Below are 63282 nucleotides of genomic sequence, written 5' to 3'. Positions count from 1 at the left end.
GCACTTTCGGTACTTCTTGGGGCCAGCCATTTTATATTCTAACAAATCCTAAGCCTCTGGTGTATGTCTTCCGTACAAACTCTTCCAAGTACGTCGCACGTGAAGTTTGTCAACTGGCCTATATATCGGAGTTCACAATGGATATCCGGCACATCAAAGGCACCGACAACGAGGCAGCTGACACACTTTCATGCATCACCTCCCTTGGCACTTCTACATTGACTGTGGATTGGGAAGGTCTAGCTCGTGCGCAGATGGAAGACCCCAAGCTGCAAGCACTGTGTGACACCTCGTTCCTCACCCGTTTGTGCCTGGCTTCCTCTGGTGCAACATGTCAGTGGCTACACCTCGTCCATTCATTCCGGCTGCCTTCCGTCGTGTGGTGTTCCAATCACTTCATGACATCTGCCATCCCAGCATCCGAGCCACGCAGTGCCTCGTTACACAGTGGTATGTCTGGCCAAGCATTAACACCGATGTTCGCCAGTGGGCCCGCTTGTGCCTCGCATGCCAGACTGCCTAAGTGACCCACCACACAAAGACTCCCATGCAGTCGTTCTTGCCGCCAGGCTACCGTTTTGACCACGTCCATCTTGATTTGGTGGGACCACTTCCTCATGTGCACTCTCACGACTGTCGCTACATTCTCACAATGATCGACCGCTTCACCCGTGGGCCCGAAGCCATGCCCATTCCGGACATCACTGCAAAAACGGTCGCTAAAACCTTCGTTTCAGCATGAGTTTCCCGCTTCGGCTGCCCCAGCATTGTGACAACTGATCGCGACCGGCAATTTGACTGTACACTCTTCACTTCGCTCAACCGCCTGCTTGGCACTAAGCACAGCCGTACCACTGCATATCATCCCTGTGCCAACGGCATGGTTGAGTGGCTCCATCACCAGCTCAAGGCTGCACTCACTGCGCACCTGGATCGAGAGCACTGGGTCGACCACCTTCCTATGGTGCTTCTCGGCTTACGTGCCGTCCTTTGTCGCGACCTTGGCTGTTCAGCAGCCGAACTCGTCTACGGCGCACCCCTGCAGCTTCCTGGAGACTTGTTCGTTCCTTCGGCCCCCTCGCCCCAGCCGCTACAGTACCTCCAACGCCTACAGGACTGCATTCAGCAACTGCGCCCCGTTCCGCCTCGATCATCGGACCACAGCATCTTTGTGCACCTGGACCTTGAGTCCTCGTCCGTGTTCCTCCGACGAGAAGCTATAAAGGCGCCTCTTACACCATCCTATGATGGGCTGTTACCATGTCCTCCACAAGACGCAGAAGTCCGCTATCATCCTATTGAATGGCCACGAAGAAGTCGTTTCGCTGAACCGCCTCAAACCGGCCTACGTCAAGACGCCTCCCAAGGAGCTCCCCGCGGATGTCGCTGGCGCACCCGTCGATCTGCTTGACACCAAGACAGGCTCATCTCTGCCTCGTCGACGAGTACATTTTGCCGTTCCATCTGGGCGGGGGGCCCTGTAGCGCCCACCGACGCTGTTAAGCGGGGACGCTAAGATCAGTGCTCTTGGCCAGCGCTTTGGGGCTGGCTGCGACTCACGAGAAAAATAAAGTTGGGCGGCGCGTGCCAGCGGCGCAAGCACGGCACGCGCTAGTCCGTTCTGAAAGCCTGCTGAACTGGTCCTCTTGTTCTGGTGCTCCCCTGCGACCCCTCGGTTCCCGACAACGGTATACGCTGTAGCCGAGACGCACCTCCTTGGCAATGAAGAGCCTCCAATCCACCCTCAATAGCACTGGGCGGGTAACAACCGCGGCCGAAGCGGCCGCAAAGGCGGTGGTATCGGCATCTTGTAGAGGGCTGGTACCTCCTGGACCAGACTCGAGTGCACGTGCAGCAAACACATGTGGGCGAGCGGCGACATTCTGGGCATCCCTGTCCTGCTGGGGGTTGTCTACCTTGCAGTCGATCGCGGACACAACGTGGGCAACATGCACATCATGTGCTGCATCAGGGAGGATGTAAGTCGCTGGGTGACAGGTAAAGAGGTACTGCTGCTAGGTGACTTCAACGGCCACATCCAGCCCCTGGATGGCTTCCAAGATCCCAATGGTGAGCTCCTACAACAGACAGCCCAGGATCTGTCACTGGAGGTGCTCAATCTCCGATCAGACTGCTAGGGGGAATTCACATGGTGTGCTAGAGCCAGCCGCAGCTGCATTGATTACGTGCTAGCGTCCCACAAGTTGGCGCAACGGGTTCAGCGCGTCGACATTGACGAAGAGGGGTAGTTAGTGCTAGCAGTGACCACAATCGCATCAAGGTCACCTTCACCGCCTCTATTTGGCGAGATCGACACAGGGAGCAGCGTGAACCATCCTGACGATATCTTCCTGCCTCAGCGTATGAGGCCGTTGCATGGGACTTGAGGTACGTCTGCAGGTTGCCCCGCCAAGGAACTATGAACAATACATTGGAAAACTGCAGCGCATCATGGATGCCGACGAGAGCCACTCCAACTTGAGAGGCGGTGTGTGGCGTAACGGCTGGTGGGATGGGGAGGTGAAGGCGGCACTGGACGCACGTAAGGTGGCCAACCGTCAGTACCGTGCCGCAGTGACAGCGGCACTCCCCACCAATGTGTGGCAAGATCTGTGGGACCAGTACCTGGCCTGCAAGCGCACTATGCAGCAGGTGGTACAGCGCAAAATCACAACACACGACCACGCTCAGCTGAGGTCTATGACAACTGCTGGGTGTCAAGGAGGCCAAAAGTTCTGGGCGTACGTGTCAACACTCCAGCAGAAACCCGCCCCACCGGAGCTCCAAGAGGAGACAACAGGCGAGCCTGTCAGTGATATCCCAGAACACCTCACCCGACACATGGCGCAGTTTTATGACCCCACGCTGCCCACTGCAACAGAAGAGCACTATGTAGTGTCCGCTCCAGAAAGCGGTAACTTGGTCACATACGAGTGCGAATGGCAGGTGTGCCGACTCGCGCTGGACTGCGCGCTTGCTCGGATAGACTCGCGCACCGCCCAGGGACTGTACGCGATACCGGCGGGCTTGGTGAAAAGCCTGGGGGACATAGCCTGCGACACCCTGGCTCACATGTTCACCGAGATTCTAAGCGGGGAGCCAGTTCCGGCTGACTGGCAGTGTGGCCGTGTGTCTCTTGTCCACAAGAAAGGTGGGGATGCAGGCCTCATACAAGACTACCAGCCCATCACGGTGACCAGTGTGCTATATCAGCTCTTCACTACTGTGGCAAAGAGCTGGCTGAGGGCCTAGGCGGAGCGCTCGGGTGCCCTGACAGAGCTACAGAACGGCTTCAAATCAGATCGCCGCCTGGAAGACAATTTCTTCACCCTGAGCCAGACCATTGATCTGGCCCGGAAGGAATCACGGGGTCTGGTCACATGCTTCCTCGATGTAGCAAAGGCATATGGCAGCGTCCCTCATGAGCCGATGCTGAGCCGAATGTCGGCCCTGAATATGCCACCACCGCTGGTAGACATGCTACAACGACTATACGAAAACAACACAGTTGTTGCCTGTCTGGGCAGCGCCCAATCGCTACCAGTGCCGGTGCGCCGAGGCCTTCAAGCAAGGCTGCCTGCTCTCCCCGCTGCTATACATGTTATATGTTTCGGGGTGGGAGTGAAGCCTGATCGACTCGAGGTTGGGCTTCCCGTTCCGGTTTCTCAGTGAGGGGCTACCTGACACCTGGGTGCTGCCTGGGCTGGCCTTCACCGACGATCTGGTGCTCCTAGCAGAAACTGTCGTCGTCCTCCAGTGACTCGTCACCCTGAGCGCCATCCATCTCGCCTGCCTCGGCCTCTCCTTCAACCCAAAGAAATCCGCAGTTATACAGTTCTCTGGCAGGCCAGAAGAGAACACGGTGCTCCTACTGGACAATGACACTATCCCATGGGCCACTGAATATCGCTATCGTGTGTTACCCTCTCTGAATCACCAGATCTCCTGAGGGCACACAAAGAAAACCTGCAACAAGCATGCTGGAGAGCCAGTGCCATCCTACGCCGACGGTCACTGTGGGGGTGCAACCAATATATATATATATACTCGTTCGCGAACTATGGAAGGCTGTCCACGTCCCAGCGCTAACCTTTGCCAACGCGGTGGTGTGCATTTCGGCCGGCACCTGAGCGTGGCTGGAGCGCGGGCAGCACAAAGTGGGACGCGTGGCTCTTGGCTGCCACGGACGCGTGGCCATTGAGCCCATTCAGGGCGACTTGGGGTGGTCGTCATTCGAGGCGCTAGAAGCAAGGTGGCATTTGAGGATCAGCTTCGCCAAATGGAAGACCAGGGATGGGCGCGCCGTGCTTTCCAATACATGTGCTTCAGGGGCACCCAGACTGCACGGGCCGCTCGAGCGCGCACGATAAGCCGCAAGTTCGGCTTCCTTGCCCAGCCGCTACAGGCGTCAGGCGCTCAGAGGCGGAGCCACGTGGCACAGCAACACGTACGCGAGCTCAAAATGGAGCAGTGGCGCTCTTCCATGCTTGACGAATCGACCCTTGAGCTCTACCGCTCGTACGAGTCCAACTCAGCTACGGAAAACTTCTACGACGACACAGGGAGTGCACTGCTCTTTGAAGTGCGCACAGGGGCACTCCAGACCCTTCTATATCGGCAGCGCTTCGACACATCCCCAATGGTGCAAAGTGCCATCTGCCGGCATGTGGGGAGGCTCAAGAGCGCGCGATGCATGTCGTTGCCCAGTGTGTTGGGGTGTCGCCAACTCACCTAGAGGGTACCACTCTTTCACAAGCGTTGGGCTTTGAGGCCCACGACGTCGCACCATCCCCGGTGGTGGCGTCATCCAAAGAGAGACTTCGACAGTGGTGGTAGCTGAACCGGCAGCCCGGCCTCAGAGACGCTAGAGACAAGAGTGCGGCCAACAGTGGGCCTCTTCGATTATCAGTCCCTGACAGCCCCGGACTGCTTGGGACTGCTGTGCCGCATTCGATTTTACTTGGACAGCTTTCGAAGCTCCACCCACTAGTCCGAGTGTTGTCAGAAGCGCATTCGTTTTTTCACGGACTGGAAGTTCCGGACTGCCCATGGACTGTTGGGACTGTCAGCAGTTGTTTGCTCGGACAAGTGCAAGTAGCTAGCAGACGACGGCTGTCTTAAAAAAGATGCGCGCGGTGTTTGACGCCATGTTGTGAAAGATTCGGTGTGCTTCTGCCTACTTTGCACGCTCCAGACGGCAACTACTGTGCATTGAGTTGTAGTTGCTGTTACATCGGTGCTTTGTGTGCCATCATGCAAGTTTTTTACGAGCCGTCTAATTGCTGTAGCTTTAGTCTTCGTGTTTTTTAAGAAGGACAGCGACAAGGCACACATGCTTGCTTTTCTTCATGCGTTTCACAAAATCTGTCATGCTCATTGCTATATACGTACGCAGCAAGCAGGTAAATTTTGCTTTTCAGGTAAGTGAAACTAGCGTGCGTGCAAGGAATCATATTGACCCTTTTCGCGGAGCAGTTTGTTTTAGAGAAACGAGATGGCGCTCACGGCGGCGCGCCATACCTCTCCTCAGCGACTGCGCACGAATACGAAACCATTACCGCTCCTACCTTGCTTCTGTGCGATCAGCTGTCGGAAATGCAACTGAGTTTTCGCTAACACACTGTGCTCCAATCATGCTAGAATAAATAATGTGGATTGAAGAGGTGTGCAGTAGTTGGCTGCAAAAATTGTGACTGGCATGTTAAGGAATAGAATGAATCTGTGTGGCAAAGTTCGAGGACCGCTGCTGCAACTGTACGAACGTGTTACCGGCACTTTCCTCGAGGATACAGAAATTTGCTCATCCGCCAGCCTTGTATCGCTAACCTTCAAAGGGCTTCATCCCCAGAACGTCGGCAAGAGTGCATGAGTACCATTCATTAAACAATGACAAAGGGAGTAGCGCCGCTTCCTGTCATAGCAACTTTCGCGCACGTTATCTATACACATCTGTTCCAAATGGCAGGAAAACTTACACCCACTCTATCGCCGACGTATCACGAATAAGTGAATGGGCGCACACTTGAATATATGCACACTATATATGCACAATAAATGACGGACTATATACCTATGGCGCACAAATGGTCGAAGCTGAACGTTTCATAACGGTCCACAAGAGTAAGCGAGTTACTAGCTGTAATATATATTTGCTACAAAGTATTACGATGTACAAAACAGCTACGTTTCAAGCCTTCTGCGCAGCAAGAACAAATCTATCGGAACTGAGCACACCCGCGAGCGATTAGGCAGAAAATAATCAGATAGTGGCCGCACCGAGGAACTTCACTGAGTCAGAAACGGACAAGCCACTGCTTCAAAATATTTTTCGAATAAAAAACAAAGAGCAAAACACACTAATCCTGACTGAATTCATAATCGGAAAGCTTGGATAGCTTGGAATACATATTTAGCCCCGCTTTTAGAACAAGCACCGTATGCGCTGCTTGCGCCGTTTGGACATAGCTTAATCAGCTCCTAAAGCGCTTTTGCATGTTCTCTGAAGCTGTGATCAAAGCTTCGTGTCATCCATCGAGTCACCGTCTACAATATCTCCGAAAACAGAGGTTTTCTAAGCCGCGCCGGCGTCATACACTTTCATTCTAAACAAGGAGGCAACGGAGGCAGTTGAGGCAAGCAATGGACGCGTCACCATGTGATCAAACATGCCAGCGCCCACGGGATCGCCGCAAAAAGGGTCAATATTGCATGCGGCTATTTCACGCCGGTAGCTGGGGTGGTATACAATAGGAGCTTCGCAGATTGCTTTTGACATATATGTTGATCCCTTCTGCTACCAAGTTCGAGCGTTTGATTTTTGACGTGCAGGATTAGTAGACGGTGTACACATGCTCTCTCACGCGTCGGGCCTTTAATTAGCAGATGGTCTCGCGAGCTTTGGGGATGTAGGCGGGTGCTTTCTGCATGAACAGCGACGTGGCACGACCATGATTTTGGAGTCTCTCCACAGCAATTTTAGGGCCAATAAATATATTTCACCACCACCGTGATTTTGCTTACGTCCGTGTGGGAATTCTTCTTAAATTTCTCAGGCAATGAGCTGGCTAGCGCGAAGTAATGAACTGCTCTTTGCGAAAACGTTCTACACGCTCACGCTACGATTACACTGTGCTAGCTTCATGGTTGTGTCGGCGACATACGCCTCCGAGACTGCACCATTTTGGAAGCCACGCTAGTAAAAATGCTGGGTAGGGGGCTATCTACGAGTAGCAAAGAGCAGACGAGGGCAGCCAGGAGAGTGACTTCCTGTTGTGGTGCTTCGACCGAAATCTCGGACAGTTCCCCAACAGATGGATCACGTGACTGTGACGCGCTCTTCTGTCAGGGCTAGTCAGACCGGAAACTGCGGACGGACAGTCTGGGATTGCATAATCGAAGAGGCCCAGTGTCATTGCACCCAGTGATCCGCGCTGAGTGTTGCCTCCTGTCATTTTTTTTCTTTTTTTTGCTGTGACGTAACAGCTAGGGTGCAAAACTTGTGCCCCCCCCCCCCCCCGATACAAAGAGGAAAGCCTCATCGTCATCATTATCGTGGGCTTTCTCCGCTGCGGAAGCCGCGCCAAGGCGGTGGGCGTCTGCTATGAGCCTGATTTTTTGGTTGCTATTAGCCAACATCGCGATAATTTAGGATACATTAAGTACCACGCCACCGTAAGATAATACCGGAGTGACTGACCCCACAGAGAACGCACTTGCCGGCTGTGAATACGGGTATTTTGTCTATATCTTTCTAGCTCGCTTCGTCCGCGCTTACGCGGCTGTTTGAGTAATGCATTCCGTGCACTTACTTCATTTAGTTATGCGTGGAATGAGCAACGTGAACGTGCTGCAGAAGAAAATAAGCTGGAGATAGCGATAACCAGGAGAACGTGGCAGATATGGCTAGCTCATGCGAACGCTTTTACACCCTATCGTTTCCTTTTTTTATTTCATGCATTTGATTTGTTTTACAAGACTGCCTCCCGCGCTCTGCTGTTTCTGTATTAAGGCAAAATCCTTAACTGGCTCTTAGAAAGGGAAATGTGTCTGTTGGCGGGGCCGCGGTACCAAAAATAAATACAAACCGCGTAACTGTTGCATCTCGTTCACTTGGTATATGAAGCGTGCTCAAGCAGTTGAAGAAGAAAGACAGAATTTGTAGTAAAGGGGCCAGGGGTCAGTGGAGAATAAAGAAGTTAGTAATGGCGATATGAAGAGTACTTTGTCTGTTTATTATGTGCGGGCTTGTTACATAATTTGGCGCAGCCGACAACAAGAACCAATATGTGGGGGACTTTCTTTGTGGAGAACTGCAGCAACTCTGTGGTATTCAAGAAATATCAAGTCGAGGACGAAGCCGCCACTGACCTGCCCGAACACGTCACTACAGGTGAGCTTCTGAATCTCGTTCTGGATGAAGCCTCAGTGTCTTCAGAGGAACTTTTAGAGCAACATTCAGTGAAAGTAAATATTCCGCTGCGTCTGTTCAACAAGCTGCTCTCCCGTCCGGACATGAAGTTGCTCAAGCTGAACATACACTGGGATGACACTGTGTCTGTGAGCCAAAATGGGCAGGAGCCGCAACCTGTTAGAAAAGAAAATGAAATTCGCGTTGTGAAGAAAGGAGATGACATACCTCTCATCTATCCTGAATTATACTGCTGTGGAGGCTATCCTCCAGGTGCTACGAAGTTTGAAGTCCCGTTTCAATTACATGACGAAACTGTAGTACGGAGGAAACCTTACAACCTCACCACAGAAAAGAAGGCATGGCTGAAAGAAGAGCTTGCGAAGATGTTGGACGCAGTTATTATCCGTCCGTCCGTATCACCATATGCATCGCCGATAACCATAGCACCCAAGGAAGATGGAACCCTCCGACTCTGCACTGACTACAGAGCAATTAACAAACAGACACATCTAATTCCATTCCCTATGCCAAGAATAGATGGAATTATTGATGACTCAGGTGGATGTACTTGGTTTTCTAGGACAGACCTTTGTAAAGGTTTTTGGCAAGTACCACTTCAAGAGGATACAAAGCAGTATACGGCGTTCATAACTCCGTTTGACATCTACGAATACAACCGCCTCCCCTTCGGATGGAAGAACTCGCCCAGCTGGTTTCAGAAAATGATGAATATGGTTCTGGATCCGTTCATTGGCCGCTTCTGCAATGTCTCCGTAGATGATATTATTGTGTATTCCAAAAGCGAGCATCTCCATCAACAACACCTGGCACATGTCCTCACCGCTTTGTCAGAAGCGAACCTAAAGGTCAATTTTAAGAGTGAATTTTTCAAGAACAAGGTGACTTTCTTGGGCAGAGTTCTGGATGGCACTACAAAAAACACAAAAGAAGAATCAGTGGCACGCATTGCAAAACTTGTGAAACCTTTTGATGTTCACTCATTACGCGTGTTTTTGGGGTTGGCAGGACATTTTAGAGCATTTATCTAAGATTATGCTCTCAAAACTAGATGTCCGACTAGACTAACACAAAAAGACGTACCATTCTGTTGGACGGGTGACTGTGAGGTGGCCTACCAAGAGCTAGTACGAGTTATCTCGTCTGATCCAGTCCTCAGACTGCCGGACTTTGCTCTACCATTTGAGCTCAATACAGATGCCTCGCACTACGGAACGGGTGCGATACTATACCAGCGAGACACAAGTCAGCCGAACAATCGCCAACTAAGCGTAATTGGCTACCATAGCTACATATTTAACAAAACGGAGGTGAACTACACGATGACAGAGAAGGAAGCTCTAGCCATTTTAAAGGCAATTCGGTACTTCCGTTCCTACCTGTTAGGTACCAGATTCAAGTTGTACACAGATCATGAGGCACTTACCCACCTCTTGAATATGGCGGAGCCAAAAGGAAAAGTCGCACGGTGGGTCAGCGAGCTTCAACAGTTCGACTTTGAAGTAAGTCACCGTCCCGGAGCTTCTATGAAAGATGCGGACGCAATGTCTAGATTGGGGGTAACAGTTCTTGATGTGCAACACGAAGCAATAGGTACCGCCAAAATTTGGGAAGGAACTGAACTTTTGCAACTGACCCAGACAGGCAAAATAGCAGTGCCTCCTACACTGGTTCCGAAAATTCTGGACCTTTACCACAATAGGATTAGTAGACGGTGTACACATGCTCTCTCACGCGTCGGGCCTTTAATTAGCAGATGGTCTCGCGAGCTTTGGGGATGTAGGCGGGTGCTTTCTGCATGAACAGTGACGTGGCACGACCATGATTTTGGAGTCTCTCCACAGCAATTTTAGGGCCAATAAATATATTTCACCATCACCACGATTTTGCTTACGTCCGTGTGGGAATTCCCCATTCAGGTGGTCATGATGGCTTTTGGCGGACCTACATGAAACTGACGAAAAGGTTCACATGGCCCCGCATGAAGGAAGACACAAAAAGATACGTGCAATCATGCCACAAATGCCAGGTGAATAAAGTAAAGTTCAAGCAACCAACCCAACAGATGACATTACCGACGCACTCAAGCGTACCATTTGAAGTTATTCACATGGACTTCGCTGAACTCCGAAAAAAATCTGAAGGCGTGAAGAAAACGCAAGCATTCCTGTTGTGTGTGGATGAGTGCACCAGGATGGTGGCAGCAAAACCGGGGACGGAGGACGCCAACAGTGTGATTTCCTTTCTAAGCCGAAAGATGTTTGACAACGTTAAAGTAGTAGCGTCAGACAACGGACCTGCCTTTCGGAGCCATCACCTTAAGGAGTGGGCTGAGCAACGTGGAGTTACGCTCAGGTTCACAGCACCGTATCACCCAGCAGCTAATGGGTTAGCTGAGCGAGCTATTCGGGACATCAAACAGTACATAAATATGTATCCAGACTTCCCAGGTGGATGGAAGTGCTGCCTTGAAGCGGCGGTAGCTCATCATAACCGATCCTATACAACAGCTCTGGGATGCACACCGCTCTTTGCTGCTACCGGGAACCCAACCTATCTACCAGCCGACACGTCTCTAGAAATTCAAGCAGCGCTGCAACTGACAGAAGAGAGAAGAAATGAAGAGAGCTAAGTTAAGTACCATGAAAGAATGAAAAGGAACTTTGACAAAAGACAAAAGACAAAACACAACCATACCAAGAATAGAGGTTGGAGATTTGGTGCTAGTAAGAAAAGGGCTGTTGAACTCATGCTCAAATCACAGAGGACCATTCTCTGTTGTCAAAACAGCAAGCCAACAGGGAATCTTAAAGACTGTCTGGTATGTAGGCCCCAATGGCACCGTCGAATCAGCCTCTATAGCAAACGTTCTTAAATACCATCCCAGGAGGGATGAAAACAATGGCGGGGAGAGTGAAGCATGCTCAAGCAGTTGAAGAAGAAGACAGAATTTATAGTAAAGGGGCCAGGGGGGTCAGGGGAGAATAAAGAAGTTAGTAATGGCGACATGAAGAGTACTTTGTCTGTTTATTATGTGCGGGCTTGTTACAGTATATATATCAAAGTATAGCGTGGAAAGGCACAAATGTGTGACTTAAGATGACTGATGGGTCATGGCATTAGTAACTTGACATACTCGCATTCACGTCGCAATTAACGAAAACAATATGACGTGTGGTGCAAACCCGCATTTTTCATCCAGAAATTCCTCTGATGGTGTGGGTGTGACGATAAGAACATGTTGAATGCCAATCTCAATCTCAACGTGTCGAGCTTACCCATATATCATGAAGAACTGAGAGCACAGGTAAATTCTAACAATATTAATGATTATTTCTGGGGTTTTACATCCAAAAATCACAATATGGCTATGAGACACGCTGTTTTGGAGAGCTCCGGTAATTTTGACCGCCTAGGGTTTTTTAAAAGGCACCTGTATCTATGTACACGGGTGTTTTATGCATTTCACTTCCATCGAAATGTAAGCCGCTGTAGCCTGGAATCGAACCTGCGTCCTCGAGCTTAGCAGTCCAACCAACCAAAGGCTACCACAGCGTGTGGGTAAAGGGTACGCGAGAAATATATGACGGCAAAAAACAATACAAACCAAAATAAATTAAACGAACGAACATTAGAAAACGAACGTCATGCATAACGGATGTGCAAGTCGTCTTTCGCCTGCTTTTGTTGCAAGAGCGCAAACACTAAGCGTATCTTGACATGAAAGTAACTTTAGGAACATTTATTGAGTATGCTCGCTGGTTTGTACACAGCAAATATACTTACTGATAAATAATTACGTACTTGTAGGTATGTAATTAAAGACGCAACTAATCACCAGAACAGCAATTTTTCATGCTTTACTGATTGAAGGTAACTATTTTAGGGATATGTAGAATCAATAGCGATATTTGTAGTGCATCAAAGACAATAATTTTCAAGACTATTTTCCACTCAATACAATGCAAGCACAAACATCGTCACGCGCCATGAATGCTTGCTAGTTTGTGTAAAAAATCACACGTTAAGAAATAACTATGACGTCATGAGAAGTTACATGTTGGTAATTTCAGAGAGGATTCACGGATTATTAAAACGAGGCTATTGCAGCAATAACTTTTGCATAACAAATGAGTACATGGCTAGGCCAGCAGTAGCTATCTATTCCTTTCAATGTTGAAAAATATATATTTGTTTACCTATTTTTTATGTTTGTTTGCACATTGACTGGAACAGCTTTTCTTTGGAATATCTGAATTTGAAACAAGCTTCGCTCACGATGAACCTTAAGGTACATCGTGCGCAAAGTTTGCATTGACGAGATAGCGTACAGCAAGAATTGTTCGTGTACGCTACCTCTGAAGCGAAATAGGCCAACAATATTGTGGCATTAGGGCCGTCTCTGCTCCTTCTCTTGTTTCCCTTACACCTTCTCACTGCGCTCTGTTCATAATAAAGTATTGTCGAGGCTAAAAAATTCACGAATAAATACATATGCATATGGCTCCAAACTACTACTGACCACAAGTGAAAAGCGCGTAGTGGTGAGCGAAGCGGTCACTGCACGCGCGTAAGTATTTCACTTGACTCCTCGAGTAATTTACTTTTTTCGTTACTCTTATTTTTGCAAGAATGGGGCTATTGCCTGCCTACCCATGTGAATACCGTTTTTTATGTTCTTTCTTTGCGCGGGCCTATTTAGCGCATTTCTACGCACGCACAGTTACCACATTACTATTCCTGAACTCAAGCACCGGAGCTATAGGCCGCGCTGATGAGTTTGACATGTTAGTTTTTGCATTGTCTTGTTGCCCAAGCACAAAGACAATGCTCGAAGATGGGTAAGCTCCTTGCAGCACCACACTGTTGAAGTTAGACTTTAAGTGCGTTGCGTGGAAACTGAATGCAAAAAACTGCAGTGCATACCAGACGACCCTCGCTTTTCGCGCGCTTCGCGAGCCCACTGTTGCGGAGCAGCAGCGGCGCGGCAGTTCCTAGGAAAAGGCCCTCGCCAGAGCCGGCGCTTTGGAAACTCCCCTATTATTCTAGGTCACTTTAATTCCGGCCACCCCGCTGTCCGATGCGCCGATGCTGCGTGCCAGCGTAGTTTTTGGTTTTCTTTTTCCTCAGGCGCTGTCTCGAGTTTTCCGAATTCATGCGCCGTGGCATCCGCTTTCTACGCCTTGTCGTCTGCTAGCCTCCTGTTTTGACTGCTGTGACTGGATACAGGAAATCTAAGAATCCCCAGATTTCGTAATGTTAGTTCGTAGTGCTGAGGCGTTGTTAACATGGCACAGAAACTGAATAACGATCGTTATTCTGAAAAGTTCAGTGTTCTGAAGTTCGTAGTACTGAAATATTTTTACACTGAAACTAGTAGAAGTCAGTGTGGGATTTCTGAAAATTTTGTTAATCTGACAACTTTGTTAATGTGGGGTTCGCAGTAACGAGATTTTACTGTATCGACTTGACTCAGCTCACCTCCCTCTTCTCAATCCACAACTTCAGTCTCTGGCTAGGTTCTGTAAGGTGCGTGCTGGGCAGCTGGCCAGAAGGTGGTTCTGGAGACACTAAAGTGCCCATTGAAAAATAAATTCTGGAGACGACTTAGCACATTGTAATAGAATTCCCATGATATTCACCTAACCAGACCCTTGCTAGTGTGGTACCTCAGGCAAGTTGGTGATCAAAGATCTTTTACATCAGCATGTAATGTGTTATGCCAATAAATCTTAGTTGTGAGTCAGCGCTCCCTCTCGCCATGTTGTGTGTGTGTACGCATTTGTGTCATTCTTACTTTGAGCATCGTGTTTGTGTGCGCTGTTGTATGTAGATCTGCGAGAACCGCAAGGAACAATGGGGGTTCATAGCAGAGGCGAGTGTTAACTGGTCCAGTGGTCGAGGTAAGCAAGGGACGTTTACGAGTACAGTTAAACCTGCTTATAACGAACCTCCATATAACGAATTCCTTCATATAACGAAGTTTTTCTATTCTCCACCATTACTCCATAGAAGCACATGTATTTGAGACCTCTACGTAATGAAGTGGCAGCGGTAGACCCCCTCGATATAATGAATTTCCCCCTCCGACAACCTAGAGATTTCGCCCCAAATTTTGTCATTTTTGCGCGAGCAGCAACTGGAAGCACTTTCTCCGCTGCGACAGAATGCAAAGAGAGCGCACGTGTGCAAGGCGGGCCTGCATCCCTTGATCCGGCGATCATGTCGCCGCGGGCGTGACTTTTCCCCCTCCCTTCATTCAAACCTGATCCTGCCGCTTGCTGCAGCTGGCCTAGCCCGACAAGCCAGCACTCTCTCCTTTTCCAGTTGATGTTGCCGACACGCTGGTACAAGCTGTGACACATCACACTCGATGAGCGCAGACACGTGCTGTCAAACGCTGGCGGCATGTGGAAGCGCCGCTGGAGAAGCGAGCGAAGTCACCATCGTGCTGTTGTCTATCGCTTCAATGCAAACTGAGCGCTGAGAACACACAGCATGCACAAAGCTACGAGCCGCCGACGCACCTACACTGCTAGACTCTGCCCCAACACAGATCGCTTTCAAGATACGGCCCGCGCGACCACGCGTCGCCGCGCATTACGCAGTTGATGCCAGAGTACAGTACAATGCCGCCCCACTATCCCTCCCCCCTTGCTCCCTCACCGGTGCCTCGAGCGCAACGGAAGGCACGCTTCCTCCCTGATTTTCTAGCGCGTGAGAGATTTAGACGTGGTCGTCGTCTCCCCTCGCACGTTTTCACTCGCACATACAGCATACGGCGACTGCGTTATCGCCCTTGGACTTTATACGGAATATCTATGAGCCAAAACCAATTTTAGGGCCACAACGCGTCATAGACACCAACTTTATATAGCAAATACGGATCTCAAGGGCCATACTTTTGCTCGCGGAAACCGAAAATACATCATAGTTGTCGCCCCCGGCACTTTGAGTGGCCAATGCCACCGTCAAGCCACCAAGCCAAGCGACATGAAAAGTCGAAATGGCCGCTTGGGCCGGCGCGGAATGGCAGTTCGCAACATATGATGTGGGAACGGTCCCACAGTTGCGACGCAACAGTGGGGTTACCAATGCATTGGGTTCTATGGGAGCTGTGCCCGAACCGGCTGAAAACGACGTAACAGCTGGAACAACGCAGCCCCCGGGAACGTAACAGTGGAGTTCTACTGTAACACTATACGACGCCGTCGTGACACTCGCTCTTCGTTTCCGATGCCTCACGCCTGTGCGAAACGACACACGTCCATGCATCCGGTACCTAGTGTGACATTCCAAAGATGAGTGCTTCGACGAAAACGGAAAATGGCTGCGCGTTACAATTGAGGGCGCGTTAGAATCGAGTAAATATGGTAAGCGTTTCTTCGAATTTTCGTGCCTAACCTGCATATATCGAAATCCTCTTTATAACGAAGTTTTTCGGGAATTTGTCAATTTTGTTATATCCAGGTTTAACTGTATTAAGACTCGATTAAAACAGACAGCTAAGCCTACATAAGTAAAGTTGTAGAATGAGCCATAATTGATAAACTTTAGGAAAACAATTCAGGAGAGTTTGTAGGGAGGGTTTGGTGAGCTACAGGCTTCGCCAGCGCGTTGTAGAGCATACCTGCACAGCCAAGGCCAGAGCAGAGCACAGAACAGGGCATACTCCCGGGGACACAGAGCAAAGCATAATCTCCTCCCTCTTCTTGGTCCACGACTTCAGTCTCTGGCTAGGTGGCATAAGGCTTCTTCCATTGTCTTTGGTGTCTGTGTGCTCGGCAGCTGGCCAGCAGGTGGTGCTGAAGACAAAAATAAATTCCGCAGACGACTCAGCACATTGTATAGGAATTCCCATGATATTCACTTAGCAAGAACCTTGCTAGTGTGGTGGCTCATGCGAGTTGGTGATCAAATATCTTCTACAAAGGTGCACGCAATGTGTTATATCATGAAATCTTAGTGGTGAGTCAGCGCTCTCTGTTTTTGCGTGCGTGCGTGTCATTCTTTCTTTGAGCATCGTGTTTAGCAGAGGTGAGCATTAACTGGTGGTCCAGTGATCGAGGTAAGCAAGAGACGAGCATCAACACTCGATTTAAACAGACAGCTAAGGTTATTCCCTTGAGAAAAAGTACACAGACAAGAGACTCTAAAATATAGCAGATTTTCTTCTCCGCCTATGATTGTGTCTTGAAACTGAGAACTGTAGTCCAAACTTGGCACTGCAAATTTTCTAGTGCTCCTGTCGGTCTAGGCTACTGGTCCGTATACTTTTGCTCAAGGGGGTACACAACGAAAGCTACTGCAAGTCATCTGCGGCAAAGCTGAATGTTTGCAGTGTTGCCACAGAGGGACATTGGCTCATGGTCTGCCAGTGTTTGTGCTCTTTAGCAATGGACCTGCCTGTACATATGGTGAACATAACATGACAAAGATGTTTCCAAAGATGTAAGTTATGCCAGTTTTTTTTCTTCGGCGAAAGGTCGGATACCTTTCTAACAGACCTGGTATGTGCTTATTCTGTTGGCCCATGTGTGCAAGTAATCTCCGACTCTCACAAGTCCTACAAATGTAGTGGCAGAATCGTGCTGTTGCTGGCAATTTCTTTAAAATCTGTCTCTCACACCTTCCGTCCTCCTTCTAAGTACCCAGTATACTTAAAATGTGCAATCGGAACCAGAATAATTCCACTCCATTCTATTCCAACACCACTCCCTGTCATGTCTCATCAGTCGTCAGAGCAATGCTCTGCCAGCATTATCAACGGAATCAGTCAGAGTGCCATAGAATAGAGTGGTAAGAATCGCTAAAGTTTTCTATTTCAGAGCACAATGTGCTCATAAGGTTATCTCAAAATCCAAGTGGTTCTGTAGTCTTATCAGGCTGCCGCACCCTTGACATTTCTCACCAAATATTGACCCCTCATCAACACAGGGGCGGATTCAGGTGCCTACTTTGGGGAGAGTGGTTCTTTAATGCGGTAGGGGGGGGGGGGTGTTGCGCACATAACCAGCCATCTGTAACCAAATGGTCATGATTTGTTCTCAGTTGCATCCCTTAGTGCCTTTTTCATCAACATCTTGCAGACAACTATGTGAGCAGTTTTAAAACAATTTATTGATCCCGCTAGGCATGGTCAAACCCTGTAATAGTACTAAAAACTACAACAAAAATTTTATACAAGAATCTGGATAATATCAGCAACAAATATGAACACAAGGAGGAATTAGGAAAATTATACAAGCAGCATTATTAACCAGGAAAGTGGGGCGATTGCATGATTTATCCTAAAGACCCTGCTGAGCTTTGCCTATAGGGAAGTAGAGTAATACGGGTGTCACACGGCGCACTTTTGATCACGATCAAGCCCGATCCAGATAGAACTTATCGGTCGTGATTGACTCATTTGTGCAAGCTGTGCAGGGGAGCCAATCGCAATCAAAAGTGGTCGTGTGACACTGGTATAACACTCATGAGCCATGGAAACAAACTCTGGGAGAACAAAATTCAAATACCATAGATATGTAGAGAGAAGCAAAACTACTACGATAACTGCTAAAAACAAACATACAACTACATCGGAACAGGCCACAATCTTAACTAACGAAAACAGAAGAATCGAAAAGCAACACACAACGGAAAGACAATATTTATAAAACAAAGATGTCCATTTGCGATAAGGTTCACAGGTTTGTTGTAAAAGCATTAGGGTTGCTATCTACAGCAATTAGTCTTGCAAAGACCCAACCTATGCAAACTACTTAGGTCACAAATGCTAACCTCTGATGTCCGCTATCTTTGGTTGCAAACCACTTAATTACTTTTGTCGTGTCAATGGCAATGCCCCTATGAGTAAGTAAAAATGCCAGTTGTCAAGTGTCCTTCGTTCATTTGAGAACGCAACCAAGTCTTCAAGCGGCGTATAGCACAAAAAGACCTTCCGGCACTGGCAGCACTCGCAGGTAGGGTGGCCAGTATATGCAGTACATAGGCGTCGACTATATAGGGGGCTAAGGGACTTGAGCCCCCTTCCGATGCTTTCCTGGGGGACAGAGCCCCTCACCCCGGTGATGCCGAAGCCTTCACCCCCACTACAGTGTCATTACCAGAGTTTTGTTAACCACAACATTTGAGGTTTCCTTTGAGTTGCCTCTACCTATTCACTTAGAATTTTATTGTGGCTAAAAGCTTACTGCATCACTGTTGGCACGGACATGCATGGCTTTTAATTCTTATTTTCGCTTTATTTCTGAAAATTCTGACAATAGGAGGACAAGCACATTTGAAGCACGAGCAGCGGATACCTCATCCGTATTTTTGCACTTCAACATTTTTTTAAAAATTTCCACTGTGAAAGCTATGCACAGGCACAATATATTTAAATATATACACAAGACAAAGTTTATTATATTTTTTAAAGAGAAGGAGGTAGCCACTTTTTAAAACAATACACAAATGAATTTCTCACCAGATTTTAAACAATATGGTGGAACTCATGGCAAATGACATCCTTCGTTCACTCGCAGACGAAGTTTGTGCGGCAGAGTATTACGCTGTCATTATGAACGAGACAGGAAACATTTGTGTCAAAGAACAACTTTCAGTTTGTTTTCGGGGGGTCACAGAAAGCCTGGAAATAGAAGTGCTGTTCTGTGGGTTTTTTTGACACAATGGACACCACAGCGACAAGCCTCTTTGCTATATTGAAAGACATTCTTTTGTAGATTTGATCAGCCTGCTGAAAAGGGCCGCGGGCAGTGCTATGAGGGGAAAGCACAGAGAAGTACAAGCACTCATGCAAGAACAAGAACCCCGCCCGCAATATGTACGCTGCCTAGCGCACATCCTGAGTTCTGTTTTGCATGACGTCGGCCAAAAAGCAGACATGTGCCGTGATTTTCTTTAGACTGTCACTGAACTGATAAACTTTGTGACCTGCTCTCCAAAGCGCATTTCTTCCTTTCAAGAGCTTCAGTTAGAAAATAGAACGTGAACTTGCATAAATTCTGCCCAACAAGGTGGATGCTAAAGACTTCATCACTGCATTAAGTTCTTTCAAATTATAGCAGTACCATAACATTTCTGTCTCAGACAGCATCAGAAGAGCAAAATGAGGCTGGAAGGAAAGCAAGCGGATTTTTAAGGATGCTGTTTAAGTTTGAATCATTTTTCATGTTGATGCTGCTGACAGCAGTGTTTTCACGAATGGAAGCACTGAATAACATTTTGCAAAAATGAACGCTCAGGTTTCGACAAAAAGAAGAAAATGGTCAAATCCATCACCGAAAGTGTCATTGAACTGAGGCAAAGCTTTCCCCAGATTTGGGAGGAGGTGTTGGCAGAGGCATGAAAAGTAGGAGGTAATGACCCATGTGTTTCAGCTGCTAGGCAAAAGAAGACTCCATGCCACTATCAAGAAGATGCCTTAGCTCATGTGTTCCCATCAGCTAAGGACATGTAATGTATCGCGAGAGGTACTACGAAGTACTTGACACCGTGCTGTCTTCGTTAAGCAACAGGTATCCGCCTGAGATGTGGCAGCTTATGTCACACATTGTGCAGTTTGCCACAGGGAAGGAAGACAAAGCATATATAACAAAGTACTACGGTGACGACCTTGAAACAGGACGCCTGATTTTGCACAGAGATATGCTGATTGACATTGTAAGTGAGCAAAAGTGTGCACCATTGCACACAATCAAGGACGTCATACTCATGTTTTTGGGTACAAGGCCGAGCACCTGCGAAACCGTTTGCTGGAAATGGCCAAGCTGCGGAGCCTCAAGCGGCCAGTTGCGCGGCAATTTTATGTCTATCTGCAGGCTTCTTTCACGCTCAGAATAACACTTATGTAGCACGTATTGAGCAACAGAAAGCTGTATCGGAAGTGTTTCATGTTGCAGTAGAATTTTCTCATTGCCACTTTTAATCGAATTATAATATGTCAGAAGTTTATTAATTAATCAAGACTAATTATGCAATCAGGCAGAATGCAAAAAATTATCTGAGTATCTCCAAGCGACGGCAAACAACGTTACCTTAGTTCTGTCCAGCTACGTGGCATTTGCATATTTTTAAATCTTGGCGCCCCCCACCACCTGGATAACTGCATCAACATCCAAGAAGGCATTCTTTCTTATAACATTTCCAAAATTTCTACCTTTGAGGACAACTTACGCTGCACATTTGAAACGACATACACACAAAGAAAAACACGGAAAGACAACATGATGCGCAAAATAGCAACTGTTTATAACACACAAAAGGCAAGGTGTACATATGCCCACGAAGAACAATCAAAATGGGAATGAAAACCTACATGTTCCATTAGAATAAGAGTCACTTACTGGTTTCTTTATCTAGTTTTAGTAGTAAGATTTCCTTGCCACTTGGTGTGTATTTCGTATCGAATATGCAGCATTGCTTGGCTTCCATATTCAAGAACCAATTCTAGCCTACACATAACCACTTTACAGGGTGCGCTTTTCACAAGCACTTCGGGCCACGGCACTGCATTTCTTGCGTCACGCTCACCAATCATGCTGCTACAGGTGCTGATGCTGTTCATGCTGGGCTAACTGCCATCGGATTCGTCAATTGTGCTCGTCAACTCTGGACTGGACGAAATGTGCCTGACCATGGTGGCCGCCTGTTTGTACAGTCCACCAAGGGAACGAGCAAAATCGGTGGATCGTCTCGTGGCCCACCCGCCACATCTGGTGAATGCACGGTTATCTGTCAGGCAACATGGAACTACATCCGCCTTATCGGCCAATTCGGTAGGGGCTCAAAAGGCTACGCTTTTCACCAATGCTTGGGCCACAACACTGCATTTCGTGCGATGTGCTCGTCAATCATGTTGCTACAAGTCAGTTACTATCCCGCCTATTGGTATCTTGACGATGATGTGTTTCTTCTTGGGGTGTCGTGGCCCTCAAATTGTGAATTCAGTGAGTTGTGTTCGTGCAGTCGCTGTGTGTTTGTGGCGTCTTTTATTGCTAGCCAGAGACGTAGAGACCAATCCAGGTCTTATGACCAAACCTCAGGAGGAAAAACTAGAATTTGTGTCTACTGGGATTCAAAGAATTGAAGCTATTAACTGTAACCTTTTGGAGGCTGTGAACAAGGTACTTCATCTTCATATTGCAGTACAAAATGGCCAGCAGGAACTGACTAAACGAGTAGCAGATCTTACAGCTAAAGTTGAGACGTTGTCGTTGAGTCAATCCCCTTCTAACTACAATGACGTCTTTTCGAAACTGTGCGAATCCTTGACAGAACAAATCCTTGAAATCAATGCGAAAGTCTCGTATCTAACAATGCACTCTCCTTCCTTGCCCAAAGATGTAAATGTTACAGAAATGCTCAGTCGAGTTAACACCCTACAGTCAAAAATTGACGCAGTGAACACGCCGGCGGATTCCGCTGAGATGGAAAACATATCTGTATTGCAGGACAAGATCGATGATTTGAAAAATCGATAGCAAAGATCACACATCTTGTTTGATGGCATTGCAGAAAATGACCAATTTGAAAACTGGGAATCTCCCGCGCATGTCATCACAGAGTTTTGCAGAAATCAACTCGACATGGGTGTTGCCACCATTGCCAGAGCAAATCAAATCGGCTGCTTCACATTGGAAACAGCCGGCCAATCATAGCAAAGCATTACAACAAAAAAGAAGTCGAATCTATTTTGTCCCGTGGCTACAAATTGAAAAATACGAACTTTAGCATTGGACTCGTACAGCCTAAACTATTCAGAGGCTGTACGAGATCAACGGCGTAAGCTCTGGCAGGTTTCCAAGGTGATAAGGAAGGACAGGGACCGAGTGCATCTTGCCTGTAATAAGCTGTTTGTGAACGATCAGGGTTTTGTGTGTGATCAGAATGCCAATCATGCTGTTCCTATTTATTTATTTATATACCTTCAAGGCCCGAGGGCATTACAGAGAGGAGTGGTGAGTATATATGAAGTCGTTGGAATCTTCTTGAAATTATTGGTGTTACAGATGGCAGCGATAAAGGTGGGAAGGTGGTTCCAGTCGTCGGTAGTGCGGGGTATGAATAAGTAAAAGTAACAGTTGGATTTGCATGGTGGTACCCCCACCTTCATTTGGTGATCGATGTGAGGTGAAATATAGGATGGGTGAAGGAACAACTCATCTTTAAGGACAGGATTAGTGTAGCAAATCTAATGAAAGAGGCATAAGCACATAAACTTACGACATATTGTGAGGTCTGGCAAACCGAGCACCAGTTTAATTGAAACGCTTGTGTGATGCACATAATTTGATAAAATGAAACGGGCAGCCCTGTTCTGAAGTGATTCTAGAAGATTTGTTAGATTAGCTTGACCAGGTCCCAACTGGAGCAGGCATATTCGAGCTTGGGACGTACCAATGTTTTCTGAAGTTGTGATTTAGTGTGAACAGTCGCACTGGAAAAATTGTGACGTATGAAACCGAGCATGTGGTTAGTGTTATTAAATATGTATTGAAGATGCACGTTTCGCAAGAGATTACTGAGATATTTGTAAGATGCTACAGAGGCTAATGGTGTGTTACTGAGGGCATAGTTGAAAGAAAAAGGGCAAGAGGAAGTTCGTGAGATACGCATGCTTTTACATTTATTAATATTAAAAAAAGAATTGGGGCACCAAGAAGATATGGCGGTAATTTCAGATTGCAGGGCAGCATGATCAGAGGCATTTATGATGCGGTAAAATACGCAGTAATTGGCGAAAAGTTTTACAGAAGAAGTAACAAAAATAGGGAAGTCGTTAACAAAAATTAGAGTAGTGGACCCAGAACAGACCCCTGAGGTACCCCAGACTGTAAAAAAAAAGCAATGGAAGAGTCATGACTGCTAGCAGATACATATTAGAAGCGATTAGAAAGGAAGTATTCAAGCCAGCGCAAGATATTAGTATCGAGATTAAGTTTATGCAACTTAAGGAAAAGCAGGAAAAGCAATTTATGAGACATTGAGTCGAAAGCCTTCGCGAAATCCAAGAATATACAATCTATTGTTAGTCCCTTGTCTACAGCACTAAAATCATAAGTAAAACCAAGAGCTGAGTGTCACATGAAAAATATTTTCTAAAACCATGCCGACAGTTAATAAAAAACGAGTTTGATTCCAGAAAAGCAGTAAGATGCGAGTAAATGACCTGCTCCATGAGATTACAGGGTACGCTGGTTAATGATATGGGCCTATAATTAAATGGAGAGTCAGTGGGACCTGATTTCTGCAGTGGAACAGCCTTCCCTCCTTTCCAAACATTTGGCAAGGTGGATGATTCCAGTGACTGACCAAAAATGTGCGACAGTACTAAAGAATACAACACTGTGTTTTAAAGAAATTTGGAATTGAAGATATTTTTAGCTTTCCAATCAAACTAGCAATAACAGCATCAAAAGAAACAGGGTTCATAGGAATGTAATCAGCAAAAGAGATGACAGGATAAACATGGGGCAATGTAGCAGAAAAAAATGACATGAATACATTGTTTAACGCTTCGCAGCAGTCATAGGGGGGGGGGGCATAGAAATACCATTTTCATCACACAATTCCATCGAAGATGCCTTCTTGTCACTGACTATACTCCAGAATTTCTGCGGGTTATCATGAAGAATTGAAGGCAGAGTAACTTGATAAAATTTGCTCTTAAAAAAGTGCAATAGCTTGCTTGTATTCGTAGTCATCAGTTACATAGGTGTGCCAACACTCTGCACTATTGGCTGTCCTGGTGCGCCGGAAAAGTCTCTTCTTTTTATTTAGCCGACATTTAAGACGTGCATTGAACCATAGTGCCTGCGATTTAGAGGTGACATGTATAATTGGATTGAATCGCTCAATCAGTGAAAGTACTTCCTGTGTAAATAGGCACCTATTTTCTTCAATGGTTCTTGAGTGGAAGTTGGAAAAATAGTCAGTGATGAACAATTATAAAGCTCAGTTAATAGAATCAAAGACAGCATTTTAATCGTGAATTTGTTTGGACGATTTAAGAGATGGAACAGAAGCCCGTAATTCAAACTGCATTATACAATGATCACTTAGACCTGGCAAGTAAGTTATAGTGGAAACAAGGTGTGGTGCTGTCGTGAGGATTAAATCCAAAATGTTAACAGAAAGTGTAGTGCACCGAGTAGGTTTAAAGGCAAGCTGCGTTAAGTTAAAGTCCAAACAAATATATATGAAAGATGAGCATTCGGAAGAACTATTAACTACTGAGGGAAAATCAGTACACCAATAGTAGGGTAGTTGAAGTCGCCTAGGATCAATAATAGATACGAGGGAAATCTTACGGTTAGATTACTGAGTACATCATGAAAGTCTGAACAAAATGTGTTAGATGAAGTGGGCAACCGGTAACACACACAAAAGCTGAAGTCCCTGTGCCCTACGCGTATAAGCGTGCATACTAATTCAAGAGGCGACGAAAGTGCTATGTTGCTACAGATAATCCCGTCATGGACAGCTATCACTACACTGCCACCAGTGCACGGTTCACAATCGTATCGAAAGAATTTATAGCTGCTCTAACATGCCAATATTTCGTGGTCAGTAATTTTAATCGAAAGCCATGTCTTGGTTAACACCACAATATCCGCTTCACATGTGTTGATAACTGCGGACAGCTGATTGCGCTTATTGCATACACTGCGTATGTTAGAATGCAGGACGGAAACCGGTCTTTCTTTAGTAGTATGGGACGGCTATAACTGTCGCGCAAGGGAATCGCTAGGACTGGCAGGGGATATGTCGGTACGGTTGGCAGAGAGAGAGATAATTTATTTGAAGGCAGAGAGGTTGACCTGAGATAGCATGCTCTAGCCTGCTACTCTGGCACAGGAGGAGGGGGGAACAGGGACATAAAGGCTGGATGAGGGGTGATTATGACATAGAAGAAGGATGTATGGTTGGCAGTCCTGCCATCGAAAGGATCCATTTCACGTAATTAGCGGGCAGCATGACAGTATACATCGCACTTCCTGTTAACATACAGTTTATTGAAACAGAGCTGCTAGCCTTCCCAAATTGTAGTAGCTTTTTACGTGACTGACGCGTAGCCACGCAAAAATCTTCACCAACCGAGACGTTCCAGTCACGGAATTTGGTGCATTGAGAAATTACATTTTTCCGTAGTTTTACCTATTCCAAGTTGTGCCTCTGCTTTCTTCCACCTCACGCAGAGCCACTTGTCCGTCAATGCCCCTGCGCTGTCCCGAAAAAAGTTCAGATAACTTTCCTATCCAATATTAGAAGCATCCGGCTTAAATCTTTTGTCCTGTCATCACTTGTAGATTCCTGTTCTGCATCTATCGCATTTCTGACTGAAGAATCGTGGCTGAATGAAACAGTATCTGATAGCTCTTTACTTAGTTGTTCAGAGTTCAATTTTTTCCGCTGCAATAGAATACTGCAAAGAGGAGGTGGAATCCTTATTGCCATCAAAAAATGATTTTGTTTCTTCACCAATTCATACTAATTATTTCCTTGAGTGTGTGGGTATCGCTTAAGTGTGGTGCTACTCGTATAATGGTGTGCACACTTCGCTGCCCTCCTGATATGCAGGCAGGTTTTGTGACTGAATTTAACCGCTTACTAAGTCTTGTGACCATGCAATTTCCTAACTCTATATTCGTAATTTTCAGACCTAGACTTTCCAGAAGTATGCTGGCCCACAAAATCTGTTTCATCCGGCCACACGGAAGTGCATTCGTTTCTTCAAACATGTCTAGACTTTTCCCGTATCCAACTTAACAGCCAGCCCACTCGAAGCTCATCAACTTCTAATGTACTCGGTTTAATATTAACAAATGATGCTCATATTATTTCAACCTTAAACCACCTTCCTGGTCTCTCCAATTATGATATTATAATCAGTAACCTTAACAATCCACTGAACAAGCGCCAAAGTGTTTCCAAACAAATAAGATGCTATAACAGGGCAAACTATACAGCAATTAATTCCGAACTCTCTCGTTTTTCTGACCGTTTACTCGCTGGCCACTTAACGCAATCTGTTGAAGAAAACTGAAATTTACTTAAAAAATGTTTTAACTAACCTACTAGATAAGTTCATACCAGTGCACAATTTAAATCAGACTGTAGCCTTCATTTCTCAGCATTCGGCTTTGGCAGCGGTTGTTGATATACAGGGTGTTTCAGTGAACACTTTCAAAAATTCTTAAAGGTTGCCTGTGGGAGATAGCACAATTCCAGTTCATGAGCTGGTCTACTCGAAGAGGAGGACATTACTTACACAAGAAATTGAACTGCTTAATCGAATAATTAACAGAAATTAATTAAGTTTTTAGCTAATTGCTTGATGGCCCATATTGCAATTTACAAATTGTAGCCGTGGAGTTCACAAGGCGGATCCACTTGGAACGAATTCTCGGGATGACACCAGTTTCGAGATGTTAATTCCGGAACTTTGGGAAGAAATGCATTGGCATTTCAGTTAATTTTGTGTTTCAATGCATAAAGCGACATTTTGTTAAGAACCTAACTGGAACGCAAATGCATTTCTTCGCAAAGTTCAGGAATTAATATCTCGAAACTGGTGTCATCCCGAGAATTCGTTCCAAGTGGATCTGCCTTGCGAACTCCACGGATACAATTTGTAAATTACAATGTGGGCCATCAGGCAATTAGCTAAAATCTTAATTAGTGAATTTCTGTTAATTATTTGATTATGCAGTTCAATTTTTTGTGCAAGTAATGTCCGCCTCTTCGAGTAGACCAGCTCATTTACTAGAATTCGGCTATCTGCCACAGGCAACCCTAAATAAATTTTGAAAGTGTTCACTGAAACACCCTGTATATATATATATATATATATATATATATATATAGAGGTGAACTAAATGATGGGACATGAGCCCCCAGACGTCGCCCCCACAGAAACTTCCAGAGCCCCTGATTGGGCCGTTACTATATTTAATCTCTATTAACGATCTTCCATCTTCATTGTCATCCAGAATTAGACTGTTCTCCGACGATTGCGTCATATCATAATGTATCCTGCATCACTGACCAGCTGACATTGCAACCGACCCTAACACGATAAGTTCATGGTGCTCATCCTGGCTAATGTCACTTAACCACAGTAAAACAAAGGTTATGTCATTTACTAACTGTGTTTGCCGTGTACCATCGTCTTACAAATTAAACGATAGCTCCGTTGAACTAATGTCAATGTACCTTGGCCTTCATTTACAATCTGACTTATCATGGGATTACCATATTAACACAACCCTTGCTTCTGCTAATTGTTCTCTCGGCTGTCTTAAACGTAACATTATACAAGTGCCTGTTCACCTTCGTAAACTTGCTTACACCACGTTAACCCAATCTAAAATTTAATATGCATCTGCCATCTGGGATCCTTATAAACATGGCATTATTAACGACATCAAAGCCCTTCAAAACTGTGCTGTTCACTTCATCTACTCTGAATACTCACCTTGCGCTAGTGTCACTGCTTTAAAAAATCATGCTCAATGGAGAGCTTTCGTATCGCCGTAAACTTGCACACTTATCACTTTTTCATAAATTTTATCATCACACATGCCTCCACGACAACTTTTTCCTGCAACCAGCAGCTATCTTTCCTCACCGGGACCATCCTAACAAAGTAAAATAGCTAATGTGCTGCTCTAAACACTATGCTGAATATTTCATACCACGCATATCAAAGGATTCAAACAAGTTGCCATCACTCATCTCTACAGAACTAACATCAGCAAATTTCAAGGCCTCATTCACATTTACTTACAGGCAACCATTCCCGAATAATTTTCTGCTGGTTTTGTTCTTCTCAGTGTTTTTTTTTCTATATGTTTATTATATTTTGCACTTTTATTCAATTTACAGTACTTTATACTTTTGCTCTGTACTTTATTCGATACACAACTTTGTACTTTTCTTTGACTATAGTCTTTATTCGTCCTCCTTAAACGCCCGTGTCTGTTGTTCATGTAACGTGTAAATATATATGCAATATAGTTATATCCATTTTTTGTACCTATTCTACTGTATTACTTTTTAAATGAATTTACTATTCGCCTGAACTGTTAATTACAGTTAATTACAGTTTTCTTGGAATCATATTCGCACTACTGTAACTATTTGTACCAGAACCCCCTATGTAATACCCTCAACCAGAGGGCCTTTAGGGTAACTTGAATGAATTATTAAATAAATAAATATTAAATAAATAACCATTCATTGTTTCGATAATCAAAGCCATTGATAATTTAGCAACAGAGACTGCTGTCTATAGTTAGATCACAAATATTTGAATCTCACCCTTAACGACCTTGCAAAACACCGTACAATGCCCCGATCTGCAGTATTTCACCATAATGGCAGGGATCCAGGGCAGCCAGGACGCTCGTGGGATCCATTGCACCTGGAAAAGAAGCCGCATCGAACAGTTCAATGATCAGTTGCGTCATGCTATGAAACAGCATGCATCAAAAACAGGAGCTGCCGTTCGAAACTCGTACCGGAGTTGGACTCCGCGGGGTCGGCCGTGCTACTCAGCTCAGCGCTCAAACCAAGCACTTTGTCAGAGGAAAATATTGGCATATCTCTCAGTTGACGCCCAGTGCCGGCCTGGATTAACCTGGCATACATGCCGTAGTCATAAGCCTATTGCGTTCTTACCAAAATCCGAACGCGAGCACACGAGGAGACGCACATGCTACTTTGCTAAAGCACATTGCATTGATTGCCGGCACATGTCACGTGACCATAACAGATTGGGTGTTGGCCCCGATTTGCTTTCGTAACATGACACAAATTTGACGTTTCACCTAAGAAACTAATGTAGGCACTGAACCTACATTGATAAAGCAAAGTTTTCCTCCTGAGTAAAAATAAAGCAGCTGGCTCAAAGCGTATGATTATTCCATCAAAAACGCTTCTTGCTTTCATCGTCTGCCGAGTCCAAGCCATCGTCTGCTTTGGTACTGTAGCTTTGGTCTGCTTCTTTAGGTATAGCTAAAGTTAACTAAAGTCCCTAGATATTGTTTTGCTTTCTTTAAAGAAAGCAAAATTTTTAGAAAATCTAGAGACTTTAGGTATAACGTGTGTCCCACGGGAAACGGAATGAGTCGTCATATATTGCCGCCCAGCACTTGTTTTCTACCTTGAGACAACATACGCAACCTACCAGGGATGATGAGCACACGCTCTAGGCCGCGTTATCGCTATCTCGTGAAACCCATCTAGAAGACGTCTACATTTGGGCGTGTTCAGGCCAGGAGGTTGTCTACAATCTGGCTTGTACAAGCTGAGAAATAGCCTTAGAACTCCACAAGCACTCCTGAAGCCAAGCTAATGCTCCCTCCGTATTCGTCTTGGGGAAGTCTTGGCAAGCTGTTCATTAGACTTTCATTAGACTATGTGTAGAACTTGCATATGAAGGCTTATTTTGCTTGCCGGAGAAAATATGCAATCTGCCTTGCAAAAAAATTGGTTAACTAATGCATATGTTAATCGTGCGCTAATGCACTGGTACTGATACACTTTTTTTCGAACCAGTCGTGTGATTCACAATTGCTAAGAAATGTACATATATTCAATGCGATTATCTTTAACTTCAAAACTACAACACACCAAAAGCTACTAGCTGAAAAAGTTCAGTATTATGGTCTAAATGCATGCTTTTGCAAAGGCATAAATATTGAAAGCAGCCGCATAGATTCATTTGCAATAAAATCTGTGAAAGTATAACCAGGGTCCTTCAATGCATAACGTTGAGAGGCCATGTGTGACATGCAATTTCTAAAGTGCTGTTCACTTGCAAGGTGTAACAGTGCTCTTGCGAGACTATTGATTTCTGAAGAATGTTATTTCGGTGCATAAATGACATTTTTGCCATATACATGTTTGCATGTCACAGATGGGCTGTCAACATACCTTCACAGATTTCATTACCAAACTATGGAATCTATGCAGCTTTTAATATAGTTGCCTTTGCAAAAGCATGCATTTAGCACATATTACTGAACTTCTTTCAGCTTAGTAGCTTTTCGTGTTTTTATTTTGAAGTTACAGCCAGTCGCATTCAATATATGTACGTTTCCTAGAAATCCCAAATCACATCACTAGTTCCAAGAAAAGAATACCAGTACCAGTGATCTGCATTAGCACACCATATGGGTATACAGCTAACACAAGCAAAATTCATACAGCACACGAAGGTGTTGAATGTGGCACATTGAAAAGATATCTTGTAAAATGCCTCTTCCATAGCCAGCATTTCAAAACAATGTTTAAGAGGCAGCAAAATATGAAATTTTATTCTTGCAAAAAATGTACAAGTGCTTGCTTCGCTTTTGACTAAATATATACATAGGAAATGAATGGCATGCAATGCCTTGTACTGATTGACTAGACTGAATATATTATGGATGGCATGTCTAGAAAAACTGACCCCACATCTTAACAGGACTAAGGAGGAAGAAAGGCATGTCATATGGCAGGCAGGCCCAGTATCCTTTGAAGATTGTGTGCCATTCAAAAAGGGGGCAAAAAGACTAGACTCACTTTGAGTAAGACAAGTAAAAGCTGAATGCTTAGCATAAACATGACTAAGAAATAATCTCTACATATTGGAAAAATTAGCGAAGGCACTTTGAAAAAATAGCTTTCTCTCGGTGACTGCTGTCAAGGGTACGTAAGTATAGTTTCTGTAATGCTACACCACTTTCAAGCATTATAGGACTGATGCCATGCTAGTTCAACATGCCAGTTAAACATGAAATTACGATATTTTAGGACCTCAATTAGCACTCATGATGCACAGTTGCTTGTTTTATGCCTGGCCTTTCAGTAGCTGTGCTCGCAAGACTGAACAATGGGATAAAGAAACAAATACAACACATAAAAACTGCATAAAAACTGCAGGCATAAGCATAGTGCCAAAAGAAAGGCATAATTCACTCTACAATTTAAAATGCCTATTCATGTTCACCTAAAGCATCTCCCATGTCATTTTGCTGCCTGGAAGTAAATAGTTATTATAGCTTTCTTTTACATTTCATCTTGTAAGTAAGTGGCCCTGAACGCCAATTACAACTGCAATAACTGCATGTCATACTCTACATGGGGGTTCCCAAAATTTATTCTCTAAAATAGAACTCATCAGAATGTATACAAGTTCCCCTATGACCACATTAAAGCACGATGTCACAACAGCATGCATAGATGGTCCTTGGAAGTTATCTGGCCATTGTGAAAAGGTATTTGACGATTATATGTAACAGTTGATGCAAGTAGAGCTTAGAACCACAAGACAAACTGCTAATCCCATACCATGCACTTCTGATATAGAACCAACAGTCGATTTTATTAAGATGTAAACATGCTACATGATGCTGACTCAGTTAATAACATAAGTGTATTTTAAAAATAAATTTATATATAAAAATACCTGAACACTAAACTTTGTGTAACATGCCAACTTTTTACCCGCTCGCAAACTGCAATTCTTCAACCAGGCAGCTGCTGCTTGGCGAATGGCATGGGTCATCACATTTTACAAACATAGCTTCTGGAATACCAAACCATCTAGTCAAACAATGCAAGTAGCACATGCACATGGTATCAGCAGTTGTGGCTGATATCCGAACCATTGCAACATACGAACAGATCTGCAAGTCATAAATAAAATTTGTGGAACATTTGTTTCATGGAACTGCAAGGGAGAGGAACGCTTATAAAAGAAAAAAAATATCATCAACCCGACTTAGCTACACTGGGTGGATGGATGGATGGATGTAAAACTTTAATGAACGTCCTGAGGTATGCGATACTGGGTGGGTGATAATTTTCTTTTCTAAATGTGTCCATCTGTTATTTTTTTTTCATTCCAAACACCATGGATTTTGTGAGTCAGAGTCACTGCATTTATGCCCAGTCGAACAGCACCCCTCTAAACTTACCTTCCATGACACTGTAGACATGCACGTCCCTGAAGCTCTTTTTCCGCCACTGGCCGGAAGTGCTTAAGTTTCAACCCAAGCTGTCTGAATATAGTGGGTAGGATGCCCGCAGTAAAGCTTCTTAAGTCCCTGCCCCCCCTAAGAGAGAGCCGTTGTGTCTGAAAAAAACATTTTGCAAGAGAGCAAAAGGAATTCAAAGCTGAAAACACCAATATACACAATGTGGCTGATACAATGGCTGCATGAAGGCAGGCGTGAAATCCACAGAAAAAGTAAGGAAGAACAGAAAATGGCACAAGATGATTATGCGTTCCAGAGAAATTATTACTGCTGCAATATGTACACATGAAAACTGCCAAGATGTAAACAGCCATAGTATAAATAAAGTATTAACTCAAACTACTGCATATACACTCAAAAATGTGAAGTCACAGAATTTCAATAAAACAATGAAATCACTTTAACATTGCGTATAAAAGGCATTGGTTACACCTGGCATGAGTTATACATAAAAATATGCTTATGTCTTCAATTCATAAAGCTTTTACTTACAAGGTGTCATCAAAAAGCAGGATCAGAGCTCTGCTTGGATTCTAATGTGGTCGCGGTTTCCTTGTTCTCCAAGGGCAGCTTGTAATCGGCCACTGCCATTCTGCCAGTTTTGTTGGGGGCACTGAGAGCTGCTAGGAGCCTTTCATCTTGACGTCTTATAGTCTTCCCATGTCTGTCATTAGTACGTGAATGTCTGAAAGCACCTAAAAAAGATAGACGACAGTCATGCACATTTTGACAGCTTGGACAGTAGCTAATAACATGTCACACGACGCAACTTCCACATGCATAACTATGCTCCTAATATGGCTGGGCATGTTCGATTCTGCTCTGCTCGTTTTAAGTACTTTTAAGTCCCATCCAAGGTTTTGGGAACTAGTGCCATCATTCCCCATCTGAGGTGCAACCTGGCTCAATATTATGTCACTGTGGTTGGCATTCTTTGCTGAAATGATGGCCTCACTGCACCACGGGTAGCATTCATCCGGAGGAGTGCTTGCATTGGGCAGGTTGTCATACTTTTGCTGTTCAAGGCCTTGGGTACTAAAAAAATGCATCAAAGCGTATCTTATATAACGGGCAACAACAGCGTTCGCAGTCTCATTTTGTTTTTGTGCGCCCCTTTGCTTTTGGATAACATAGGTACAGCACAAGAATTTTTGTAAGGAAACAATGAGACAGGCAAGTGTCGTGTTGTCGAGGGTTTGGAGGAAGAATGAGAGACGTCAGGTTTTACGAGTACGAACGAATGACACGTTTATTGTTACGCCATGTTGTCTTTTTTCCCAGAGCCTCTTGTAGCCGTCCCAGCCTTCCTAGCGGTGGGGGTCCCAACAGGTATGTGGCGCTCTCTCTGGAAAGCGTCAAGAGTTCCCATGACACGACACCTTCCCCTTTTGAAAAGAGAAGCCCTCAGCTTGCTCATAGGTTCAGGCGTTGCGGTGGTCTAATTTTGAGCTTGCGGCCCATGAGAAGCTCAGCTGGCGAGTAACCCTCGGGTCCAGGTGTAGCTCTGTGGGCAAGAAGGCCTTCTGCAACATTCGTGGATTTACGGATGATGTTCTTGGCAGTCTGGACAGCTCTCTCAGCTTCGCCATTGCTTTGCGCGTAATGTCACTAGAGGTCACATGTATTACACCCCAACTGCTCATAAATTGCAGGAACTCGAGTGAGCTGTACTGCGGGCCATTGTCGGACATCAAAAAGTCCGGAATGCCATAGCGAGCGAACAAATTACTAAGGAACTGCACAACATGTTTGGTTTGTGTTCCACAAAGCTCTTCCAGTTCAAAAAACCTTGAGTAGTAGTCAACAGCTACTATGTAGTTCCTCCCTTCGTGGTGGAACAAGTCTGTGCCGACCACCTGCCATGGGCGTTCTGGGAGCGGTGTCTGAAGCAACTCTTCATTTGCCACAGGACGGTGCATTGTGCAGGCTGGGCATCTCCTCACGTACGTTTCAACGTCCTGGCTGATTGCTGGCCACCACGAAGACTCCCGTGCTCATGTTCGGCATCTCACAACGCCTTGGTGTCCTGTGTGCAGTCGCTGCAGAACTTCTTTGCGTAATGAAGGGGGAAAGACTATCCTTGTGCCCCGAAGTAGGAGTCCCTGTACGACAGACAGTTCATCGGCCACACTTGCATACTTGCGCACCTCAGGTGCCAGCATTTCTGTTTTGGGCCATTTGGTAGTGCAGTAGTGCATGACCAGTGATGGCGTTGCATCTTTTTGCAGCTCAACCTTGGTCCTGTTCAGCATCTCAGTTGATGCTGGCAGCTGCTCAATGGGCAGAAGTTCATACTCTTCTATGACGGATGCAAGGTGTTTGCCAGAGCACTGCAGCGGTTTGTGCGACAAGACATCAGCTGTGTGCATGTCCTTTCCTGGTATGTGTGAAATCGTGAAGTCATACTCAAGCACACGCATGCGAAAGCGCTGCAGTTGTGGTGTCATTTCGTCAATGCGTTTTGTTGAGAACAAAGGCACCAAGGGTTTGTGATCAGTCTCTATGCTGAACTGCAGACCGAGCACATACATCCTGAAATGTTCACACGCCCATGTTATGGCAAGTGCCTCCTTCTCCACCTGAGCATACTTTTGTTCTGTCGGTGTCATTGCCCTGGAAGCGTATGCCACTGGCTGCCGCTTGCCATCATTTGTTTGGAGCAGAACAGCTCCCAAGCCATAGGAGGAGGCATCAGCTGATATCGTCAGAGGCCTTTGTGGATCGTAGTAGCACAACACTGGTGTGGTCGTTAGGTCATCTTTGACCCGATCGAAGGCTTCTTGTTGAGTCTGGTGCCAAACCCAAACTGCTTCATCCAGCAGCAGGTCTCGCAAAGGTTTCGTCTTCTCGGCCAGTCCCGGGAGAAATTTTGCCAGCTGGTTGGCAATGCCCAGGAACGACCTGAGCTCGGTGGTGTTCTCTGGTGGTGGCATCTTTCTGATGGCTTCAGTTTTCTCCTGGTCAGCAGCGATACCCGCTTCATTCAAGATGTGCCCGAGAAACTTGATTCTTCTTTTGCTGAATTCACACTTACGTGGATTTAGAGTCATTCCTGCGTCCTTGAGCCTCTGAAGCACTGCTGTGAGGTTTGCGTTGTGCTCTGCCTGGTTCTTTCCAAAAATGACGACGTCCTGGTGGCATGCTATTCCAGGGAGTCCCTCAAGAATGCAAAGCATTTCTCGCTGAAAGAACTCTGGTGCTGTCGCAATGCCAAAAGGTAATTGCAGGAACTGAAATCTCCCAAACGGCGTGATAAATGTGGTCAAGTCCTGGGACTCTGGTGCGAGGGGTGTCTGCCAGTAGCCAGCATTTGCATAGAGCTTGCTGAAAACTTTTGCATTGGCCAGCTTCGCCAAGTTTTCTTCAACTGTAGGCATGATGACCCTTTCCCGGATCAGCTGGCGGTTCAATTCAGTGTAGTCAATGCAGATTCTGATCTCTCCATTCTGTTTTGATGCAATGACCATAGGTGCACACCATGGTGTCACATGGTAAACCTGCTGGATCACTCCAAGATCCTTCATTCTCTGTAGTTCTTGTTCGACTTTAGGCTGGAGTGGAACAGCTACTCGTCGAGGCATTGTCACTGCATAAGGCGTAGCATTTGCTTTGAGTGTCACCTTGTAGACAGTTTTCATTTTACCAAGTCCTGTGAAGAGTTGGCAGAACTCGTCTTGCCTCGGGGGACACCATGTTTCTTGCTCCGGTTTGTTTGTTGGCCTCAACTGCCTCCAGGTGTGACAATATGTCGAGAGCACGTATCGCTGGTGGTCCCAATAGAGCTGTTTGCAAGCCTTCCACTACAAAAACCTGTTGCTGAACAGACTTGCCGTGCCATGCGATTGTTGCACTCAACATTCCCTTTGTTGTGATGGGTGTTCTGCCCGGTCCGAAAAGTCTTTTGTTAGGAGTTTTCAGAGTATGCATGCAGCTGCTGTCATACTACGAAGCAGGGATTACACTCACGTCTGCTCCTGTGTTGACTTTGAAGCGAACAGGACTGTTCACAAGTGCAATGATGAACCAAGGTTCCAGGGTGTCTGTCTCACTGACCTCACCAAGAAACACTTCCTTCGTGTTTGCTGTCCATAATTTCCTTGTGCTGGATCCGAACGCCCTTTGCCCTGTATGTTGCTGGCGTCCCGACAAGCATACTGTTGCATAGTGACCAGTTTTCCCACAGTTGTTGCACAGCTTTCCGAAGGCTGGACACTGCTTCTTGAAATGCTGCTGTGTACTGCCGCACCACTTGCACAAACTTCGTCCCTCGAAGTGCACCGCTGGAGGTTTGGCTGGTTTCCGCTGCGCGCCTCCATGGTTGCGGCGTTCTTTTGACCGTCACAGCTCCTCAACCGCAGCACCGCGTTCCGTTCCGTCGCGTAGCTCGTTCTGTTGCTTTTTGACGAACTCGGAGTTCCGTGCAATTTTCACTGCAGACTGAAGTGTAAGTTTTGAGTCTAGTTGCAGCTTTTCACTTAGACCGAGGTCCAAAAGTACTCCAACCAACCGGTCACGAATGAGGTCGTCTTTCAGTGAACCGTATTCACACGTTTCAGCGAGGTTGTGCAGGTCTGTGATAAACGATTCGACCGACTCGTTCGCTTCCTGCTTACGGCGATTGAACTTGGCCCTCTCGAAAATAACGTTTGTGCACGGTATGAAGTGCCCCTCGAACTTGCTGTTCACTGTTGCGTAGTCCCCGAGGTCGGCGTCTGTTAGGCTTAGTGACGCCAATACGTCTTCGGCGTCCTTTCCCATCGCGTACACGAACGTGTTCACCTGTGTTTCTACATCACGAAGGTGAAGTTCTGACACAATACGATAGCGTTCTCACCTTGCGACACAACGTTTCCAGTCTTCCGGGTCTCGGAAATCCAACTTCTCTGGCAGTTCGACGGCGAACGGGTTGAAAAAGCTGGCGCCATTTTGCCGGCCCGCTGCCGCTGCTTGTTCAGCGTCATTTTTCCTTCTGTCTGGCATGTTGGTCGTTTCGTGACTCTCACCGGGTGCTAGGCGACTTCTTGTTTACCGCTGCCACCATGTCGTGTTGTCGAGGGGTTGGAGGAAGATTGAGAGACGTCGTACGAACGAATACGAACGAACGAGTACGAATACGAACGAGTACGAACGAATGACACGTTTATTGATACGCCATGTTGTCTTTTTTCCCCGAGCCCCTTGTAGCCGTCCCAGCCTTCATAGCGGTGGGGGTCCCAATAGGTATGTGGCGCCCTCTCTGGAAAGCATCAAGAGTTCCCATGACACGACAGAAAGAACGCTGGTCAAGCGTACTACATAACGCAGGTACAGCGTTCTTTCCCGCCTGTTTCCTTACAAAAATCGTTGCGCTGCACCTACGTTATTCAGCATGAACGAACTCGCCCAAATGAAGCTGTTGTTGCTTTGCTTTTTGTTCTTCACAATATGAATGCAGTGGACGTATATAAAACACACGTGCTTACGTCTCGATGCAATCGGTCGGAGGGACGCAAGTATATTATTCGCATCGTGATGCGGTTCTAAGGCAGTTCTAAGACCGTCAACGAAGTAATATAAGTAAATAAGCGGCATAGCTCGCGTTTATATAATTACAGCACCAGCTTAAAAAATTCGCAGCTTTCGACCACGAGGAAACTAGGCGGCGACTCCGCGAGAAGCGGTTCCCGATATGTAGTAATTTTGGCATGGACAATCGATGCTAACAGCAGTGCATTATCCCACACCAACCAAAATGTAATCCCAACCTGACGAGCTTATATATTGTGTCCGATACATCGGACGTGCTGCGAAGAAATTCGGAACCATAGCCATTGCATGTGAAACAATCAAGCAAGAGGGTCATGGTGCTAAAATCGTGCGACAGCACTTTCAAAAGAGGGAAAAACTTTGATCACTTACCAAAATGAAGCTGCGCCGTCAACGCAGAAACACAGAGAATGCGATGTGCGCACGAAACTGATCCGTTGAATTAATTGCAATGCGCGGCCATAGAATAAAGAACCACGCGGCCACCACGGCAAGCATATAATAAACGGCAAGTGCATAATACTACTGCACACGGAGGCGCGGGAGAGCTAGCGTTGGAAGCGGCCAAGCCATAGTTGCGCGCCTACTGTTGTGCCACACCAGGTTATACTAGCCTGTGAAACTTAGTTCAAAATATTTTTATTAAAGCTTTTACGAATTGCGTAATAACGACACGCATTTTTATTGAAAGTTTTTGTTGTATTTTCATCACGGGCACACAAAACTGTGGCCCGGCTTTCAGTTTGAGCTGGCGCGGTAGGTTTGAATTGGCTGATATTGGTACGCGCGCTGTCACCATCTAACTAGCGGTCTGTGAAGAATCGTCTCGAGCATAAACCTTGCAGTACGCTGGTTGTACACTGTATTGTGAGGAGCGCTGTTATATGGCGATAACATAACGATGTATACATTCCACTGATGGTGTTGTCAAGGAATCGCTGCAAGCTGGTGATAAAAATGTGCGCAAATTTTGCTTGCAAGACTTGGAGATCGACTTTAAAAACGTATACCAGAGCCTATACGTCCCCACCAGGTCTCACAGCAGGTCTTCAAGACATGTAACATGAGCTGTACACAAGACGTCTAATTTTGAGCTTAACTTGGCACTACTCGTGTCAAGCTGGGTCAAGCCGAGTCAGGAATGCTTGTAGTCGACTTTTGCTTCATGGGTTAAGTGACTCAGCCCGACTCGTCTGGCTGAGCAGCGGCAATGGCAGTGGCCGAAAATCATCGATAGTGTTGCGCGCACCACATGTATCCGTTTGTGCGACGCAAGCGCTGGCGCTGCCATCTCTTGTTCCCTTCGCTGCGTACTGACACCGCATGAGGATCATCATCAGCCTATATTTATGTCCCATGGAGGAAGGAAAAATGTTATGTCCACTGCAAGACAAAGGCCACTCCCTGCGATCTCCAATTACCCCTGTCTTGCGCTAGCTAATTCCAACTTGTGCCTGCAAATTTCCTAACTTCATCACCCCACCGAGTTTTCTGCCGTCCTCGACTGCGCTCCCCTTCTCCTGGTATCCATTCTGTAACTCTAATGGTCCACCGGTTATCCATCCTACGCATTACATGGGCGGCCCAGTTCCATTTTTAAAATTCGAAGCATTTCTTGGCGAACATTTGTCACTTTGAGAGTATCTATCTATCTATCTATCTATCTATCTATCTATCTATCTATCTATCTATCTATCTATCTATCTATCTATCTATCTATCTATCTATCTAGCCGCCTACGTCTAGTGGTGCTCTCATGGTCGTTTAGTTAACTTGGCGTGTACTAGAGTGTATTAGAATGCGGTTGATTGGGACGAGTGGCTGGGGCGGCGCATGCTTTTCAGCACGGTGTAAGATATATACTCTTTAGGTGAGGACACTCGCCAGACGCGATCGACCAGATAAAGTTGCAAATGCGGGCGCCGATCGGCCTGGTGACGGCAGCGGATACCTGTCGGCAGTACGACGAAAGTTCAACACGGAAAACTTTTTATTGGTTTAATCTCCCGTTGGTATAGGAACCAGCGCATCGCGGGAAATCCGAAATTATTGAGTGACGCACGAAAGTAGGTCACCGGGGAGAGGGGAGAACATGGGGGAGAGGGCATGCGTGCGTTCCTTGTCCGCGCAAGCTCTCGCCTGCGTTCTAACCACCGTGTAGGAATAAGCAAGAGAGGTGCTGTGTCACACACCCCATGAACGAGGCGCAAATGCCGGACGAAATTCCAAAGCCGACTTATCAGCTTCCGAAAATAATCCCACGAAAGCAAGGACACTTAGGAATGGGCCCTCTGGTGCGCTAGCGAACACCGGTTGCTGTCCAAAGACCGAGTCAGAGCCCAGAGTTGTCAAAACACAACAAAATTTATTCTGCACACAAGGCAGTTACACACACACGTGCACACTTAGGCTAGACATACCACAATACAATTCAGATGGATATTCACAAAACACAGGAATATAATTAACGACAAGCACTAAGAGTCCGACACGTAAAGTACAAAATAAATAGGAAAACTAAGTGTCCAATCGTATTCACCCGTGCTGGTCTTGAGTCTGACGATCTCGGCGTAGCTCGGAGGAAATCTCGAAGAAGGAACTTCTTCCGGAAAGGTAGACGCTCGATGAACTCGTCGACTAGCTTGCCGAGGAATCCCCTTCTTCCGCAGACGGTCAGTCTCCACGCTACATCTCTTCACCGGAGCGGTCTGATCCCCTGATTCCCGCACGGCGTTTTGTATCCTTCACAGGCGTTCTTGAACCTTCCTATCGGAGTCGTGATCCCGTAGCATGGCCAAAGCCTGGGAATCTTCTAGTGAATTCTCGCATCTTCGACCGCTGCCGTCGGAGCGTCGTCGAGGGGGTGGTGAGTCATCCTTTTGGCACACGCTCGCTCTGTATAATCTCTTTCTCTCTCTCGATTGGCCGGGTAAGAAGGTGTATCGGCGCCCGCTCTCTCTCTCTCTCTTTCTGGCTACCGTCGCTTCGTCGATGTTCTTCTAGACATATAGACGCCGTTGGTCGCGTCAGCCGTTTGAGGTGCATGTGCTCTCCCCCTCTGCTGAAACTGTCGCGGGGCGGGCGTGCTTCTTTCGCTGGCTTGCGTGACACGCGGCGCGCGCTTTGATTATGCGCTCTTTTGTGACAATTCCCCCCTTTAATAATGTTGTGCAATAATATTCAAGAAAACACAAAAGAAGCGCGCACAAAAGTCCACTACGCACGAGTCCGTAAGTCCATAAATCAGTCCATCACAATTCACACATCCCTTCACTCGCGGTACATCGAGTACAAACACAAGTCACACAAGTACACTCGTACCACACAATAACACATATCTCGCGTAACCAGTACACTTGTAGTACACAATAACACATCTCTCGCGTAACAAGTACACTTGTCCTGCATAATAGCCCATATCTCGCGTAACAAGGCAAACATATGAAATATAACACGTGCAACAAGTATACAAAACTGTGACAGTGAATACAGTGAGAGTAAGAAAACATCACTCTGCTAATATATGAATGAACATTTGGTGCACTCGATCGAAACCATTTGCACCACACTCCAATCGTCAACGGTGTTTAAATTTGAATTTCCTGTCCTTGGTCTTTCGATTGTTATGAGACCCGGTCGGTTTATTTTCGGGGAAAGGGGCTGGAAAGGCCTTGTCTAAGCCTTCGCTCGAGCTTGGAAGACAGCTGCCGCGTTGTTCTCGTCAGTAGTTCATGGTTTTCCGCGAGCTTCTTCGATCGTCGAGGGTTCGATCTTCGGTGATTCCTTCAAACATTTCGGATCGTCTGGGGCTCGAACTCCCTCGACGTTTCCTATAATTAAGTCATACAGTGGGCTGTCCATACAAAGAGCAGTGACATTCCCACTGTACTATGGGGTCTCGACCTCAATCTTGGCTTCGGCAAGCTTCCTAGCCGTACCATCCACCAGGTAGACCAAACTGGCTTCGCCCGTGAGCTCTTCGTCTTTGACTAAGTCCCTTCGCACGATCACTGTGCTGCTGCCGGTATCTCTTAACACCGTGATTGGTTTTCCTGCCATTTTTCAGACAAGTACGGGCATTCCCTTAACGGGAAATTGTGGGTGTTGTGTCACCACAACATTAATGAACGGAATGGTTTTTCCGTTTCTGCAAAGCCGGCGTTTATGTCTTCTACTTGTTTTGGCGGGGCATACACACATGATGCCTGGGGAACTTATTTCCCTTCGATACAACATGTATCAGCTTTGTGACCAGTTCGCCCACATCGAAAACATTTGACCTCATTGGGGCGCTTAAAATTACTCCGACAATTGCTAGCATGGTGGCCCAGTCGATGACAAATATAACACCTCGGAACAGGCTTCTGAGGAGGAGGAGGAGGAAGAACATTTATTTAGCACCATATACCAATCCCCCAGCTGGCGCTGAGCCGTGCTCCCTCAAGGGCTGCAGAAGATAGCGCCAACCTTTCCTTTTCCAAACGAACCACTTAGTATCCCCCAGAGTGGGTATGTGCCAGTAACTCCAAGGCTCTACCTCTACCTCTATACGTAGAGCTTAAGTTCAGCGTGCGAGAGTCCACTGTTGGTCAGGCGGCCAGGAGACCTTGTGCCCTCGCGGCTGCCTCGGCCCACTCCGTTACCCAGGCTTGCGTTTCCGGGTCGGAGCTGAGCAGCGTGGCCTCCCACTGCTGAGGGGTAGTGATATATGCGAACTCTGGGTATTACTAGGTTGCTGCGTTTGAGAGCAGCCCCAGAGTTTGTGGTAGAGATTTGCGTTCTCTCTTTGGCAGAGTTTACAACAGCTTGAGTATACTGAGGGATTAATGCGCGATAGAATAAAAGGGGTTGGGAAAGTATTCATTTGCAGTTGCCTCCAAACGATTTCCTGTCTCTTCGTATGCGTTTTGTGCGCTGGGGGGTAAACTAATCTGGCTAGACGGTAATGTTGTGTTATCTCCTGATATGTTACCACGCGGTCGCTCGCCGACAGTCCCGGGCTCTCGGCTTCGGTAACCTCGTCCCCGGTTGGTCGATAGCCTTCGGCTCGGAGGATGAATGCTCGAGCCTGTTTGTGGGCGGCCTCGTTACCGGGAAGCGACTCGTGGGCCGTAGCCCAGTTGATTTGGATCGTGCGGTGGTTACGATTGCGATTGAGGATGGATTTGGCGGTAGGGGATATTCGACCCCGTTCGAAACTTCGGACTGCAGATTTGGAGTCACTTACTATTAGTGTACTGGTGGTGGTAGCGATAGCCTATGCTATGGCCGCTTCCTCCATCATCTCTGTATTAACTGTTTTTATCGATCCTCCAGACATGAGTCGTCCTTCGTTATTCACTACTGCCATTGAGAAGGCCGGTTGGTTTGGTATTTCCGCCGCGTCCACGTACGTTACGGCCTTATTTTCTTGAAACTTCCTATGGAGTGTTTTGGCCCTATCTGCTCTTCTGTCTGTGTGGTGGATAGGGTGCATGTTGCGAGGTATGGGCGTGATCTTAAGGTATTGCCGCTGCACCAAGGGAATGTCTACTTTAGGGGTCATTGTCGGTGTGTATCTGATCCCCGTTTCTGTTAACGTGAAACGGCCCGCTTATGTCTGTGACAGCCTTTCGTATTGAGCCGTAAGATGCGCTTCTGCCATCTCGTCCAGGGTGTTGTGTCGCCTAGGGCGAATAGCTTGGCCGTTAATGTACGCGTCGGGATTCCTGTGGCCACTTTGTATACCTTTCGCAGTAAAGTTTCTACCCTAGCCTTCTCTGCCGATGTTAGGCGAATGTATCGTATGATGTAGGTAACTCTGCTGAGCACGAATGCCTGAACCAATCGGCGCAGGGGCACTTCCTTCATGCCCGCATGTTTGTTGCTGATTCTCATATTCAGTCTCAGTGTTTGTAGCACAGCACTCTCCAGTTTGCCTAGTGTTTCCGAGTTTCTGCCTGTGTTTTGTATCAGGAGGCCCAGTATTCTAAGCTTAGGAACTTCTGGGACGGGATGACCGTTTGCCCTCACAAGAATTTTGCTTTGGTGACTATGTGCGTTGTTCTTACCTCGTAGACTGCATAGAAGGAGCAGCTCTGACTTTTCTGGAGAGCACGCCAGTCCTCTTTTGTGGACATAGTCCTTAACTGTCGTTACTGCTGTTTGTAAAGTTTCCTCTATGTGCGCGTCATTGCCCTGGTTACCCGCCGTGGTTGCTCAGTGGCTATGGTGTTGGGCTGCTGAGCACGAGGTCGCGGGATCGAATCCCGGCCACGGCGGCCGCATTTCGATGGGGGCGAAATGCGAGAACACCCGTGTACTTAGATTTAGGTGCACGTTAAAGAACCCCAGGTGGTCCAAATTTCCGGAGTCCCCCACTACGGCGTGCCTCATAATCAGAACTGGTTTTGGCACGTAAAACCCCATAATTTAATTTTTTAATTGCCCTTGTTAACCCAGAGAGTAATGTCGTCCGCGTAAATACTCTGTTTGAGATCGGGTATGTGATTTATCTTAGCTTTGATGGCAAGTTTGCCATAAATATGTTAAAGAGAAACGGTGACAGTACTGATCCTTGGGGTGTACCTCGGCTGCCAAGCCGAATTGTGTCGGACTTTAGCGCCCCTAGGTGTAGGTTAGCCATTCTGCTGTTGAGGAAATCTTTTACGTAGTTGTATATTTTCGCTCCCACTCCGAGTTGTTGCAGCGCCTCGAGTATCGCGACGTGCGATATGTTGTCGAACACTTTTGTTAGGTCTAAACCCAATATGGCGTTTGTGCCTGCCGGGGATATCTGATCCAATATGTCGTCCTTTATTCTGAGCATCGCGTTCTGAGTGGACAACTTGAGCAGGAAGCATATAAGAGTGGGGGGTAGTAAATTGTTGTCCTCAGCAAAGTTACGAAGCCTGTTTAGTATAACGTGCTCCATGAGTTTGCCGAGACAGGACGTAAGGGATATCGGGCGGAGATTGTCTAATGATAAGGTCTTCCGAGGTTTGGATATGAAAATTACTTTTGCATGTTTCCACGAGCTTGGGAGCTCACCCTTGTCCCAGCACTCGTTCATGTACTCTGTGAGGGCAGTAACAGAGTTATCGTCGAAGTTTCGAAGGGTCTTGTTCATTATGTTATCCTCCCCCGGAGCCGACTCAGTTTGCAGTTGAAGGGCAGCTGCCCTTACTTCTGCCTGCAAGATAGGTGCATCGAGAGTGTCGTTCACCTTGGCCTCGTACCCTGCTTGGTAACGGGATTGGTGTGTTCCGAAGTATTTGGTCACGAGGGCTTTGAAGAGCTCCTCGTTCGTCCCTTGGAACTGGTGAGAGCTGTATGAGCCGTTATCTCTGTGCTCGAAACACTCGTCCCCACTCGGGTAGGGTGGTTGTGAGGATTTCTCCTTTCGTATTTGGCATTATTGGGGCGCGTAAAATTGCTCCGAGAATTGCTAGCATCGTGCCCCAGTCGCTTACAGAGATAACATCTCGGCATAGGCTTCTGAGGATTTCTGCTGTCGTATTTAAACCATTTGGCATCATTGGGGAGCGTAAGATTGCTCCGACAATTGCTAGCATGGTGGCCCAGTCGGTTACAGAGATAAGACCTCGGAAGAGGCTTCTGAGGGTTTCTCCCTTCATCGGATGCCGGTTTCTTTGCGTCCTCTGGCTCCTCTTTTTTGATCTTGGAGAGATTGGTGCCTCCCTGTGCTTCCAAAAATTGGTCTGCCAACTCCAACATACATTGAAGCCATTTAGCTTTCCTTTCTTTCAGACAGAGTGTCAGGTTCGGGTGGCAACTGATGAGGAATTTCTTCTTGATCAGAAGCTCTCTAAGCGCACCGTACTCCTGTGCAGTCTCTGAATGTTCGGTCCACCTATCAAAATAGTGGCTGAGCCGCGCGGCAAATTGCTTGGCAGTCTCGCCATCGGCGGGCTTCTCGGTCCTAATCTTATCTCGGAAGCCTTCTACGGTGAACCTAAATCTCTTTAGTAAAGCGGCTTTCACCCTTCCATAATTAGAGGCATCGGTTGGCGTCAGCCTACCGTACACACTAAGTGCTTCGCCACTCAAACAAGTGCTCAACGCAGAGGCCCATTGATCCTCTGGCCAATTCTAGCTTTTAGCAACTGTCTCAAATGTGTGCAAGTAAGCGTCCAGGCCATCTGTTCCTTCATCGAATGCCACAAACAGCTTGCTTGAGTTCAGACGGAAGCTAGTTTCTTCCCTTTCAATGCTATCGACTCTCGCCTGAGCTGGCGCGTCTGTGCGCTGTGGCAAACGAAGTCGTTCCAGTTCAAACTCGTGCTGTGTTCGTCTTTCTCTCTCAGATATTTCGGCTTCTCTTTGTTCTTTTCGCTCCTTCGCCTCTCTTTCTTCTTTGGCCCGTTCGGCCGCTAGCTTTTGTTTTTCTCTTTCTAAAGCTTCTTTTTCCTTCTGGCTAACCCACTTCCGTAGTTCCGCCCCGGAAAAACCCATCTTCTCACCAAGGACAACTAATTTCTCGAGATCCCTGATGCTCTTCAAAAATCTAGCCGCGTGCAAAAAATATCTGCCTAGATTTCAACTGTAGAACTGCTCTCTGCACACAAGTTAGCGAAACGTGGTGCAACACTCAAAATCGTTTACGATGGCAGTGTAAACGACCCTAGGCTCTTTCTCCCTACTATGGACACACGATTTGCACCAGAAAGGTCCTGTCGCTGACGCCAGAAATATTGTCACAGACCCCGTGAACGAGGCGCAAACGCCGGACCAAATTCCGAAGCCGACTTATCAGCTTCCGAAAGTAATCCCACGAAAGCAAGGACAACTAAGAATATGCCTTCTGCTGCGCCAGCGAACGCCGGTTGCTGTCCAAAGACCGAGTCAGAGCCCAGAGTTGTCAAAACACAACAAAATTTATTCTTCACACAAGGCAGTTACACACACACGTGCACACTTAGGCTAGGCATATCACAACACAATTCAGATGGATATTCACAAAACACATGAATATAATTAACGACAAGCACTAAGAGCCCAACACGTAAAGTACAAAATGAATAGGAACACTAAGTGTCCAATCGTATTCACCCGTGCTGGTCTTGAGTCTGACGATCGCGGCTTAGCTCGGGGGAAATCTTGAAGAAGGAACTTCTTCCGGAAAGGTAGACGCTCGATGAACTCGTCGACTAGCTTGCCGGGGAATCCCCTTCTTCCGCAGACGGTCAGTCTCCACGTTGCATCTCTTCACCGGAGCGGTCTGATCCCCTGATTCCCGCACGGCGTTTTATATCCTTCACAGGCGTTCTCGAACCTTCCCATCGTAGTCGTGATCCCGTAGCATAGCCAAAGCCTGGGAATCTTCTAGTGAATTCTCGCATCTTCGACCGCTGCCGTCGGAGCGTCGTCGAGGGGGTGGTGAGTCATCCTTTTGGCACACGCTCGCTCTGTAGTAATCTCTTTCTCTCTCTCGATTGGCCGGGTAAGAAGGTGTATCGGCGCCCGCTCTCTCTCTCTCTTTCTGGCTACCGTCGCTTCGTCGATGTTCTATTGACCCCTTTCGCGGCGATCCCGTGGGCGCTGCCATGTTTGATCACGTGGTGACGCGCCATTGCTTGCCTCAGCCGCCTCCGTTGCCTGCTTGTTTACAATGGAAGTGTATGACGCTGGCGCGGCTTAGAAAACCTCCGTTTTCTGATATATCATAGACGGTGACTAGGTGGACGACACGAAGCTTTGATCACAGCTTTAGAGCTGTGAGGCTAAATATGTATTCCAAGGTATTCAAACATTCCGCTCATGAATTCAGTCAGGATTAGTGTGTTTTGCTCTTTGTTCTTTATTCGGCAAATATTTTGAAGCAGTGGCTTGTAAGTTTGACTCAGTGAAGTTCCTCGGTGCGGCCACTATCTGATTATTTTCTGCCTAATCGCTCGCGGGTGTGCTCAGTTCCGATAGATTTGTTCTTGCTGCGCACAAGGCTTGAAGCGTAGCTGTTTTGTAAATTGCAATACCTTGTAGCAAATATATATTACAGCTAGTAACTCGCTTACTCTTGTGGACCGTCACGAAACATTCAGCTTCGACCATTCGTGCGCCATCGCTGTATAGTCCGTCATTTGTTGTGCGTATACAGTGCGCATATTTTCAAGTGTGCGCGCATTCACTTATTATTGATACGTCGGCGATAGAGTGGGCGTAAGTTTTCCTGCCATTTGGGACAGATGTGTATAGATAACGTGCGCGAAACTTACTATGACAGGAGGCAGCGCTACTCCATTTGTCATTCTTTAACGAGTGGAACTCACTCTTGCCGATGTTCTGGGGATGAAGCCCTTTCTTTGAAGGCTAGCGATACAAGGCTGGCGGATGAGCAAATTCCTGTATCCTCGAGGAAAGCCGTACATCACGGAGTGCCGGTAACACGTTCGGACAGTGGCAGCAGCGACCCGCGAACTTGGCCACACAGATTCATTCTGTTGCCTAACATGCCAGTCACTATTTTTGCAGCCAACTACTGCACACGTATTCAATCAACATATTCAATCTAGCATGACTGGAGCACAGTGTGTTAGCGAAAACTCAGTTGCATTTCCGACAGCTGATCGCACACAAGCAAGGTAGAAGCGGTAATGGTTTCGTATTCGTGCGCGGTCGCTGAGGAGAGGTATGGAGCGTAATGGCGCGCCGCCGTGAGCGCCATCTCGTTTCTCTAAAACAAACTGCTCCGCGAAAAGGGTCAATAGACGTCTAGGCGCCGTTGGTCGCGTCAGCCGTTTGAGGCGTATACGCTCTCCCCCTCTGTTGAAACTGTCGCTGGGCGGGCGTGCTTCTTTCGCTGGCTTGCGTGACACGCGGCGCGCGCTTTGATTACGCGCTCTTTTGTGACATGCTGACACTCTCCCCACAACGCGCGCGAAAGCGCCGCCCGCTCGCGTTCAGATTATGTTCCGCTCGGTTACAGCTTGGTCGGCGCCGTCGTAGAGGGCGCTGCGGAATGCGGTCCCAAGCCTCGGCAGCAAGGCGCGTGCTGCCGCTGCTTCGTCTTCCTGCTTGTACGTGCGGCCGCGCTGTTTTGAAGGCACGCTGTTTGTTCGCGTGCGTTTCATGAGCTTGTGCTTGGGTATTGTCGCCACGGGCCCTCGACAAAGGTGGCAGCAGCCTTCTGAGGGGCGTTTGAAATGGGTAGAAAGTGCTTTGTTCCGAACTGCAATTCTAGATACCGGACTTGTGCGGATCGTGTGCTTTTATTCAAAGCGCCGTCCGAGAGCGGTCGTCTAGAGCAGTGGCGCCGTGCAAATCGGAGGGCAGACCGAACTCTAATGCCCACCGACCATGTCTGCGCCAACCATTTTTCAGAGGATACGATATCGAGGCATATTACGCGGAGCTCGATAAAAGGGTTGCCACCTTATTTCCGAGCTGTCAAAAAAAAAAAAAACCTCACACGGTCAAATAAACCTCAAAAGCCGCTGCGGAAGAGAGGTCCTCCTGTGTGCCACAGCAGTTTGTGCAAATTTTGCTGACTGACTGACTGACTGACTGATCTCGAGTTAGCTCGGCGTCGTGGTTAGCAGCATCCGCCCGCCATTGGCGCTTGCGTTCCACTTCGCGATTTCAACGTAGACGTTTCGTCGCAGCCGAAGCCAAAGTGCCGCTCGCGAAACTCCCGCCGAAAGCGGGCGTTGGCCCCGGCGAACGCGTTCCCGCGATTGACACGTTGACGCTGCTTTGCCCGCAACGCCGTCTCATCGGCTCGCCGTTGTCGCATGCGTTCGATATCTCGAGTTAGCTCGGCGCTGTGGTTAGCAGCATCCGCCCGCCATTGGCGCTTGCGTTCCACTAGAGACACAAACATGTAACCAATAATTGAGAAACCCTTCAATACAGCGTCGGGATTAACCCACTGCTAAACACCGGGGCCGCACGTTTCAGTTTCGCTGGTTAACCATCTGTACGGAGTGCTTGGGTGGTGTTTTTTTTACAATGCGCGTGGCGGTGTATATTACACGCTTGCATGTTTTATTCAACATTTTTCCATTGTGGGAGTGTTTGAGACTATAAGCTTCTGGGATGGTTATCCCCTATTAAAATTATCGAGCGGCTTCTTGCACAATTCTTTTCGTATTGTGTCCTTGCAAAAAAAAATAAAAAGAATAAAAGGTCTATGGGATTATTGTCTGGTGGGTGTAAGTATATTTGTGCATGTGCATTCTCATTTGTGCATGTCATTCTCAGCTGATGTGCATTCTCATCTTAAGTTCTAGCCATGAAGAGCCGCTTTGCTCTAGTGCATTGCACATCGCAAGCTTGCGCCATTTCATTGTGCGCGCGAGCGTAACTTGTGTGGGCTTTGAGTGCTGCCCGATCGATCCGTCTTCACGTCATTCACGCCCTGTACAAGAAACCTTCATGTTAGCGAAGAATTAAGCCTAGTATACTCAATCTTTACTCTGAAATAACGAATTTCCTTTGCGCTTTAAGTTTTATTCACTCCACTATGAACGAAAATTTAGAGGAGGCAGAGCAATCTCAAGTCGCCGGCGCCGCAGGGCTGGGACCGCTGACTGCGACGCCATCAACGGCTCGCAGCAGAGCTACTCGGTGCGCCCGCGCGCTGCCGAACATATTCTGGACGCTCGCGCGCGCGGTGTCAACACCTAAATGTTCTTACAGCGTGGTTCTAACTGAAGTTGCGTCGTTCCGCCGATAGGTATCCGCTGCCATCACCGGCCCGATAGTCGCGCGCCATTGCTACTTTATCTGGTCGATCGCGTCTAGCAAGCTAGCCGAGAAGTGTTCCCACCTAAACCGTATATATTGTCACAGTATGTAATGTGAAAAGAAGAGGACATGGTTGGTGCCCTGAGAGACGACGAAGAAGATGCTGGTTTTCGCTTCTCTACGCAGCCATTAAAGCCCATCTGTAAATACTAGTACCCTTCTTCCTTCCCATAACATTATTGGTGGACGTGCGGGGTAGTCACTTGCGCAAGACAGAGCTCCGCAGCGGACGTAACCTGGCCGCCATGTCATCCGAAGGGTAGTCTTCAACCGCGGCCCCGTCTACGCCACCGATGGTCATCCTATCCCAGCCCCGTGACCCTGGCATGTTTTCTGGGATTGACAGCATTGACGTCGATGACTGCTTGGTAAATTACGAATGGGTCTGCGCCCACAACAGGTGGGATAACACGCTTATGCTGGCCAACATAATATACTACCTCAAAAAAAAATGGCACGGGTCTGGTTCGAGACACATGAAGAAGAGATTACAAGTTGGGAGCAGTGCAAACAGAAGCTTCGTGATTTTTTCGGCAAGCCCATCGGCCGCCAACGTGCTGCTCAGAAGGACCTTGGGACCCGTGCACAGACGTCCACTGAATCTTACGTGACGTACATCCAGGACGTCTTGGCTCTTTGCCGCAAGGTGGATAAAAACATGACAGAGGCAGACAAGGTCAGTCACGTTTTAAAAGGCCTAGCGGACGACGCGTTTAATTTTCTCGTGCATAAGAACATCACAACAGTCAATGAAATCATTACCGAATCATTACCACTTTGAAGAAGCGAAGAGCCGCCGCATAGTTCAGCAGTTCACACGTCTACCCAACACTGCTGCTTCATCGACGTGTGAAGACCTTTGCCGTCCGCTTGAGCCCACCCCCTCCGAGAACGTCGTACGTATAGTCCGGCGAGAAATTAAAGCAGCGTCTCTTGCCACACAAGTGACGCAGTGCTGTGATGATTCCCGGCTACTCGTGTCCCTCATTCAATCGGTCGTTCGCCAAGAACTTTCCAATGTGGGTCTGCAATCCATCTGCTCCGCCAACCGCCCTGACTTCGCTTCGTCTGCTGCTTCTGCCCCTGTTCACCGGAACCAGTGCGGTCCTTACCCGAGCTATCGCAACTCGGCCGAATGGCGCACACATGATGATCGGCCCATCTGCTTCTATTGTGGACGCGTTGGCCAAATCTCTCGCCACTGCCGAAGTTCCTGGCCGGACCTCTCTCGACCAAGCTTTCCCGCCTACCACTGCTCTCCACTGAATCCTCGCCCGCCTGCGCCCTCCACCGAGTTCGAAGATGCACCTGACAACGCTCGAGTCACTGCGACTAACCGCTCACCATCACCGCACAGTAGCCGCTCCCGTTCACCCCAGCTGCGTCGTTCCCCCGTCCCCTGCTTACCATCGCCGCTCTCCGACGGGAAACTGACTGGGGCAGCTCCGGGAGGTGACGCTGCTCTAGCACCCCGGCTTGAAATTCCTCTGTTGACCCTGCCTACTGATTGGAACCTTCTGGACGTGGATGTGGATGGTTTGCCTGTTACAGCACTCATCGACACTGGAGCGCAAGTTTCCATTATGAGTGCAGAGCTTCGAACGCGCCTGAAGAAAGTCCTTACTCCTGCTCCGACTCGACTGCTACAGGTCGCCGACGGTGGAACTCCGGCTGTGCTCGGAATGTGTGCTGCACGTGTCAGTGTCACCGGCCGCCACACGTCCGTTTTGTTTAGTGTGCTCGGACGCTGCCGCCACGATGTGATCCTCGAACTCGACTTTTTGACCGCCCATTCTGCTCTGATTGACTGTTCAGCCGGTGTTGTCCAACTTGACCTACCCCTTTCCATTGTTGGGTCTTGACCTCAAGACTCAACTCAGCTTTGTTGTACGGATTTTATTCGTCTTCTTCCCCAAGCAGCAACCTGCATCACCGTTTTTGCCTGTCCACCTGTTCCTGACGGAGACTATGTCCTCACTCCCGCGACTTCAGTTCTTTCCCACAATGTCTTCTTCCCACACACCGTCATTTCTGTAGCCGCCAATCAGAGCTGTCTTCCCATCCTAAATTTCGGCCAGTGCCCTCAGGTACTTCCTCGAGGGATGTCGCTGGCCACATTGTCACCGTCCCGCGAGTGCCATATTTCAGCCCTATCTGTTGTGACATCTTCGACCAGTGCTTGTTCTGCGCTTTCTGCATCTGCCCCCCCTGACGACATTGCAAAGATGATTGCGCCGGACCTCCACCCCTACTCCGCCGCAGAGCTCCGTGGCCTCCTCGAGTCCTACGCCGACATTTTCGACCTGAACGATCGCTCTTTGGGTCAAACTACGGTTGTGAAACATCGTATATATACCGGCGATGCGGCGCCTGTTCGCCGACGCCAGTACCGGGTGTCGCCCTCTGAGCGCCAAGTTATCCAGAGCGAAGTTGACAAAATGCTTGCCAAAGGGCAACACTCTTTCAGAGGGCAAAATGCTTGCCAAAGGGCAATTGAACACTCTTCTAGCCCGTGGGCTTCCCCTGTTGTTCTCGTCGAAAAGAAGGACAACAGCTGGCGATTCTGCGTGGACTATCGTCATCTAAACCAGATCACCAAGAAGTATGTCTACCCACTTCCACGGATCGACGATGCTCGGGATTGTCTCCACGGTGCCACTTATTTTTCATTAATAGACCTTCGCTCCAGATATTGGCAAATTTCCGTGGATGAAGTAGACCGTGGGAAGACCGCATTCGTTACACCTGACGGCCTCTATCAGTTGAGGTTAATGCCTTTCGGCTTGTGCAATGCCCCGGCGACCTTTGAACGTATGATGGACATGCTCTTGCGTGGATTGAAATGGTCCGTCTGCTTGTGCTACTTGGATGACGTCATCGTTATCTCTCCAACTTTTGCGGCCCATCTTGAACGACTTTAATCTGTGCTTTCTGTGTTTCGCGCCGCTGGCCTGCAAATCAACTCGTCCAAGTGCCACTTCGGTCACCGCCAAATAACCATGCTCGGACATCTCGTCGATTCGTCAGGCATTCGCCCCGACTCCGCTAAAGTTCGTGCAGTGCAGAATTTCTCTGTACCAACCTCTGCCAAAGATGTTCATAGCTTTATCGGTCTTTGCTCTTACTTCCGCCGGTTTGTGAAAAATTTCGCGCATGTTGCTCGTCCCCTGACTAACCTCCTCAAGAAAGATGTTCCTTTCTGCTAGGGCTCTCAAGAAGCGACTTATTTCTCGTGCCTCATCACGCTACTCACCACACCTCCTGTTCTCGCCAATTTTGACGCCTCCGCTCCGACAGAAATTCGCACTGACGCCAGTGGATACGGCATCGGCGCAATTTTAGTCCAACGCCAACGTGGGAACAACCGCGTTATTGCCTACGCCACCTGCCTCCTCTCCCCATCCGAGCCCAATTATTCCATTACTGAGCGGGAATGTCTCGCCCTCATTTGGGCTGTGGGCAAGTTCCAACCCTATATATATGGTCGACCATTTACGGTTACAACCGATCACCCCGCCCTTTGTTGGCTTTCTTCCCTCAAGGATCCCACCGGACGCCTCGGTCGCTGGGCCCTACGCCTTCAGGAATACACATACACTGTGGTCCACGAGTCAGGTCGTTTACATCAGGACGCCGACTGCGTTCCGCACCGATCTGCGCACCGCACCGATCTGCGTTCTCTCGCTTTCCGCCTTGAAATACATTGGGGCTGAATAACAACGCGATGAATCGTTACGGCACCTTATCGAACGCCTGCTCTCTGACCCGTCTGACCCATCCCTTCACTGTGTTCGTGCTACCAAATGACACCCTGTATCGCCGCAACATGCAGCCAGGCGGGCCCAAGCTGCTAATCGTCATTCCGTCTCTTCTTCAGCAGACTACTCCAGCAACTGCACGACGTTCCCACTGCTGGGCACCTTGGCGTCTCTCGGACCTATGGCCGAATGCGGCGACGATTTTTCTGGCCCCGTCTCAACCCCTCCGTCCGTCGCTATGTCGCCGCGTGTGAGTCGTGTCAAAGCCAAAAACGACCAGCTGTACATTCTGCTGGTCTGCTGCAGCCTCTGGATATACCGACCAACCTTCTTTTTCGCGTTGGCGTTGGTTTTCTCGGACCATTCCCTATATCAAACGATGGAAGTAAGTGGATTGCCGTCGCTACGGACTATACCACCCGCTATGCCATTACAAGAGCCCTTCCTACCAGTTGCGCTACAGACGTCGCTGACTTCTTGCTTTACGACGTCATCTTACACCACGGCACACCTCGTCAACTTCTCACCGATTGCGGACAATACTTTCTTGCCAAAGTCATCGACGACTTACTTCGATCCTGTGCTACTAAACACAAGCTTACTATACAGCCTGCCATCCTCAAACTAACGGTCTTACTGAACGCCTGAACCGGACAATAACACACATGCTCGCGATGTATGTTTCCTCCGATCATCGCGACTGGGACACTGCTCTACCATTTGTCACGTTTGCGTACAATACCTCGCGCCACGACACAGCCGGATATTCACCCTTCTACCTTCTATACGGCCGTGAACGGACCTTGCCTTTCGAGACTCTTCTTTCGACCACACTCGACTCACCGACAGTAGGCTCGTGATGTCATAACTACAGCGACCCAGGCACGCCAGATTGCCCGTCTTCGTCTCTCTGCTTCACAGACACGTCAGAAGTGCCGTTACGATCAGCGCCACCGCGACGTCTAATACGAACCAGGTGCTCTTGTGCTACTTTGGTCTCCATCTCGACGTGTCGGTCTTTCGGAGAAACTCCTTTCGCGATACTACGGCCCTTATCGGATCCTCCGCCAGGTGACGCCTGTCACATAGGAAGTCTCTCCACTGGATGCTACCATGCCTTCACCTCTATCTGGCATGATCCACGTCAGCCGCATCAAACCGTTCCTTTCTGGAACTAGTGAGTCGCACCGGTAAGGTGCTTCTTCCGACTGGGGTAGTGCCATAGTATGTAATGTGGAAAGAGGACATGGTTGGTGCCCTGGGAGACAACGAAGAAGATTCTGGTTTTCGCTTCTCTACGCAGCCATTAAAACTCATCTGTAAATACTAGCACCCTTCTTCCTTCCCGTAACATTATCTTAAACAGTGCTTTGCAGTGAGGCGCCCGACGTGGAAAAATACTGCGGCGGCGCTGCGATCGATGTGGATTGGGCGGCATCAAGGTCGCGCTGTTGGAAACTGCTGACGATACTGCTCGGCAGAGTCATTCGTACTACTTCGCGCGCTGGTATTTGCGTTCAGACCACTCAAATGGTGTTCATAATTGCATAAGACATGCATTTATGCCTTAAGAATAAATTCTTTTCTTTCTCTTCTTTATTTTATTTTATTTTTTTAATGCCGCTCGGTGACTGCGTGTGCATTGCGGCCGCAGTGTCGGCTTTCATTCTACGATGTTATTGTACGGTTCTCTTTGGAGGACAAATATTTTTCTCATTCTTCAAGCAGCATGTATCTCTCGTGTGTATTGTCGCGCATATAGTTTTCGATCGGTAGGTCTTGCGAAACGCAGACGAAGAAGCATATGTAACCTTCCTGCTTGCCGCTTCCAACAAGTAAAGCATATCTACCCCATCCGGCGCCTTGTACTCAGATTTACGGGAAGCATTGTTATAGATAAAGAAACGAGTAAAGTGCAGCGCAACATTCCATTCAAGTTTCCGCCTTCCTTGCTAACAAAATGCGGTGTAATTGGTACGGGGTCATTCATTGCGGTCGGACCGCGAGCGCCGAAAACGGTTTTAGTTAGTCATTCTATATGCTAATCTTTGGCCGTAAGGCGTACGTGGAATTTTTTTTTTCAGTCGATACTTCAAAACAGAAAAAAAAGAAAAGAAAGAAAGCCTGCGCGGTAGCCTAAGTAGTGGCTATATTGGTGGATATGGCGTTGCGCTGCTAGACTGGAGCTCGCGGGTTCAATCCAGGTCGAAGAATTCGATGGGAACGAAATGGAAAGAGACTCGTGTACTTCTGTTTAGGTGCACGTTATAGAACCCCAGGTGGTGAAAACTAAACCGGGTGCCTGATAATCATATCGTGGTTTTGCCACGTAAAACCGAAGAATTTGTTTATATTAAAAAAAGAAAAAAGCAGGCGGCTGCGTTCTTCGGCTTTTTTCTAGGGGTGTAAACAAAATAAATTATTCTCGAGTCTCATTTCCGAGAAAACATCTTACCCCTATCCTATATTTCATACATAAATGTAATGCCGTTCCCAAATGTATGACCGCTCCACTCAGCAGCTGCAACAAACGGCTGCTTTCAGTTACCCGGTGCACTATCATAACGACCATAATGAAACAATTAAAGGAACGGCATACCTCACATACAGGTAGAGATATGTGCAGATCTGTTGCGTTCATTGAAGAAGATAAGTGTGGTACCACATGGGGCACCCAGTTAAAATGGGTTGCAAACACGGTGAGACTGTCAAAAAATGTTCTCCTTGTCTGAATCAAGTTAGCAGATTTACAGGCTGCCCCAAAACGGGGCATTTATATTGAATGACCGCTAGGAACTTGTTAAGCAGGACTTATTAACACCCGTGCCTTAATTCTCTTTGGAACTGCGCCTCTGTGCAACAGCCACGATTCTCCGGCCGCACAATCATTCGGAATAACAGTCCACACTTGCATTGGTCACTCACCTTTGAAACTTCAATAGTGCTGTCATGCGTTACATTCGAACGGAAATGACGATTCAGCGTCGTACAGTATATGAATAACACTTGCATATATATATATATATATATATATATATATATATATATATGAACGAGAAGAAAGGGAACCGAGGGGCCCGATTTTTATTAATCATATTCATAAGAAGCCAACAAACATTGACACCAAGAACAACATAGGGGAAATTACTTGCACACACTAATTGAATTAAAGAAATTATAAATTAATGTAAATGAAAACGGATGAAAAAACAACTGTCCGCAGGTGGGGAACGAACCCACGTCTTCGCATTACGCGTGCGATGCTCTCACCATTGAGCTACCGCGGAACCGTTTTCTCATCCGCTTTCTGGGGTATTTATGTTTTACAACTAGAACTAACTCTGGGAGTGTTAGCCAGCGCCACCACTCACAAGCCTAGGGGCGGATGTGGAACATCCTTTCTGCCCCAGGCGTCACGAGCTCGTGATCTTTTTAGGGTGATGGAAACTGCTCAATAAACCCACATATGCTCCCTGAAGGCATCAATGTTGCCGGGATCGAGCCGGCAACATTGATGCGTGGTGTGAGTGGTGGCGCTGGCTAACACTCCCAGAGTTAGTTCTAGTTGTAAAACATAAAGGCAGCGTCTCCTGTGCCGCAGTGCACTCTAGACGAGTCCACACAGACACGGCTCCAGCAACGCACGGAAGTGACGTCACTTTAATAAATTAAACTAAAAACAAGCGAAATATATAAAATCTTACTAGACAATGCGTTGAACTTACATCGATATGAAAGAAAGTTGTCTTACGCATTAATTAATATACACATTTTGATTAAGGACATCATCGCAAAATGTTTTCAACCATACTAGTCATGGGTTCCTGTATAATAATAGTTAGCGTTCAGTATTACAAGACAGCAAAATATTATATTAGCTATTAGGTGCCTGCAGAGAAAGAAAGCAATTTTATTGACCATCTTGCGCGCTGTATTCCCCGCGCGGCACCCGAGAGCCCTAGGGAACAGGCACGCTTCTCCCCCGTTTCCTCTCAGGCGCAAGTCACTTGGCGAGCGTGTGTGCAGCAGACGACAACAAGCGCTGCAAGCGTACACTACATGTCGACGTTTACACAGCCGCATGCTGTGTTTACAGCATTCACCGAACGCCGCAATATAGACTTACATACAGTGTGACGGATACGTGAAACTGCAGCCCTTGCACTGTCACTCGAATGTTACCTCAAAGGGTCGGGTCCATATTGGCTAGCTGTCTACCTTAGGAAAATTAAGTCTGTCACCGCGAGTCGTTTGCGAGATCGAAGCAACCAGTGAAGCTATTCTTGTGTAGTATGATCATCCACTGGCCTCTTGACACCACGTTTGCTGCAGCGCTGTGCGTCTTATTGCCATCATAGCTGCGCAAACATTACTGACTCGGACCGCGGAGAAACCGATGCGGCAGCCACCATTGCGCACGCACTGCACCACAGCTCAGAAGCTTTATTTTCCCGTGTCCCCGGGATTAGCCGCGTCCTCGTGCGTATCGTTCAGTAAAATGAGCCGATTCTCGATAGAGTAATAGTAAACTGGGCCGATCCCGGAGATCTTGAAAATGCATTCAAAACTGTACTGAAAGGTGACTCAGTCGTTGGTCTTCTTTGGTGGTCTTGAAAGGCTAAAACGAAAACGAAGCCGCGCTTTGCCATTGGCAAATTATCAATTAAGGGAACACATTATGAGGCCAGGCAAAGAATTCACCTGGGAGGGTGGGAGCTGCAAATTTTGAACATGTTTCCTAGTAATGCACATTATAAGATTCTTTTATATGAAATGGCTGAACAAAAACAACTCAACTGCAAGTATGTTCCACAATGCCATTATCATTATGAGCTTAAAGCTTTCTTAAATTTCTGTAATAAATCTGCCCCTTGATCGAACTTGATCTAATTATAAATATACACGAGATATTAAAACACTTGCACCCTGAAACACTATAATGATCCTTTAAATTATAACAAAATCTGTCATTGCGCCCGGCATCTTCGTACTGCATTAAAAAAAAAAGCCATTGTAATTGCTCTTCTCAAGGAAGCAAGGGATCCATCTTCGGCAGCTAGCTACATGGCTGTGGTACTATACTATAGCTGTCTATGCATTTCTAGAAATTAAGCTACTTAATCCTTAATCAATGCGGCTTTAGGGAGGGCAAGTTGACGATCAACCACAATTGGTATACACTGAGCCCATCAGATTCTCTCTATCTACATTCCGAGATATGGAAAAAGCTTGTACGTGACAACTTTGCGCTGTGGCATCTTGTGAGACTTACCAGAAATGGGCATCTGTGACATGCTGAGCATAGCAAAACTATGTGAGCCCATCTCACCCCGATATTATATTTTCCATCACCTACAAGGCTGTAACACCCAACTCACTACTATTTGAATTGCAAACCTCACACGATGCCATCAAGTCCATCAGTACAGCACCCAACATCACAACAGTGCAAATCACTCTTTGATCACTTACGACAAAAGACTCAATGGGCACGTTAAGTTAGCACGCTCCGAACTCCAAAGGAGCACGTTCGAGTGCGCTCGAGTGCAACGCCTTCGGAGCTTAACTTAATGTCATTTTTCCGGAAGCCGTGCAGGCGCGCTCTCTCGCGCACCGTTTCCAGGGTGGAGCGCGTAGAGCGCGCTCCGTGATTACCCACCGGAAGTCGCATTTTAGCTGTTAAGTTTAAAAGAGCGCACTCTGTTTGCTAGAGCGCGCTCGAGCGCCTTAACTTAACGTGGCCAATTACTTACTGCAGTGAAGCACCTCAAATAAGTTACAATTAAGAATGCTACAAATCTGTCAATAAATCTACAGACTCTACAACTCCTCACATCTCATTATTGAGGTGCACTGAGTACAAGGGCATAGATGGAATTGGTTCAACCACTTGGGCAGACCAATTGGCTCAATCACCTGCCTCATATGTGACACCTAGCTGTATTCCTTCCATTTGATCGCCATGCTCTCCACTACGCACTGAAATCTAACCTCTGGTGGTACACATATCATCATCATCATCAGCCTATATTTTATGTCCACTGCAGGACGAAGGCCTCTCCCTGCGATCTCCAATTACCCCTGTCTTGCGCTAGCGTATTCCAACTTGCGCCTGCAAATTTCCTAACTTCATCATCCCGTCTGGTTTTCTGCCAACCTCGACTGCGCTTCCCTTCTCTTGGTATCCATTCTGTAACCCTAATGGTCCACCTGTTATCCATCCTACGCATTACATGGCCTGCCCAGCTCCATTTCTTCCGCTTAATGTCAACTAGAATATCGGCTATCCCCGTTTGTTCTCTGATCCACACCGCTCTCTTCCTGTCTCTTAACGTTAGTCCTAAGATTTTTCGTTCCATCGCTCTTTGTGTGGTTCTTAACTTGTTCTCGAGCTTCTTTGTTAACCTCCAAGTTTCTGCCCCATATGTTAGCACCGGTAGAATGCAATGATTGTACACTTTTCTTTTCAACGACAGTGGTAAGCTCCCAGTCAGGATTTGGTAATGCCTGCCGTATGCACTCCAACCCAATTTTATTCTTCTGTAAATTTCTTTCTCGTGATCAGGGTCCCCTGTGAGTAATTGACCTAGATAAACGTACTCCTTTACAGACTCTAGAGGCTGACTGGTGATCCTGAATTCTTGTTCCCTTCCCAGGCTATTGAACATTATCTTTGTCTTCTTCATATTCATCTTCAACCCAATTCTTACACTTTCTCGATTAAGGTCCTCAATCATGTGTTGTAATTCGTCTCCATTGTTGCTGAATAGGACAATGTCATCTGCAAACCGAAGGTTGCTGAAATATTCGCCGTTGATCCTCACTCCTAAGCCTTAATTCCCAGTCTAAGAGCTTGAATACTTCTTCTAAGCATGCAGTGAATAGCATTGGAGAGATTGTGTCTCCTTGCCTGACCCCTTTCTTGATAGGTAACTTTCTACTTTTCTTGTGGAGAACCAAGGTAGCTGTGGAATCCTTGTAGATGTTTGCAAAGATATTCACGTATGCCTCCTGTACTCAATGATTACGCAATGCCTCTATGACTGCTGGTATCTCTACTGTCGGAGTCATGAGGGAGGTAGTGGCCGAATACTGCACCAGGGAGGCCAATTCCTGTTCTGGTGAGGGAGTGACTTTGATGAAGCTTAGTGGGCCTGCCTAGTTTGGTTGCACCTGAATTAGTATAGCCCCACTAGCTCTCGGCAATATTTTTTTTTTTGCCAAGTTTCTGCCCCATATCAGAGAATAAACGGGGATAGCCGATATTCTAGTTGACATCAAGCGCAAGAAATGAAGCTGGGCAGGCCATGTAATGCGTAGGATGGATAACCGGTGGACCATTAGGGTTACAGAATGGATACCAAGAGAAGGGAAGCGGAGTCGAGGTCGGCAGAAAACCAGATGGGTTGACTAAGTCAGGAAATTTGCAGGCGCAAGTTGGAATGCGCTAGCGCAAGACAGTGGTAATTGGAGATCGCAGGGAGAGGCCTTCGTCCTGCAGTGGACATAAAATATAGAATGATGATGATGACGATGATGATGATGATGATGATGATGATGATGCGTGTATGTGAGTACATCTGGGTATATATATATATGTATAATGCACATGTGTATACATGTATGATTTGTTGTTGCCGAATATTCTGTAAGGGGGCTGCGGGCCTCGTCAAGCTGCCTCTACTGCAGCAGCTTTTACTTACAGCCTCCTCCACCAAGTTGATGGAAATAAAGTTATTATTATTTTAAACTCGCCGTAAAAATCACTGTTGTTCCACTTATTTTTTTACCAAAATGCTGTTTCATACATTGAAGCACTAAAGTAACTGGAATGCCCATGTATTTCGTCCCACACTTTGGGAAATAATATCTCGAAACTTCTGTAATCCTGGATATTCATTTCAAGTGGATGCGTCTTGCAAACTCACCGGCTACCATTCGTAAATTGAAATATGTGTCGTAAAGTATTTAACTAAGAACTTCATTAGTCAATTTTTGTTAATTAGTTGAATATGTGTTTCAATTTCTCGTGCTACTATTATGTCTGCCTCTTCGAATAACCCAGCTCAATGATAAGAATGATGCTACCTGCCACAGGTGATCTTTAAAAATTCCTTAAAACTTAATGTGGAACATCCGGTGTGTGTATATATATATATACATATACATACATATATATACATTGTCTTATGTATAAGACAATTCCTATAGGAGTTCCCTTTTCCTTGTCCCGAGGCAACAGTAAACAAGAAGAAAAACAAATTTAAAAAGTATATTCACAAAGCCACATGATAACAAAACAATGACAGAGCATGGTAGAATAGACGTGTAAAAACCAAAGAAGGGACAAAAGTAAAAAGTAACAACCAATAACTTCACTCTCGCACACACGTCATCTAGATAATCACATTACTTGGTCACGAAGGTTGCAGAATAAGCCTGACTAATACATTTGTTTATTTCGCTCATTAATTTGTTACAATGACCGGTTTTAGGAATGAAAGAAGTCACAGAACCGTCTATAGCACGTTCGGTGTTTATTGGAACAGTAAAAGACTGAAGAAGAAGAAAGGCATGCGCGAGGAGCATTAGTCTTCTTCATATAAATCTCCAACAACGGGAAAGCATAAGTGTGTGATTGAGCATGGGGTTACAGCCACTTGAGTGACAGTGACTGGCCAAATGCTAAGGTGGTTGAGCTGAAGAGAAGGAGCGGTGGTGCTCCTGTACTCTCATGTTAGACCTCACCACAAGATAACACGATCAGGCATACCACGTCTAGTTAAGCAGCATA

At 47.0% G+C, this 63282-nt stretch overlaps 1 long non-coding RNA gene across 1 annotated transcript; it reads right to left on the bottom strand.

The window, feature by feature from the left end:
* Positions 1-13909: 13909 nt before the first annotated feature.
* Positions 13910-28850, bottom strand: LOC125942740 (uncharacterized). The gene is made up of 3 exons (XR_007465330.1): positions 28757-28850; positions 16059-16233; positions 13910-13989 (listed from the first exon to the last, which is right to left on the bottom strand). It is a non-coding gene; the product is annotated as an uncharacterized LOC125942740 (long non-coding RNA).
* Positions 28851-63282: the final 34432 nt, after the last annotated feature.

This window comes from Dermacentor silvarum, chromosome 1 (genome assembly GCF_013339745.2).
Source record: "Dermacentor silvarum isolate Dsil-2018 chromosome 1, BIME_Dsil_1.4, whole genome shotgun sequence".
Classification (NCBI taxonomy): Eukaryota; Metazoa; Arthropoda; class Arachnida; order Ixodida; family Ixodidae; genus Dermacentor; species Dermacentor silvarum.
The sequence above is the reverse complement of the archived record's forward strand: the minus strand, read 5'-3'. Positions and strand labels throughout refer to the sequence as shown.